This window comes from Ochotona curzoniae, unplaced genomic scaffold (genome assembly GCF_017591425.1).
Source record: "Ochotona curzoniae isolate NIBS_2020 unplaced genomic scaffold, NIBS_Ocur_1.0 scaffold_4683, whole genome shotgun sequence".
Taxonomy (NCBI): Eukaryota; Metazoa; Chordata; class Mammalia; order Lagomorpha; family Ochotonidae; genus Ochotona; species Ochotona curzoniae.
Window position 1 is genome coordinate 27019618 of NW_024467121.1, and position 72089 is coordinate 27091706.

A 72089-nucleotide genomic window follows, 5' to 3' on the forward strand; every position below is an offset into this window, starting at 1 on the left:
AGTGTTAAGTGGAAGTGCTGAACTAAATGACAGAGCTATAAGAAGTTTCTATGCACAGGAGCACAACAGTTTCAGTAAAAACCAACAAGAAACTACTACTTTGCAGCTAGAAGTAATATTAACTCTAAAAAACCGGAAGACACAATTGCTATGATAACTTAAATAGGATATGAATATATGTTAATGGTATTACAAAATCATGTGGAGTATTGTATAAAAATAGACATATAAAACATATCTGTGAAAATATGAGCCTATTCTTTTGATACAGACTAATTTGCAGGGATGGAATGTTTTTCTATCAATCCCAAACTTCACATGGAAATCTTTTGCAAAAGAAATCGCATGAATGCTTGTTATGGAAGCTAGCTAACCATTTAGTTCTTTTTATCTGAATATGAGGTGATGCAGATGGTTATGTGCCAGTTAAGTCTCTCATATTCCAAACTAGAATGCTTGGTGCCAGTTTCTGCTATGCTGTTGCAGACAGCTGCCTGTTGAGCCTGGGAGGCACTAGGCTTTTGTTCACCTGTCAGCACACTGTCATCTTGTGGAAGACCCAGATCACATTCTGGGCCCTGATTTTTGTCTGACCTCACCCTGTATGTTGCTAACATTTGTGGTGTGAACCAGCAAATTTAAGATATCTTTCTTGTTTATTCCTCTTCTCTTTCACTCTTTTAAGTAAGTGAATAAATAAATAGATCTTAAAAAAAAACAAGGATAAAGTTTCCATAAATGTGAGCACAGTTAGATTGCACAATAAATTCCTGTTAGTGTGTTCAGTGTTATTATGGGTTATTTATAGGTTTATTATAGAATTCACTGGGGGGTTGAAATGGGTACCCAAGAAGAAAGAGCTTCCTCCTTCCTAAGGTTAGAAGCTAAGCAATTTTATTTCACCAACTTATTTTGCATACAGTCCAACAGACCAACACAGGGTTGCCCTGCACAATATGAATTTACTCTTTGTTTACAGAAAAACTCTAATCATGTTAGAAAAGGGCAACTTTCTTATAAGTAGAGTTGGTGGTATTGAAGCTGAAGTGTGAAAATTGAAAACTTACAGGAGAAGACATGCTTATTCATTGCATTTACAACTAAGCAATCACTAAATGATTCTGGTCAGGACTATTTTGCATTCTATGGCATACAGTTGTGCTTCAGGACAGCTAGTGATATACTGGGTTAAGCCATCTCTTGGAGTACCTACATCCTTATCAGAGTGCCAATTCATGTCACAACTACTTCACTCTCAACTCAGCTTTGTAGTAATGGGTCTTGGGAGATGCAATTAATCCAGTGCTTGTGGCAATGGACATTAGCAGGTATCTGGAGCAGCTGGTAAAACAATGGGTGTGGATATGAATGCAGGAACCCCAATAGGCTTTATTCACTGTGCCACAATATTGATCCAATAAATAATTTACATATTTAAAGTGTACCATTGGGTATTTTGATATTTTATACCCTATTAGAATGTTATACTCCATAGAACATTATACCCTATAGAATGTTCAGTTGTAGAGCAGAACATTTAAGATCTATTAGCAATTTAAAAATATAATTTTACAATTAGTATAAAATATATTTGATTATTAGGTATAGTCACCAGGCTATATAATAGAAGGCAAGTAATTATCCTGTTCATTTGGAACTTTTTATACTTTGGTCACTGTCTCCTCAAAGTTTACTATCCCTCTAACTACTGGCAACTGCCATTTTATTTTGTGCTTCTGAGTTTGTGTCAAACTCTTCATATAAATAGTACCACATGGTATTTGCTTTTCTATGCCTGACTCATCTAAATCGGCCGAATGTCCTCCATCTTTATAACTTCCCTTTTAGATCATGATTAAAATTCCATTATGTATCCATGTGTTTATCAACTCATTTCTTTATCTGTAGAAAGTTCGTTCCATGTCTTAGAAGTTGTCAGTAATGCAGTAATGAGCATAGGAGTCCCCATATCTCCTCTACATTTTGATTTTTCCTCCTCTGGATGTAAATCTATTGATAGGTTAGATGCACCATATGTCAATTCTGTTTTTAAGAATGTCTGCTGTTTTCCATAATGAGCATGCCAGTTTACATTGCCAGCAACACTTTACATGGGTTTCCTGTTCTGCACAAATACTTGCACAAATAGGATAACACTACGGACTGATCTAGGATAACACTAAAAACACCCTGGCTTTCTTGATTGGAAGGTAACTAATTTCTAGACAGTCCAGCCCATTATGAAGGTAAGTGGTTCCAGAATGGCATCCAGGTGATCTGTTGTGTACATGTTTCGGTGCCTGTGGATCCATTTCCGCATTTATAGCTCATTAGGCAGATTGGGTTGCTACTATAAGCTAATATTTCACTTTCTTGTGACCTAAATGTCCAGCAATGAAACTTTATGGCAGACTGCACCTTTGGACGTTTTAAAAAATATGAACACTGCTGTTAGAATTATGTACTTCAGTGATGAGATGTTGAGAAAAGCTGTCATTGAATAAACAAATCTCTTGGCTGCTGGTAACTCACTGTCCTTGTTTTTGAGTTTTCCACTCTTGGTTTGTGTTCATCTTTTGGAAATGGCTCCTGTCACTCTACAAACTGCAAGATTTAAAACTCACTGCAAGATTTAAAAAGGATAGGTGTCCATCAGAAGGAAGCTGCTCACACTGGCTTGGGGATTCCTTCTCAGTTCCTGTTGACATAATAAAACCCTAAATGTGGGCTCTGCCATTATCATTCCTTGCCTGGGCTGACTCTCTCATTCTCTCAAATTCTTCTAGGTTCAACCTTGTTCTTATCCATTCAACCTGTCATGTGCAAGTGTTAGTGTCTGCAATGATAGTTCCTGTTCCATAGAATTTATGAGAAATATAAATGATAAAATTAAAATGTTAATTGCAATAGCTGAAAACTTTTATTTCTCTCATCATTTCTCATCATATGCCCACTTCCTTTCTTCCCAGTTATTGCTTCTTTATTTATTATACTCTTCTTTTGTTATTATTTTATTAATCTTATTTCTTGCTATATAATTACTTCAGAACAATTTAGTGACTGAAATGGCCTCAAATACAGCAAAATGAGATCCTGTAAACTGCTCGATCCCTTGATTCTAGCTTGTTCTTATACAATTTTACAAATTGTGAAGAGTTTATGTAGGAGATATTTTTCATGCAACAAGCTGACATATTTGCTTTGTCTGATTTTGTGTTTGTAAGATTACCAGCACAGAAACCTGGGATTTGACATAAAGAGAGCACAGAGTGGGGCATGAAACAAATGCTAACTGCTCTGGCCATCAGTACAGTCTTAGAGAGTCTCCTGTGGTCAACCCACAGTCCAGGACATAAATTATGGTTTTGCTAACTCCTTCTCTTTGTTTCTAAACTCCGCTAACTTCTGAGCAACCTACTTTAGGTTTCTGACTTAAAATTGTAGTTGCGAGGGACGATACGGAAAAAAATGCTGGAATCGAAGAAGAGGCAGGAGAGGGAGAATAGCGAATGTAATATATGAGAGCTCTGCAGGTAATAGATAATTTGCCAGGAAGTCCACAAAGACCGAGAATGAAAGAGAGAACTTTCTGAGGCATATGTGATTTTTCAGATTCAAGCTTATACCGTTTCTCTTGTCTACAAAACCCAGGCAATAGAAAATCTTTTTTTGGTGTAACAAATGGTTACAAAAACCTGTACTTTTACATTTCAGAGAGCTTGGTGCTTTTAACGTTATCATAACTTCTAACAGAACAAGGTGACTGCTGAGCAAAGATGTATGTGAAGAGAGGCACTACTGAATATGGCTCCTGTGTTAGCTAGCAACACGTGTTCTCGCTTGCTCTTTCTCCCCCTCCCTGACCCGGAGGTTTTAATGTATTATGGGCAACAGCAAAATAAAGAAATAGAAATTATTCTTATGCCAACAATTCAAGACAATGGACAGACAATTCTAAAATCACTAATAGTATGAACAGATAATGCAAGAGCAAAAGCAGGATATTCTAGGTATGTTTCAACATTAAAATAAATAAAACCGTGTCAGAAATGCTGTTGCATAAAAGCTGGAGCTACTCACTGCAGTAAATTAATTTATATCATGCTCAGTAATATATAAAAAGTACTTCAGGACTCACTTTTTTTTTTTACTACTAATTACTTTAGTGTCACCTTTTAAATTTAAACCACTTTCTACATTTATATTTCACTGAAGGAATAACAAAATTATCTCCATAAATAAGGTACAGTGAAATTAACACTATGATTAAAACTCTTATCAAAAATTTGAATGGTGATAATGAGCATCTCCAGAAAAACTTTAGGAAACAGAATAGTGCAATGTTGACATTGCTACCCTTACTATCAGAAATGACAAAATAACATGTTTTCCATTACCATATATTTCCTATAAATATCTGTCTCTCCTCTGTAAATCTCATCTACCTTTCCAATAAAAATAAGGAAATCTTTAAAAAATTGCCTTTGAAATGAAAAAGTGGAGCAATCCACCCTTGAGGGAGGGCAAGGGAAGGGGAAGGGAGAAGGGGGAACATCAGAGCCTAAGAAGCGTTGTTATAAAATGAAATGCAATAAAAAATATTAAAAAAAAGATTAGGTGAGAAAGGCTTAAAAAATATATATACATATAATAAAATAACAGAAGGAATAAAATGTAAAATGTATCATTTGGAAAGAAGAATAGAAAGAACTACAGATAATATGATTTGGTACATTAGAACAACCCAAATACAATTTTAATATTCTAGCAACTTACTGTCAGAAAATACAATTATATGAAAAATTACAAGATTCAGTCCTTCAAACTAAGACGAATTGTTTTGTAAATAAATTTATAAAACTTTAGTAAAATATTTTTTAAAGATTTTATTTTATTTTTATTGGAAAGTCACATATACAGAGAGGAGGAGAAAAACAGGAAGATTTCCATCATTGAATCACTCCCCAAGTGGCCACAATGGCTGGAGCTGAGCCAGTCTGAAGCCAGGAGCCAGGAGACTCTTCCAGGTCTCTCATGTGGGTACAGGGTCCCAAGGCTTTGGGCCATCCTCGACTGCTTTCTCAGGCCACAAGCAGGGAGCTGGATGGGAAGTGGCTCAGCCAGGATTAGAATAGGCACCCATATAGGAAGGATCCTGGCATGTAAAAGGGTGGACTTTAGCCTTTAGGCTACCATACCGGCCCTGAGTAAAAGGTTATTGAAAAAAGTCTCGAATAGCTGATTTTAAAATATGAAATGAAAAGACAAAATAAGATGAAGAAAATTTTATCAAGCATCAAGACATGAAGTTGAAGTTTAAGCATTGTGCTATTGAAATAAAGATCAACTAACATATAAAACAAATTGTAGGTTTCAGAAACATCACAGTTTCTAAAAATCCTTCAATGGAAAAATCTGACTTTGTAGAATGAGGAAATTTAGTTTACTCATAAATGTTTCTAAGGTAAGATGTTATTAGGGCAACATAATATATTTCCACATTATACTAAACACTGAATCAGCTGCAAGTGAATAAAATATAAAAGGAAGGGTTGCAGCATACATAAAATATTATATTTTTACTGGTTCCCTCATTTTTCCCCAAGCCTAATCTCAGTGGGAATACTCTGATGTTTAAGTCTTAGACCTTTTTTTTTTTTTTTGTCTGTGTTCATTTCTCTCCTTTTTTTTTTCCCCATTGTGACTTTCAGCAACATATTCATACTTACAACTCCTAAGTGTTTATTCCCTGGCTTCTATGAACTGCAGATTTATTGATATCTTGACTTATGGTTAATGATCATTTCAATTAATATACTGATAACCAACCCTTGATCTGTATTCCTTATTCTCCAGAATTGGATCCAGCCACATGTTGCCACTGTTAATATTGGTAACTTAATCCTGTAAGGTTCTCAAAGCAAACTCTAGACCTCATCTTCTCTTTCTCACATATGACAACAAATTGCATACTAAGAGTCTTCACCAGCATAGTTTGGGGCATGGAATGGTCAATCTCGATCGAAAGATAGTTACGTCAGTGAAATATGGCTTCCCTTTGGTAGACAGGTCTCTGTATCTTTAACCTCACGTAACCACAGGGGGAGCTGAGTGTTCGTGGGGTCCATTGGTTCCTTGATGTCCTGATTGGGCCTGACAGTCAATGGGTTGTTTCTGTTCAGGAATGAAGATCTGTCCTGTTTTACTATTGCAATTAATGAGTGATAATAATAAATGATAAAAGGAAGCTCATTTTACAGCATTTTACAGCCACATGACATTCAGTTTTCATGATTATTTCTCATCAGGTTGCCAAAGGTATATCTTTGGGGCTTCCCTTAGGCTACTCTTTAAACCTGAGCAGTGAGTGCACCTGAATTGCAATTTTCTATTTTCACAGACTCCAAAAGCATCCAGGGAGGTTTCAGACACCTGCAACTCCATCACGCTAACCTTCTGTGAAGCTGTCAGACAATGTGTGGGCTGTGTCTTGGTAAATGTCTTCTAAGATCCTATTTCAAAGGGCAGTCTTCAAACTTGCTAGCTTTGTTGGTCATCTCGACTGCAGGACACATGCTAGCGCCCATCCCAAAAGAAGTGTACATTGTATAGCACTACTTTTATAATTTAACGAATTCAGCTTGATGAAGAATCTGATATTTCTTTGTCTTCCTATTCAAGTGATCTTAGAATTCAATTAATAATAGTCCAATATGAGTCTGTGTTCCAAAGTCATTTTTCAAACTGCACACTGTTACACTATGCCAGAATAGCTTGTACAAGATCTGTCTTTAGCAAGCCTTAAGTTGGCCAAGTATTTTTCAGTGCTCACTAAGGATACAGCCTAGCCTTTCCTGAATAACCTACTGGGACATAAGTAACTTAGATGACTGCTGTATCTTGCAGCTGTTGCTCAGATTCATAGCTAAAGGGGAGGTCAGCAATGACCAGTGTCTTAGCAGCCAATCTGTCGATGTTTACAATGCGCTCAGAAGTAGGAACCGTGGTCCCTAGTAACTGAAGTGGCACAGTCAAGCCTCACAGGGCAACACAGCACCATGAGCAGACTCAGAAATGCCCAACAGCGAAGGAATTATGGGCCATGCTGCTGTGTCCATCTTCCTCATAAACTTCTTAAGGCTTTTGTCTTCCCTTCTATGCTGGATATTGAGAGGTATCTCCCCTCTCAGTTCTCTAGGCTGCCAAGCTTTACCATGTTTTATCACGCAGGCTCACTATGCATTGGTGACTAATATACACCTAACAATATACGGCAAAGAACAGAAGAGCTCTGAATTTATTAGATTCTAGTTTTCAGGGTTAAGGTAAAGTACGTAGGCAGACTGAGTCACAACCGCATGTATACTACTTACATTGTAGCTGAGGGGTTCCAGAAAGCAGTATATTTTGAATCTTATTCCCAGAGTCATGTGACATGGTAAGCTAAGTTGTTGAAGGACATCTGCTTCTGGAAAGTCTGGAACAGACCAAAGCTATTCTGGTCACTCTTGCCAAACCCAGGACTTGCACTCCCACCAATTCTACAGTTATCTTGAGAATAACTATAAAGGAGTAAAAGAGAGCTGGATTGGCCCAAAGCCACCTGGAGAATCATTCTGCCGAAAAAGAAAAGTGTTATCCTTCAACATGCATGTGCGTTATTATTCTCAATTCTCATAACCACCGTTGATATTGTCTTCATACAAAGCAACATCTCTAATTTACATTATTACAGTCATCCTCATCCTGGTGAATTTGCTATAATATTCTCAACATGGCAATCAGAATAGGAAAACAAGTCACAATATAATATTCCTCTGCTCAAAACTTTGCAAGATTTCTCATTCTCAAGGACTTTAATGTCTGTGTGTGTGTGGGTTTTTTTTTCCCCATTTATTGCTGAATTCCATCCATGCTTACCTACTGAGATGTTGAACTGCTAGGCATGCAGTAATGCTGATAGTTTGCACTGTATGTTTTTTGCACCTGGGAAACTTTACCCAAATTGCTTTAGGAGTGAGTCCCTCATGTCCCCTAGGTGCTGACACCTGCTCTGTGAGGTTGATCCTGACACTCACATTGCTCACACCTCCTCCAGCCAGGCTCTTCAGATCTGCCTTCCCACCCCCTTTTTTCTGGTTTGTTTGTCTGCTAGCAATAGCTGGTATGTGGTATTTATTAATGTTTGCTTAATTGTCTTTCCATACTCACTGCTTTGATTGAAATGCAATGCTCTTTGTCATTTTCTGACACATTTGTAAAAGCTTTGAATAGTAAATACCAGAAACTAAATAAATACTTCTTGTACTAATGTATTTTTAAAGATCATTTGTAAGTCAAAGACAAAAATACAAAAACTTGACACACAGGCAAAATGAATTAGCCAGTACATTGCAAAATGGCAAATTATTAGGATGGCAAATTATTAGGCAGCTTAACAAGAACCAATGCAGTAAAATTTGTCTTATTTTTTTATTTGAGTCACACAATGACTGGATTGAGCCAGCCCAGTTCTGGGGGACAGAGCCTTACTTCTGCTCCCCTGGTTAGGTGACATGCAAAATTCCTAGTGTGTGTATTTGCAGAAAGCTAACTAGGAGTAGAGCTGGGTATTGGACCCAGGCACTTTGATGAGGAGCACCAACATATTAACCAGTGTTAATCACTAGGCCAGTGGTCCATCCCTACACATCAGCACACTGACAAAAACCAGCGTGTCGAAGTATGAGTAAGGCAGATACATATTTTATAGATTATTCTGGGTTAGAAAATTTTATCTTCAAAAGTTATTGTACACTATGTATTTTATAGTTACTAATTTCTGTTATGTTATCATAAAGTAAATGTTATTTCAAGAATTTATATGTAATTGTTGTTGCCCAAGGGGATGGAAAATAAAATTAAATTGATGTATAAAATAACTTCTCACAAATTCCCAGTAGCTAAGTATAAATAGATTAATTATGCAAACCTATTAAATATTATGTTAGTCAGTTCTTATATCCAGGCCCATATTGTGGTACACTGTGTTAGCTGCCTGAAATACCAAATTCTGTAGGGATCAGGGGTTCAAGTCCAAGGTGCTCTGATTTCAATTCATCCCGTTGCTAATTGGGAAAACAGTGGGAGAAGACCTGAGTGCTTGGAACCCCACAATTCATGTGGGAGACGTGGAGAGTTCCTGGCTCTGGGCTTCAGCCTGGTCCAGTCCTGACCACCATGGCTATTTTGGGAACCAACAAATATGTGAAAAGTTCACTTTCCATATATTTTCTTTCCTTGTATTCTCTCTTCTTTCCCTCTCTCTTTCCCCTTCTTCCATCACCCCTTTTTTTCCTTCTCTTCTTCTCTCACCAAATGTCACTCTACTGTTCAAAAACAAAATAAATGAAAAAATCTTTTAAAAAAATCTATAATCTTAGGTAATTCATTTGCTAATGGGCTTTTTATGAAGTAAAACGCTGTGACGATGGATTGATGTGTTTTTTTTTTCCTCCTTCTGGTTTGACAGATAAATTTGTTGACATACAGGGCAATCTTCCATGACCTGATTTAATTCAAATGAAAGCATGTTTTAGTATTCTGCATTAGAATGTCTTCCTTTGCCTTTTTTTAGTTCTCCATATATTTACTCCAGATTTCTCCTCTGTTTTATTTCCTATTAGAGTCTCTTGCATGCTTAATACAAATGTAACTGAGATTAAATTTATGCACTTAATTAGTTTAGCATAACTAAAGAAGAAATATTTAAGTCAAGAAAATATTGTCCCTTCAGCACTCCTGTCCAAGTCAGAGTTTTGAAATCTTGGCTTACAACAAATAATGCTTATCTTTATATTTATATTTGTTTAGACTGGGTTGGTTAGGACTGCTTCATACACACACACACACACACACACACACACACACACACACACACACACACACACACATTCCATGACAGAATTTCCCCGAGGCTTGGAAAAGTTTACTTTGCATTTCATTTTCTTCTCTAAGGCTATTTCACAGCCATTAGCTGTTACCATTTTGCTTTCCTCCACTAAGTTCACCATTTTAAACCAAGTAGTAGCTGCTTAGACATTTTGTTCTTTCTATATAATTTGTTTACAGCACTAAGTCATGAATTGGCAAGCCTAGGGCCTCTCTTGGTTTAGAAATAGTCAATAAGTAAAAGTAATGCTGTATAATGCATTTACAGTTACTTTTTTTTCCAATAGTGATTTCTAATAGGATATAAACATATGCTTATACATACACAAATAAAAATACAAATAAACACTTAAAGAAATTGAGATCCTAGAAGACAGCCTTAGTCTGGTGCCTCATAAAATGTCCCATGCAAGACCAAATTTCATAATAAAGAGCTCAAACATAGCTGATCTTCATTTTGACCATGCTTTTTCACAGTGCTTGGGTTCCCAGGATTGATACTCTATGTTAAAATCGCTCTGATATCAACATGAACACATTTTGAGAAGCTTAGTTCAGATAAACTCTATACTGGTTATTATCTCAAATTGTAATAACAAGGAAAGGATCCTGCAGTCATCTAAAAGTTGATCATATCAGCAAGGGCACCAGCCCACCAGATATAATGTATTTGTATTTGTGTGGGTGTGCTGTTGAAAAACTATAAGTGACAGCAAAATACCCCAAATACAGTTTCCAATGGTTCATTTTAGAAAAACTGGGACTTTGAAATTCAGTACATTTCTTAAGTATTCTAGAATTATGGTAGGGAATATTCATTTAACTGAAGACATAATATTATAAAAGTGTTCCTGAAATCCATTAATGTGGTAAACTGTATACACATGTATGTATATGCTTATATATGCTTATACATATATATGTGTATACCTATATCTATATATGCACACATGTGGGGATTTATGTATATATTTGTGCATATATACACATCAATATATTTAAAACTCTGTTGTGGTCTTGGCATAAGGGTCTTCATGTTGAAGGCCAGCAAAACAGCATTGTTTGCTTATACATACCATAAAGATAAAATATCAAAGTGAAATAAATTTTACATTTCAGGGTTATTTAATTGAAGGAGTAACAGAGAGGGGGGGTAGAAGCAGAGACAGACAGAGCCAGAGAGAGAGAGAGCACTTTTATCAATTGGTTCATTCTCCAAATGACCACAACAGCTAGGGCTAGGCCAGCGGAAAACAAGAAGTTAGGAAACTCCAACCAGGACACTCACATTGGTGGCAGAAATGGTGGCTACTGGGGCCATCACTTCTTGTCTCGCAGGAGCAGGAAAGCTGGAATTCCACTATGGAGTTGCAAGAGTCTGGAGCTTCACTCTGACATGGGACGCATCCATATATGAGGCAGCTCAAATGAGTGCCAAAACACTTGCTTCTGAAAGAAATTTTAACAGTGACTTCCAAAGGTGAAATAATATCAAAAATTTAAGGATGTCTTAATGATGAAACTGATAAACCTTCTAGGTTTTTATTTAATTCTATTTTGCTTGGTTTTGGTTTGAATTTTATAATGCTGAGAATATTGGTAAATGGGAAATGTTTTGAGGGCATTGTGTAGGGGGTAGAAATGTACCCTTTCATGTGGATGGCATCTGACTCCCTGCCTCACATTCCCTGCCTTTCTCCTTTAAAGCCATGTCTGTAACCAGACTATATACGTACATCACAGGATGAAGACATATTCTAGCTAAGAAGAAGTGAAGAAGAAAATAAGCTTTTTAAAGTAAGGTGAGCAAAGGAGGAACAAAGGGAATTGTCGCAAAAACGATACTGAAGCTTTAAAATTGACATTATATCACCAAAGTCTAAACTCTTTCTGAAAGAAGTCAAAGGCAAGAAGTTTCAAATTAAAATAAGAATAATCCAAATATGTAACCACAAGTCAAGAATGATATATTTTTAAAATTAAAAACAAATTAAAAAATTAAAAACAAAAATAGCAGCAAACATTTGAGGCAGCTGTTAAGCTGCCACACAAGACAATATTATCCCATATTTCAGTTCCTAGGTTTGAATCCAGAGTGCACTCCAGATCCCAGTTTCTTCATAATACACACCCTACAAATCCCATGAAATAGCTGTAATAGCGGGGCCCCAGGTGCTCACATGGGAGACCCAGAATGCCCATTTCCTGATTTAAGCCTGACCCACCCAGGACTGTTATATACATTTGGAGACTGAAACAGTCCATGGGAGACCTCTCGCTCTGTCTCTACCACTGCAATAAAATAACATAATTGAAGATAGAAACATAAAAAGTATTCAGGAAGATTTGAAAGTAATAACCCATGTTACATAATTTTAACTATTATGAAAACTCAGAAATATATTATATTCTTAAGACATCAACAGAAAAATATATATTAACATAAGAACTCAAATTAGTGAGAAGTATCTACACCAGGTCATTGAGTAGGCAGGTAGCCACAGCTCTTGGAGGGACTCCTTGGTATAAAGGCATGGTTCTTCATTGGCGTTGAACAAGGACATGGCACAATAGCAATGAAGGAACAGTCATTTATCCTGGACTGAAAGTCTTAGTCATAATTTCACATGGCAGCAGGAATTTTCTTTAAGATTTTTTCTTTTTTTTTTTTTTTGGAAAGTCAGATGAACAGAGAGCAGGAGAGACAGAGAGGAAGATCTTCTGTGCATTCATTCACTCGCAAGAGCTGTGCTGATCTGAAGCCAGAGCCAGAAGTCTCTTCCAGGTTTCCCACATGGGTGCAGGATTCCCAGGCTTTGGACCGTCCTCTGCTGCTTTCCCAGGCCACAGGCAGGGAGCTGGATGGGAAGCAGGGCCACCAGGGTTAGAACCAGTGACCATATGGGATCCTGACACGTTCAAGTCAAGCACTTCAGCCACTAGGCTGCCACACAAGGACCAGCAGGATTTTTTCTTTTTGTATTAATCAAATTCTGGCTAGTTCATGAAGAGCAGTCTTCCTTCATGCCAGCCTTCATTAGTGACATTTGGAAGCTGGGTGCGCTCTTTTATTTCTTTTACTATTTTTTTTTTTAATGTTCAATTCTCTTAACTTTCATTCCTCACAGCTTAAGGATGTTGTAGGCTGTTCCCTCTATTGGAAATATTTCTTCCCCCTTCCTCTTCACCCAGCTTGCTATGTTTCATATGTGAAGATAAAGCATAGAATTTGAATCAGAGGCACAGATTCTGGGAGCAGATCCAGAAAGGAGGGATCAGCCTATGTCAGTGCCGTGGTAGGTCTGTGAGTCCCTGTACCCCAGGTGCCCTGGGCCTGGACGCCATGTGGGATGCGGGTGCCACAATGCCACAATGCCACAATGCCAACCCTTCTAGCATACTTCCAAGCTTTACAGGACAAGTTTGTCTCATATGGCCACCATCTCTGCAGGGCCTAGAATAAATAATCATGGAACTTAACTTCTCGAAGTGATTTGTTGTTCAGCTACATCGAGCAGCAGCTAAACTGAAGCCCCAGAAATGGAGCACAAGATGAAAGTTCACGATTTTGTGCTAGTGAAATTTGTGTAGGCTTTTGTTACAGATTATTCTGACTGTCATACTTTTTGGAACCTAAGAATGAAATTCAATATATGTTTTAAAAAATTTTGTTAAAAATTTTCAAGATGCCAGATTATTCCTAATGAAAAGTTGGCACATACACAGTTTGCAAACCCAGCAAGGGTACTATCCAAAACTATAGAACAACAAGTACACAAAAAAACACAACAAGGAGAAACAATAGTCCTTACAGCTTGGGCCAAGTGTGAAGAATTCAGTGCTGTTTGCACATGCAGTGAGTATTAAATCATTAAACAGTGGTTGAATGGACAGTGTTGAAATTGCTCACTTGAGGAGGCTGTTATATTTTATGATTAGGAAAACATTTTAATATTCTTATATACTTAAAATGCATAGTAGGCAGAAAGGGATGTGGAGAAAGAGCAGAGGTGGAGAAAATACAAACGCTGGAGTCAGAGATGGAGAATTCCCACACTACTCCAATCCGCTGTTCTACTTTCCAAACACTTGTAGATATATGGTAAAAGTTGGGCCTGTGGGACCTTGGCACTTGAATGCAGGTTACCTGAGCCAGCAGCTCTTTTCTCCCAGGGTCTGCATCCAATGGAACCTGGAATTAGGCATGGAACCAAGACTTGACTCCAGGCATTGCGATGTCAGATGCAGGCATCTTTATGCCCAGCAGAAATGCCTGGTAGAATACTTTTGCTTTTGCTCATTTTAAAACTGTAAAATATCAATAGTGATGCCTAGGATCCCTACCTCTATTCTGTCTGAAAAAACTGTTTCTAGGCTGGCACACTGGCGCAACAGGTTAAGCTGCTGCACCAGCTGTTGCAGCCATTTGAGGATGAATCAGAAGAGGAAGCTCTTCTCCTCATTCCTTGACTCCCTCTGTAACTCTGATTTTCAAATAAATAAAATAATTCTTTAAAAAAAAAACCACACAGATTCATTTCACCCTATTGGTATTTCTTAATGTCAGGACTACTAACCTCTGGGAGGAAGGAGGGCCCTCAAGCAGTTTTGCTAGGTAAGCCTCTTTCCACAGTCAGCTAGCAAGGGCACAGCTTTAAGGAAAATAGGTTCTTTAATGTGCAAGTTGTTTAAATGGAAATTGCTTTTTGAATGTTTCAGAAGAGAAAATATATTTTAAAGTCAGGTCACTCCATAAATGAGGTGATCTTGTTTATAGGCTAATACTTTGGAACATTAGCTAGGATCATGCAGTTATTTGCTTAACTATGCCAGAAGTATATATACTCTGATGGAAAAATATGTGTGGAAAACCTGATATGAAATTCTTCTTTCTGATAAAGATTTCTTTTTGATTGGGAAAATAATAAAATCCCCCTCCTTTGGCTAATTTAAGAATAATCCTGTTACTAATTTTAAATAAGAATGAATAATTACTATATAGCACAAGTTAATTGATAACTTTTTAAATGAAGCTTTTTATGTCTAAAAGAAAAATATGAGTGATACAACCTATTTCAAATGGCCTCTGTACCATATTAAGATGAAAAGTGTGGTAAACATAAAATTTAGTCACAGCTTTTGTATTATTAATATTAAAATCAAAGCCGTTTAGGGTGGCAATTCAATTTTGCATTCAATTAACTAGTTTAAATTGCTCTCCATATTGTCATTGGTTATATTTATTCATTATGGCTTTAAAAAGAAAATTGCATTGGTTTTCTCTAAATGTATTTATGGGTTTTTAATTATTTTCTTTTTGATGGAGGGAGACATCAGAATAACTTTTATGATCTATCACTCCACCTTCCTTTTTTTCTAAGAAAATTATTATATCTGATGGAGGAGACATAGAATAAATGAGTAAGATGTGCTTTTATAGGCTGTGATTTACATAGCACACATACGTTTGGTATGGTCATTCATGAGCATGGATTTGCATGCTGTTCCTCAAGGTCACAGCAGGCTGTTTGTAAGCAGTGCTGTTTCTTCGTGGACTCAGCACCCTAGACCAGCTAGTGACTGTGTAAGAGTAGAGCCGTGAATGCAGGCACCACCACCCTCACAGAGCACCACATGTGGAACTAAGCTTTCACATGCACCTACAAGTGCATATGCCTGTGATCTGAACCTTCCTGGTGGTGACATCTCTGACTGTAACAAAATTAAATGAAAAATGTAAAATTGAGAATTGAAGAGGATGGGAATTGGTCATTGGAACAAAGTGGATTTCGTTATCTGAACTGTATTAATTTCAAATTAAATGGAGTATTCTACATCATAGAATTGTGAAGTAAGAAATGTGACTGTTTTGCTCAGTATGTAGACATTCTCCACCTTGAGTGTTTCTTGCCATAGCTTAATTTATAAAACTCCTTGTCATATTTAAGTAATGAAAATAATTTATGGACATTTAAGACCTTTCTCTCACATACATTTGATTAAACATTGAACATTTTATGTATAGCCTCCACCACTCTTAATATTATGTTCTGTGCATAAAATTGGTTGAAGAAAAACAGTTTGATATCATAGCTCAACAAACACTGTAAAATGCCTTAGTATTTCTTAAGTTCAAATAATGGTAAAAACTTCAGTAATGACTCCCAGCTACTGTCTGATAAACATCACTAACTTGGTTTTCTCCAACATTATCAGATAATGGTAAAAATCAATGCCAAAAGCATGGAGGAGTGAGCACCTTCCACTTATGCAGCCTTTTAGAGGAAAATGATCTGAAATTATTCTATTAAAGCACACAGCTGCTTTCTGGTTTAGTCTATAATAATGCGACCCATCTGCCAAAACTGGCATTATTCCCGATCTTTCAGGACCATATAGTTTCTTGAAACAAAAAAGCAGCTCTTCTTCACCCGGAAAAGCTCATGCCATTGCTGTTTTAAACTACAGTAATGAGATTCCATGACAGGTGATACTAAATCTTTTTCAGTTTGCCAAATGCTGTTACTCATGGTGGGAATTGAGCCGAGTTCTTATGAAACTGAGTGGGGTAAAAAAAGTGTGATAGGTTTGGAAGTCATTTGGTAAGATATTGCAAAGTATCAACTGTTACTAATTAATCCTATAGTTAGGTTGCATATAAGAAACTAGTTAGAGAGCAGGTGTGTGAGGGAACAGGTGTTCTCGGGACAGCCCTCCTCCAAGTGGTTATTTCGTGTCAGAGTAGCATTTCCAACCTATTGCTTTTTTCACAGCACATTACATTTGTCTCTTTAAAATCTAGTTAGGCACATCAGCATCTCGCACAATCTGTGCACACCACTTTGCCGGTAGATCAAGAAGCACATACACCTTCGCTCGAGTCACGACAATGTATTTTGCTTCGTGACCGTGTTTTGACAAGATGTAATGAGTGCTCAGTATTCTTGGGATCATTGTTTTCAGTGCACAATATTACAGGAACAGCACTCCAGTGAAAATAAAACTAATAAGAACATTTTATTTGTGTGCCTATTTGGCTGTCCCCCAAAAGTAACCTACTTAATATTTCCAAGTTAAAAGAGTTAGAATAATATCTGGAATGTTAGAAAAAAATATTCTTCAAAAGATTCGTGTCTACTAAGCCATTGTTATAGACAATGAATTCATGATGATTACAGGTTTTCCAGTGGAAAGTTTCTCTTAACCCCCCTGTACTGTGCCAACACTCAGTAATTCTAAATCACAGATTCCTTCACTCGCATCTCCTATAATGATTACTCAATCATATCTAACTTGTCCTGTCTTTGTGGTAAAACAAAATCCCACATTTCTTATACCTTTATGGCATTGGAGCATTGCCGAGAAGGCACCTTAGGAGTGAGTCTTCTTAGTCACAGAGCAGCAAGCATTAAACAGGTCTGGAAGGTAAACAGAGGTAACGGCAAAGCAACCAAGGAAGCTTTTAAAGCCACAGTCCAGGTAAAATCAGAAGGAGAAACCTGAAGGAATGCAGTCTGGTGTGGGAAACACACATGTTTAGCTGCGCTGCACCTGCCACAATGCTGGGCTGTTGGAACAGTGTTATTTCTTCCCCTTCCACTGTGAAAAGGGGCCAGATAGAATGAGTGACACATGTTTAACAAGTGCAGCCTTTGCAGCATGCTGCTTTTTTATTTGCTCAATAATTCAGTTACATATTTTCAAAACATATATACTCATGTAATATTTCATGCCTGGTTTCGGAATGCAGTGTTAAAATTAGTTTAAACTTAACTATTACTTAAAACTGCAACAAAATTTGGAGAAATATGCTTTGTGTTTTATTGCAGTATAATTGGTATTTTATGCATAGCTTACGTATTGATTTTATCTGTTAGACATAGATTATATTTAGCTACAATTTATGGTGTAGATAATAAAGACCTTCATATAGAATACAGAGTGAAAGTTTAGCTTGAGTCTCTGCCACTGACATTGGAGACTCAGATTGCATTCTGGGCCCCTGGTATACCTGGCCCAATCCTTCCTATTGTGGGGATGTGGGAAGTAAACCAGCAGAAGAAAGATCTCTGTTTCTCTTCTTCTTTCAATCTGTCTCTCTTTCTCTCTCCCTCTACCTTTCGAACGAACAGAAATAAATATAAAATCACACTGCTGTTCTGTTTGTCAATATACTATTCCAATTTGGGTGATAGCATATTTTGATATTTGCAAAGAAGAAATAAATGGCTAACAATCTTAATTATTGATTTGTTTATAATAAATGCAAAATTGATGTTTAAACTCTCAATTCACATTTATGCAAATTATGATCTCTATTTTCTCCATGTAAATTTTCTATTTACTTGAAACAGAAAAAACTACTTGTAATATTCTGTTTATAGCAGGGTGGTAATCTCTTATAAATCAGACTATTGTTTTTTGAAGATTTATTGGAAAGTCAGATATACAGAGGAGGAGAAACAGAGAGAAAGATCTTCTGTCCGATGATTCATTCCCCAAGTGAGCACAATGGCCAATGCTATGGCGATCCAAAGCCAGGGTCCAGGAACTTTTTCTGGGTCTCCCACACAGGTGCATGGTCCCAAGGCTTTGGGCCATGCTCGACTGCTTTCCCAGGCCACAAGCAGGGAGCTGGATGGGAAATGGAGCTGCCGGGATTAGAACTGGTGCCCATATGGGATCCCAGCGCGTTCAAGGTGAGGACTTTAGCCACTAGGCCACACCGCAGGGCCCTAAATCAGACTTTTTTTTAATTAAATAAATCTGTCTTAAAAGTACACAAGAAAAACACGCTCTGTTTTTTTAAAAAAAGGAAGTATGAATGTTAAAATCATGTCTATTAGCAAAATGTTGCAAAACAAAGAGACAGAGAGCCTATTCTTAACCAAATTAGATTTCATATCAGAGAAATAATTCCAAAGAGATAAACTCTGGATTGGGCCTTTTATAATTTTAGGTCTTGGGATGTTATAATTTGGGAGTGTTGGGATGTTCTGAGGGGTGGGAGACTTTGGTGAAGTGGGGAAGTGGAGAAGGAGGCTACACTAGGCTTTTCCTGGCACTTTCAAGCCAGATGGGTTTTGACCCCTGGAAAGGTGGAAGGAGATGCAGGAAGGTTTGGGTGGGATCTTATCAAGTGACTGCCTGACGTAAAATGTCGATGGAAATGCAGTACCAACGTCATGGGTGAGACTGCATCTGGGAATTCTAATGTGGGAAAGAGGGGCAGACACATATCCTTGTTCATCCTTGTCTGTCCCTGGACCCTGGCCTCACTATTGAAAACTTTGGCAAGGCCTTACTGGGTACATACTACAAAGCTAAGAAAAGCTGTAGGTTGGAGACCATCCAATGCACAATTGTTTCTGAATGGTTTGCCCAAGGAGATGGATCAACTCAGTAAGTCAACATGATATGTTTGATGTAAAATAACTGAACTCTATTGGTATTCTGTATACTGTGCCAAGTGTTTTATTTGCATTTTCCCATGGGCTGTCTACCACAACACTATCAGTAGAGTATATTTACAGATGAGAAAAATGACATCTGGAGAAAATGCTTCCTTTTACCAGTGGAGCTGAGTGTGATGTAACTAAGGATCAAGCTGTGCCTTCCTACGAAGAGCCTGTTATAGAATGTAGAAGTTCTTGTTCAGGCATATTACATGGTGGTATACTCAGAAAGTACCTCTCTATGTGGAGATAAAGAATTTTGGTTTTGGCTGTACCCACAAATTTTGTCTCCTGAAATTCCATTTGATTTCAGCAATGGCTCCTTTAATACTTAACAGTGAATTACCAATGGATCTAAGATTCAATCTTTCATTTACTTTCCTTAAGTTCAATCACTATCATGTTAAAATTATTATCTGAGTGACATCTAACTTGTAGGTATTTTGGGTTACAAATCACCAAAGGCTGTCTCTGTGGATTGTCTCTGTGCACCGTAGCCATTCCAACCCACATGAACACATAGACAAAAAAATCGCTTCATTATCACCCCTAGCCCGGTGTCTCACAAGATTCAGATGAAAGTTCTAAGACATTTTTCTATAACATGCAATTAGATTAGTATATTTTCCTTTGGTTAAACAAGTTGGAGAATGTTTCTCTATTTTGTTATTAAAATAATAATAATCTTTAGGGGTCAAAATAACAAAGTTGAAGGGAAGAAAAATGTGTATTTATAAATTCTAAAATATGAGTAGCTGCTATAAAATTAGTTATGGCAGAATAATATTAGGACCCATATAAAAGGAAATTCCAAAGCGAAACTTTGGCATTGGGTCCAGCATGGCAGCCTAGCGACTAAAGTCTTCGCTTTGTACATGCCAGGATTGACATGAGTACCAGTTCTAATCCCGGCAGCCCTGCTTCCCATCCAGCTCCCTGCTTGTGGCCTGGGAAAGCAGTGGAGGACGGCCCAAAGCCTTGGGACTCTGCACCCACCTGGGAGACCTGGAAGAGGCTTCTAGCTCCTGGCTTCGGATCAGCTCAGCTGTGACCATTGCAGTCACTTGGGGAGTGAATCATTGGACAGAAGATCTTCCTCTCTGTCTATCCTGCTCTTGTGTATCTGACTTTCCAACAAAAATTAAAAAAATAATAATAATAAAATTGACATTGCTTCAGTTAGCAATGAACAAAAATTATTATAAAGTTAAGGGCTTGGCTTTAGTGGAGAATTGCACTTAAATGAAGTACTTTGTGAATCCCTGGAAATCTTACCTAAGGAATTGTCTCTGCACACAAAATATCACAAAGGAGAGCCCGTTTTTATGGTTGAATTTCCTGAGTGCAAGCTCATGCTGGGAACTCGCCGTCCAAGTCTGGCGGAGATGGAGAGGAAGTAGGTGTGCCCATAGCACCGCGTATGACAGTATGTCCGTATTCTCAGGTGCCGACTAGCTGATTCATCATATGGTAAGCAGGTGATTAGAAGCTCTGTTCTGTTTTGACACCCAAACCAAGCTTTATCTTGATCTTGCATTCTTCTCCTTCTCTGCTCAGTTTTGTTTTGCATCTCATATGAAAGTATAGTGCATTTAAAACATATAATGTTGGTCATTGTTCAGTTCCATAGAGTATGATCATTGCTTTGTCACACCAGAAGTACATACTAATGAATGTATGCAAAACAGAATAAGTAAATCTCAGGGCAGCAACATGAGACTCACTGACCAAAACCACTATCTGTTTTTATAAATAAGATATTATTATGATTATTGAATTTCATGTTTGCGATTGATTTAATGCTACAATAGCAGAGTTGAGTAATTGTAACAGAGCCCATATGAATTTTCAAGCCTGAGGTATTTATTGACTTAGTCTTTAAAGAAATATTTGTGTGTGTGTATATATATATGTATATATTTTCTTATATGTTTTATATATTTATGCATAAATATGTAATGCAATACCTATATAAATATTGACCTATGCAATACATTATAGTCGTCATGTCAGTGCTCAAACCTGTTTCAGAACTATGAGATTTCCTTGGGTCAGATGCAGTCTGTACACTAAAACAATGATGGCTTTGACACAACAATGGATTAACAGATCAAGTCAAGTAAAGTTTTTTGGTTGTTGAGAGAAGCAATCAGTAGAATTAGGTTATTTTTTCTTTCATGATGAAAAATAATAAGCTAATATGAATTATTTAGCTATATTGTATAATTTTAATAACCAAAATCATATGTATAACATTTCTACTTCTAGTTGACTTAGGGTTTCAAACATTCTTTGCCTAAAATCATTTGGCACTATCTTAGGAAGTTTACCAATCTTTTAATAAATGCAGACTTGCAACTTCACAAATAGTTTTTGAATTTCAAATCATGCCTATTACCTTATAAAATTAATGTAATGTAAATCAACATCATTTGTCTCTAGACTTTACTACTCCTTACTAGCAACATTTGAAATGCTTCGAAAATTTCCTCAAATATTCATATATTATGGTAAGACCTCAGGACTACTCTTTTCAGTAAGCACTCAATGTGTTACCTTGGGCAATACTATCTCTTGGGAACTTATTAGTAAAGGCAGAACACCTGCAAAGAAGTTCAAAGCAAAATAAAATAAAATAATAATAAAAGAAAAAAACTAGTACTCTATGGAAGTCTGGACTATATAGAAAATAAAAGTCTAAATTATTATTGCAATATTCAGTAGAAGAATTCTGAAACATATAATATTTATGTTTAATTTTGAAGTGTGAGCCTATCTTATAAGTGTTACCACCACAGCATTCTAATAGTGTGAAGGCGGCAAAGGCTTTCAAACTGCTCCTTTTGGGATCCAAAAGCTCCTGCGAGCATCCTCAGGGTCTCATCTGTAATGAACAGGAGGTCCACAGAGCAGGAATCTAGCTCTCTCTTAAACTTTAATCAGAAAATCTTGCATTCCAGTCCCACGTATTGAGATTCTGCATGAGATTTTGTTCAAACAATGATTCACATAATAAATATTTTCATTTAACATTTTGGAGTTTGAGAACTATTCATCTGCTACAGTTGCACAGTACTTGTGTTTGTGATAATCCAGTTGGCCCAACAGCCCCAAACTTAGATAAATGCTAACCTGACACCTTCTACAACATATAGATGGATATTCTTAATGTAACATTTTGTATTTTTCATATACGAATTATGTTTTATGGTTTAAATGCAGTCTGTCAACTAGCTGATAGACTAAGCTTGCTTCCCATCCCAACACATACACACAGACAGATGTACACACACGGATACATACTTCCAAAAAGCTGAGAATTATAAGAGAAACATAAGAAACCAATATTTGTGAAAAACCCCTGGATAATTGAAAAACAAGTTGAATCAATGTGGGGTAAGTGTTTAGCTTAGCAGTTCAGATACCTACATTCCACACTGGAGTGTCTCATTTGGTCCCTGACTCCAGCTCCACAGATCAGCTTTTAAACATAGATCCTGGCAGGTTGTGATAATGATGTGCTGGCTTGGGCTCTATGGCATTGGTTTAGGCATAGCTGCTGTGGGCATTTGAAGAGTGAACCAGTGTTTGGGAGATCTTTCTGACTATGTATTTGTTGTTTTTTTTCTTTAGTTTCACTCTCTAGAAACAGAGACCTACATATATGATATATCAGTATCTATTAGAGATGTAGATATTTATATCTATACCCATATATCTATGCATTCATCCATAGTTGCAGTATATAGACATACGTCTTTTAAAAAGAAAAATAAATTAAGTAGTGAGATCCAAATGTAGTCTCCTATAGGAAAGCACTGCTGAGAGACATGGCATGGCAACAGTTGAGTATTTATGTAGTCAGACGTGAACAGTGAGGGCAAGCAAATGCCAGGTTTGGAGAAACAGAAGACTTAAAGGGGAGGCAGCCAACTAAGGTGTAACAGCAGGAGCTAACGGTGGTCAATCTATCCACTACACAACTACATAGAAATATGCTATGGTTGCAGAATTTTCTACCAGCAGGCAGCAACAGGAACCTTAAGTAGATGAGCTTTAGTCCAGGAGTCAGTAATGCCTCATAACACGGAGGAGAAAAGGACTGAGATGTATCAACCAGGATTCACAGGAAGCAGGGGCAGTAACACTCAGGTGTCTCATCCTTACCAAACCAGGATGGAACTGAAATGCCAGAAATTCATATGGCACCTTTGCTAAGTGGATGCATAATTCCCCAATTTACTTTCTTAACTTACTTGAAATATAGCTTTATACTTTCCTCAAGCATGAATCATACAATGAATCAAATCACAGAGAATTGCAGAAGTGAAAGCTTGTTACAAACATACTGTGTTCTGGGATCTTTTCAAGTTTCCAAACTGCAGAACCAAAAGCATATGGCTGGAAATCCCAGTTTCTAAATTTTTAATTAGAGATAAATTTAAAACAAAACGATTAAAGAAAACTGTATTAATAATCAGGTAAGCAAGCTAAAGCACAATAGTCAGAGACTGTCAAATTACTCATCTCTAGATAAAGAAACTTCAAAGAACACTCCACAATTAAAGAGGAAACAAAAACTTTCACCTTATGTTCTCTGTGTCCCAGTGTGTCCTGTGTGTATCTACACACACACACACACACACACTATTACGTCTCACTTGGCAAAATAAAGTCAAATGCACAGTGAGGAAAAAAGAAGCTGATAAATAAATGCTTAAGAATTTGTATACTTAGAAAGACTAAGTGTATTTTTCCTCTCTGTTAGGATATTTTCCATTTGGGGAAAGTTGAGACTTCCAGAGAGAAAATTAAAACTATAGTGTTGATTTTTGAGACTGTTTTTCTCTTCATTTCCTTACGCCCACAGTCATTGATTTCTGTGTTACCTTTGTTTCTATTTATGGTTTTCCATAGCTATAATGAGCATAAACATTTTATTACCAAGTCATAAGATTTAAAATGACTTAAAAATATCCCTTCTCTTCTCACAAGGAGAAATCTACCCAATAAAAACTTCCTAAAAGCAATTTAAAATTAGTTTGGAAAAAGTATTCTCAAAACAACCAAAAAAGTAGAAAGAAGGAAAGAAAAAAGGAAAGAGAAGAAAGAACGCCTCCTAATTAGCATTTCAATGGTCTCAGTTTGAAACAAAGCAGATTCTAGCAGCTTTCACACTGAAAGCTTTAGGGATCCCTAATTTATATACAGACAGCTCAGACAGGTTTGTCATACCCTAGCAATCTCAGTGGAGTTCATGAGGGACAGGGCTGTCACTTTTTGCTTTATTGGATTCTCAAAGTGCTGCAACAGGTTGCAGGGAATTTGTCACCCAGGAGAAAGTCTATCCGAACCTGGGGAAAGAAGGACGAAAATAATTCCTTCTGCTCCCACTCCAAAATGTCCTTTATCCCTGGCCATTTTTTATGAATGTAACAATTAGTAACCCAAACTCACAGGAGATCAGCATGGGGAAATTGATTCAAATGTGGTTTGATTGCATTGACTTGCTTGAAATCATGAAAAATATACATAGCCAATGGACAGTGGAACACGGAGAAATTTGTTGTACATAGTGCTCTGTGTTAAGGGGGTTAGATGTAGTGAGACACTAAGGTTTTTTTTTTTCAAAAAAAGTTTTATTTGTTTAAAGAGAGAGAGAGACAGAGAAAGAGAGAAATGTCTCCATTGGCTTAATCCCCAGCAAGGGCTGGACCAGGCTGAATCCAGGAGCGAGGAATTGCATATGAGTCCTATATGGGTTGTAGAAACATAATTCTGTTTGCTTATTTGGTTTTAAGAGTGAGAGAGACAAAGGTAGATTCCCATATGCTGGTTTGCCCCCAGATACCAAGAACCCAAGAATTCAACCCAAATTTCTGATGTTTAGGGCAAGGACCCAGTCATTTGATTTATTAACTGCTGCTTTTCAGGGTGTGCTATTAGCAAATAGCTAGGATCAGAAAAGAACTAGGATTCCAATCTAGACCCTCTGATATGCAGTATCTTGAGAGTTGTACTAAATGCATGTCCCATGGGAACATTATAAAGCAGCATGGCCCTGGAGTCAGAGAAGCCTCATTTTGAATCCTAGTTACACAACTCTTGAAATCTTTGGCAAATCATGTAAACCTTCAGAACCTCATTTTCTTCTGAGATGAGCAATAGGAAAGTTACTTCCCAAGTGACATTATCCAGCCATGCCATCTAATTTCTAGGTAATTTGTTTATTTAAAAAAAAAAAAACTGACCTGCTTGCTGAATCTATGGAGGAATACAGATAAGAATTGACATTTTGCTTTAAAGTCATTAGGGGTAAATATTGTGATGTAGCAAGTTAAACTATTGCTTGGAGTGTCTGAAATAGAGTCCTGCCTTCACTTCTGATTCAGCTTCATTCTCTAATGCACCCTGGGAAACAGTAGCAGGTGTTCATTATTAACTACTTGTATAATTGTCACTCACATAGTAAACTCACATAGAGGTGCTAGTTCCTGGTTTCAGAAGACTCAGCCCAAATTTTGGGAAGTTTAAAAGTGGATCAAAGTCTTCTCTTTCTCTCCCAACTTCATTCTTGCTCTCTCTTTTTATCATTCTGTCATCCAAATGAACATAAATCATAAGCCGCTGCCTGCAACACAGCCATGGTATATGAGCTCCAGTTGGAGTCTGACCTGCTCTACGTTTGATTCAGCTCCCTGTCACTATACTTGGGAAGACAGCACAGCAAGTGCCTGGCGGCATTTCTGCCATCCAATGAAAGAGCTGGATGGATTTCCAGGCTCCCCGCTTTACCCTGGCATGTGGCCATCAGAGAATGAACCAGGTGATGGAAGATGATTCTCTCTCCTCTCTCTAACCTTGCTCTACAAATGATAAAATGAGCTAATCTTTTTTTTTTAAGACAATGCTAACTTTTGAATGATGTTCAAAACCCTCAGATTATCACTGTTTCACACATTACCTTGTTTTTTGAACTGTTGCTCTTAGGTTTAATACCTACACTTAGAAAAACTACAGGAAGTATATGCAAGTATCTCGTTTTCAGGGCTACAGGCTTATAAAAAATGAATTGTATTTTATTAAACATATATTCTGAATAGAGCTATGAGAACAGAACAGCAACAACAGACTATTGAGTTCTGTTGGGATTTCCTGGTAGGGTTTCATAGTCAGAGAAAGTAAGGGGCAGAAGTGAATTATACGTGATTACAGTCTTCCTAGCCCCTAAGGCCACATGAAGGTTTTCTTGAGCTTTCCACATGTCCGAGCCAGATGATGATGAAGTTGCCTCCACGTGGAAAGATGGGTCGATCATATCAGACGAGGTAGTTAATGGCAGAGCCCTCAGTACTCCAGACTAAATGTGTAAATGGCTTGACGTTTATCTGGTCTCTAATTCATTCTCTTATCTTTTTCCCACTTTTTAAGAAAACATCATTGAACATTATTACCAGATAATAGTTTTGTAATCAGTATTTAATCTCAGGTCAGAGAGGTAAAAGCAAATAGAGTATATTTCACCTACTTCATTCTCCGAAAAGCCACTGTGATCAAATAGGTGATCTAGGTTTTTTCATTCATAGAATTTTTGAAATGATGGGGTGATTTCCTGTAGCTTCACTCATGATAGATGAGATGTGAGATGTTCAAACACTAATGTTAAGGCAGCCTCAAATCTAAGGACCCTCAGGCAAATGTTGCTTTCCCTGGCTGCCTGAAAATTTCTTATGTGATTTCCTAACATGCATGATGAAGCTGTTCTTGCCAATATTCACAGTAGTCCCAAGCGAACTGTTTTCTCCCAGGGAGTTTGTATTTATTCTACAGCAGAATAAAGGTACTCGGGCAGAGAGGGCCTGTTCCTTAGCATTCTATTTCAGAAAGATTTTGAAAATTCCACCAAGTGCAGAACAGATACTGTTTGACAGGACTACTAATTGGTTCCTTCCTATTAAATTAAAGTAATCAATTGCAAAAATATTTCATCTGCATTTAATTTCAAAATTTAAATAAAGGGTAATTTTTGCCCAGGCCTAACTTGTTACACATGTAGTACTCACAGGAATTCTGAAACATTAGGTCAATACTGCAAAATGTTAGACTGCTTAATGCTTTCCAGGTTTATAAATCTCAGATGCAATGAAGCAGAATTTGAACTATGATTTTCTGAACTCCTTTCACCTTGGTTGTACACAAAATAAGCTAAATACTAAAATGACTCAGATTTTCAAGGGAATGATAGAAATCACAATAATTATTCTTTTGTCTATTCTCCAACTCCATAAAATAGAAAGTATTTTCCAGTTGAATAATCTCAGTATAAACAAGCCTGGAATTGGAGTGGTATTCACCCCTTTGGGACCATCAACCGGAGCCTGTATATTGCATGTGTTGTTGTTTGCTTTGTTCCAATTAGAAAGCAATAAGAAAGTAATATAATAAGCCTTAAACTCAAAGACAATTACATAATAAATTACTTAGCCAGTGTAAATGAAAATAGAGATGCCACTCTACAACCACTAGGATGGCAGAAATTATAAAAGGTACAATTCCAAGTATTGACTAAGGTGCAGAGCATAAGAAAAAAATTATAACATCTGCTTACTAAAGTTGTGCTCATAAAAATATATCACCCCTTTGGGGAGAAAATTTAGCTCTCATTTAAAGACATGTCACTGTGTGGTGGGTGAAGTTGCTGCTTATGAGGCTGGTATTCTTTTTTTGTGATTCCACTTTCAGCTTCTCTGCTTCAAATGCTTGGACCCCATCACCCATTTGCAAGACCAAGATGGAGTTCCTGCCTCCTGGCTTTGTCCTGATCCATGCTTGCTTATTGTGACCATTTAGAGTGTGATTAATGAGTAGAAAATATTTCTCTTTCTCTCTCTCCCCTCTCTTTCTCCTTCGCACTTCCCCTCCCACTTTTTCTGTTGCTGTTTCAATTAAGCAAATACATCTCTTTTATAAAGCTATATTTATTTTTATTGGAAAGAGATTTACAGAGGGAAGGAGAAACAGGAAGATCTTCTGTAAGCTGGTTTACTCCACAAGTAGCTTGCAAAGCCAGAGCTGAGTCAGTCCAAACCCAAGAGCCAGAAGCTTCTTCCTGGTCTCCCACACAGGTACAGGGTCGCAAGGCTTTGGGCCATTCTGTACTGATTTCCTGGGCCACATACAGGGAGCTGGATGGGCAGTGGAGTAGATGGGACTGGAAGTAGTTGCCCACTTGGGATCCTGGTGCATGCCAGCTAAGATTTAGTTGCCAAGCTATTGCACGGATCTGGCAAATAAATCTTTTAAAAATAAAGCTTACACTTACTTTCTCTGAATCCTGTAGTTCTACTTCTTGATATTTACTCAAGGGAAAATATCTGCACATAAGTATGTTTACAGAGGCTGGTATTGTGACATAGCAGGTAATGCTACCATCTGTGGCACCAGCTTCCCATATGAGCAATGGTTCTAGTCCTGGCTGCCACACTTCCCCTTCCAGTTTTCTGCTAAATGACCTGGGAAAAGCAACAGAAGATGCCCTGTGTGTTAGGAACTGTGACTCATGTAGGAGACCTCAGAGAAGCTCTGAGCTGCCGGTTTCAGCCTGGATGTTCGGATGTTGGGCCATCTGGGAATCGATCTCTCTCTCTTTCTTGCCTCTGTATTGCCCACCTCTTTGTAACTGATTTTAAAATAAATAAACAAAAGTTAATATGTTCACAATAACTGGGAGAAGTCTTATTTATAACAAATCATTGCAAGAATCTCAAATTTCCAATAGCAGATGAATATGTGAATAATTTTTCTGAAGTATTCAATAATGAACAATTCAATGGACTCCCAATAAAATCTTAAAAACAATGTATTGATTAAAATTACAGTTAAAAAAGGACTTCCCCATAAGTACTATAAGAATGAAATTCTAGAGAGGCTAGAATTTATGATGAGAGAAAATTATTTTTTGTCTGAGTTTAAGACAAAGAAATTGACAACATAGAGGTCAGAAAAAAATTGAAAGGATGTATAGATGATGGAACTTCATCATGTTCTTGAAGAATAGATATCATGAAAATTATGCATGAATTTCAAACATGTTGGTACCAATATAAACTTATTTGCTAATTCTATTTCCCGTAAGATTCTTGAGATTATCTCATTCTAAGTATTTGGAGACGATGGTTATATGTGTTTATACATTTATAAAGATTTCATAACCTTATTGTCAGAGTGGTTAGGTGTCATCCAATGTGTGGAGGCCTGGGAAGACAAATATAGGAGTGTACTTATCTGTTTCTGAGAGCTTGGGTAGCTTTCTTTGCCTGTGGTAGACATCAGAACTCCAGGTGTCTGCCTTTGGCTCCAGGACTCAGAGAAGTGCCTGCTGGGCCCTCTGGATTTCAGTTGTAGACTGAGAATTGCGTCAGTGGCTCTTGGTTCTGAGGTCTTTAAACTTGCACCAGAATACTCAGATCTTTGTGTGCCAATTGAATGTGCACCTGCCAACAAACAAACTTAATAAATGAAGAGATTTCTCTTGTGTATGTAGGAATTCATGAAAGACATGATTTCTCACCTCTTCAGCTGTTTGGGCAGGTACATGTATGATAGTGACCAACTGTAGCTTTTGATAGATCCCATCAAACACTTCAGTTTGTCCATTAGTTTGTTCAAACTGGGTTCACATATATCTTACGTGTAGCTATGTTTTTAATCCATTTCTTTATGACTACAGCTCCTTTGCTTGTAACTATGAAATTTATGTGCCTGAGTGCTTTTGCATGCAAAAAAATCTCATGTTACTATTTCTTGTCTAAAAGAAACTCCTTAATGTTCTGCTTCTGGTTTTTTGTATGTTTCTGAAAAATATTCCACTTTCAAAATAAATAAATGTGTTTTTAAAATGTAAAACAATTTGCCAAAAGTACTAGAGTCCATAGAAGCGTAGTGAAAATGTGTGCATTCTATTGCATGTAAATACCTGAACAGTGAATATCTTTATCAGATTCTCAAAGATATTCCTGATATATTTTGAAATTTTAAAATAATTTTTGACTTATCTTTAGTAAAGAATGATAACAAACATACCAGTTAAAATTTAACACATGTTTTTTTCTAAATGATATAACAAAGTTTTTAGGAACAGTTGACTAGGGATGTTTTGGAATTTCTATGAAAATATCTGTAGTTTGCAAATGATTCGATGTGTTACATATGGTATAGATGTTGAGACATGACATCAAAAATCAAGGTGTTAGTCATAGATTTGCTTATTTTTTTCTCCCTTAATTTGGCATCCTCTTTATAGCTAGTGATTTAAAAAATAATTATGATCATTTAAAATCTAAAGTACTCAGTCTTAAAAAAAAGATGAATTTGAAGTTATCATCATTCTCCATATTTTTCAAGTGTTATATTTTACTTAATAGATTTAAAATTTGCATATCTCTGAATAATCCCCAGGTCTAAATAAGGTTTATCATGTCACATGTGGGAACCTGCTGTTTCTGCAGTGTGAAATAACAAAATGAACATTAAGTGATAATCACACTTTCACACTCAGAATGCACATTGATGTAGGGGAGAGAGGAAAACCAGAAAGTGGAAATTCAAAGTTTTAGTAAAATAAATGCTTAAAGATATGCTAGATTTATACCAATAATATGATTTTACAATTTTATGTTCCTAAAAGCATTCACATCTGTTTAAGTATTTCTTGATTGATTAGCAATGGGCTCAGTCTTCTTTATCACCAGAGCTATATTTCACCATCCAGTATTTTTAAAACTCATTTTTGGGGAAAGGTGTACTTTTTCCCCCTCTTTAGATGTTCTCTGAATTGAACAGTATTTGGGAAATTTCAAGATATGTTTAAACTGACATCTAAAAAAACAGTACTTTTTTTCTAATGCAGAATTTTTTATAGAGTTCCAAATACTGTCTGGAACTCTGCCTTCTAAGAACATGAACTTAACAAAAAGCTTCAATCCGTGATTGTCATTCATCACACTGCTGCGAGCTGTCCTATTTTCAAGGTGATTATCTGGAAACTGAAGCTCATCAATTATATCCATGATTCTAGTGCCAATGAGAATCTTTTCTGGTCTAACTGCATGAAATTAATAAGCAGTAACTGCACATATATTTGTTAAATATTGTAATTTACATTTCACTGCTGTCAACATCTGTAATTTAGCATGTACTCTTGAAACATTGTGTGGACAACGAATACCCTCTCAAATGAAGGACATCTGAAGCGATTACTGTGTAATTTACTGGTTTATTTCCCTCCTGGTATATGACTGAGCTCTGGAAGGTAATCAATGAACATTTAGTGTATGAAAAAATGAATGAAAGCTTTATAATTTAAAATTAAAATCTTAACTCATTATTCTTACATTAATATTTTTGTCATAAACTTTTCCTGTATGTGATAAGTAGTTTACATGCCAGAAATATATTTTGGTCAAGTTTTATGTCAGCACAATCAATCCTTTGACTTGGAAAATAAGATTTTTCTGCATAAGCAAATTATAGCTAGAAAAAAGCAAAAACAGGAAAGTGCTTTAAGACAAATACACACTCCTTAAGGGATTATAAAAGATAACTATCTATGTTTCTACCATAAGCTTGAAAACTGCAAGTCTGTATTACTCATTTGTCTCTCTATTTTTTCTCCAGGAAATTATTTTTTCTCCAATTTGTGTTCATTAGTCCCTTCAATCTCTTTGTGACTATATCATTTATGCTACATCCTTAAATATTTTTTTCTGCTTTGCACTCCTGATGCTTAAAGAATGGATTCATCTTCAATTTAATATTTAGCCATATCAGGGTATGTGTTTGTAGTTCATTTATTATCACTGTTACATAAAATCTTCTTTTATAATTTTAGGAGTTCTCATCAGTGCTGTTATGATAAGAACCTACTCCCTTCTGGAGGTTCTTTCTAGTTAGAAGTATACTTTAATTTTGCTAAGGAATAAAATCCTGGAATGATGGCATAAGTTTTTATCAAATTATGTATTCTGAGGAGTGAAGTCGCTAGCTCATTAGTGTGTCTTTGCTTAATTTTACCAGAATCCACTCCAACTGGTTTCTTCAGTGATGTAATTAATTCATAGGGTACTTCACATCCCTGCTCCATATTAGTATTAGCACATGATATATATATCTTCTACACTAAAAAACTCTGTCTAAATAGTATCTCGTTGACGTCCATCCGTCCTTCCTTCTTTTCTTCCTTCCTTCCTTCTTTTCTTCCTTCCTTCCTTCCTTCCTTCCCTCCTCCTTTTTTCATTTCTCTCTTTCTCTTTTGTCAGTCTAAAGATGTAGTTTGGCTTATTTTAGTTTATCACGACTTTTAAGGTTCTTGCTCTATGCCTGAATTTGCTATTTGTTTGAAAATAGTTGTGAATAGTGTATGGTAGAAAAATGTGCATTCCTCTGCATGAGAAAGGACATTCGCATTAAGAAGTCAGTTATGTCTAGTGCAAAACCAAGCAACAACTAGATAATTCAAGAAGAGCTTAGAACCTCTGTGTGGCACTCGCTTGGGCTTCAGTCATTGGGAGACTGTCTAATAACTGTGCACAGTTAGACACACATTCGGAAAGAGCAGGGGCAGTGGGCGATTGTGGGTCTAGTACCTATTAACCAGCACATGAACTTCAAGCATGGCAAATATTACATAACATCGGCAGAATGTCAGGGGAAAAAAAAAGCTTAGAAACCCACACACAGCTATTTAAGACTTTTTAAAAGATACCTTTTTAGAAGTTTTATCTAGTGATAAAGCTCAAAGTGTAAAGTGATTACTATGACATTCATACCCAATATATTCATCTAAGGAACTAGGTTGATGGAATGGAAAATCAAGAAACCTTGGATTACTGATGTTGAATTCCAACATGTATTTTAGTTTCAATCATTATATTGTCACACAAGTTTCATTTTTTTTTTTCCAAATGAAAGTTCCCTACGTGCACACACACAAAGTTAAAACTGGTCTTTTTCTTCTTTATTGTTTTTTTTTTTTTTTGGATACAATTTAGTTGGTGGTGGGCTCTCCCCTCCTCCTCCCCCAACTAAATGAAGTCAACAAAATGGTCTTTCTAAATGTGGAATTGACAAACTCAGTTTGTTCCTTACTTTGTCATATCTTAAGACACGAAAGATAGACAAACATGCCAACAATTTCTTTACAACCCATATAATTGCATGAATTACAACAATGTTTCTAAAACGGCATGTATTCTAGCAAAGATAATTGGATAAACTCAACAGTTTGGTTAAATTGCTAGCTGCCAACATGAGTCCTGCTCTCATGTGAGGGTATTTACAAATCTGTTTCTCTTTTCTCAACTTTCAGTTTTGTAAGGTTTTATCTCTTCCCATTGGGTTTCCATCCTATCTCTAACCATATAGGAAATAAAGAAAAAAAAATCTGTAAGATACTATGTAATACATTAAATTAAGGGATAAACCTGCCTCATTAACTTATAAATACATGTAATTTTCTTTTTACTGCTTTGACGATATTTTATTTGATGTTAGAAAATTATTATATATATCCAAGCAGTAGTACTCTGGGGAAAGGTTGTCAAATAATATCATAAGGTATTCACAAATGAGTTTCACTTCAAATATTTGAATAATGGTGTAAAAATTTATCATACCCTTTTTCTTTTTTTAAATATTTATTTTTATTGGAAAGTTAGATATACAAAGAAGAAGAGAGATGGAGAAGAAGATTTTCCATCCAACAGTTCACTCCCCAAGAGGCTGCAATGGCCAGAGCTGAGCCAATCCGAAGCCAGGATCAGCCTGTTCCTGATCTCCCACGCTGGTGCAGGATCCCAAGGCACTGGGGTGTCCTCAACTACTTTCCCAGACCACAGGCAGGGAGCTGGATGGGAAGTGGCTCAGCCAGGATTAGAACCAGCACCAAGATGGGATTCTGGTGTGTTTAAGGCGAGGACCTTAGTCACTATGCTACGGCGCCAGGTCCCAGACCTTTTGTCTTGTGCTGTAGAACTCTGAGTTTAGGTTGTTTATTTTTAGAAAACTATCGCTACCTACAAAATCACTATACACTGTTGTACACTGCAGTAAAATATTGAAAATTAAAATAATATAGTGACTAATTTCCCAAACTACTATACGCTTTTCAATTCTCTTTTATCCCACCTGCTATTAACTTGACTCTGTCAGCCACTCTTTTCTGTTGATTTTCATGAAACCACTGTGTCCCAGGGTTTTTCATTCTCAGTAGTTACATCCCTTCTTCCTTTGCAAGTTCTTCCAAGCTTTTCTGTCAAGCAACATATAGTTCCTCCTAACAGCAATCCTTCTAATTCACTTGTTTCTCTGTCTGTCTTTAAATGATGCCATGCATTTGTACAAACTGATATGCTATCAACTTGTTAACGATTCTTATGATTTCCTGTATCATGAACCACTAATATGAGTTCTAGCAGGAACAGTGGCCTTTCCTAACTGGCCATCACATCCCATTCTGGATCTTGCTGTAGGGTGTTTCAGCCCAGCCACAGTCATCCACACCCCCGTATGGCTCGTATATGGCTCAGTTGGGGTTGGGACCTAGCCTAATCTGTCCCACATCTACCCTGGTACTCCATAGCACCAGAAGGTGTTGCGGTCTAGCCCGGCCTGGTACGCCTTTTTCCAGTCCACACTTGTGCCAAGGGAGACGACAACTGTATCCAGACCCGACCGCAGCCCCATCCACCTGTCACGACCCCTGCCTTAGACACCATGGCTCAACTCTGTGCTTAATGTGGACCAGTTGAAGCCAAAACCAAGCTGGGCATGACCTGAGCTGCACCCTCTGTTCCAATTATGTTTGTGGACTAAGGTTTGCTTAGTCCGAACATTCAGGTCTCAGTCCCACACTTGCATTAAGGTTTCATGACCCGGTTCCTGGGAATCTCCAGAAATTAGTGTCTAACCTACCCTAACGCTGGTCTTACTTATGGGTGTCCCTAAGCAGCTATTTCATATCATCAAAACCCCAGAGCTTGCCGCTGGGCGGCCAGCAGGCAGAGCCGTGCTATATATATATATATATATCTGCCCCAGCCTCCTTTTGATTTGACCCATTCTGGGGCAGCAGAGCTCTTGCCATTTCACATTTAATTGTAAGACATCATGAGTAAAGCAGAATGTTTCTATTTCTGTTCTTAGGGTGTACATATGAGATTGCTAACTTAAATATAAGGATAAAGAAAACAACTGTGGGGCTCATCATGGTAGTCTAACAGCTAAACTTCTCACCTTGCACACACCGGGATCCCATCTTGGTGCTGGTTCTAATCCTGGCTGAGCCACTTCCCATCCAGCTCCCTGCTTGTGGCTTGGGAAAGCAGTCGAGGACAGCCCAAAGTTTTGGGACCCTGTACCAGCGTGGGAGACCCAGAATAGGCTCCAGGTTCCTGGCTTCAGTTTGGTTCAGCTCCAGCTGTTGCAGGCATGTGGGGAGTGAATCAACGAACAGATCTTCTATTCTCTGTATATCTGACTTTTCAATAAAAATCAATACAATCTTTAAAAGAAAGGAAAGGAAAACAACTGTTAGCTATACCCGTGTCTACTTGTTTGTTTCCATAATTAGGATGCAAACTCCATGTTCGAAGAAGAACTCTTTCTTTTCACTATTTAATCCTCAGTTACTGATGATTTGCAGAACAGGATACTAGTTTAAAAAAAAAAAGGAAAGAAAAGACAGAAGAAAAACCCAATTAAGAATAAAGAGGGGAGGAAGCAAGGAAAGAATAGAAGGAATGGGGGAATAAAGTAAATAATTTTGTTTGAAAAGAAAAGCACATGCTTTGTTTCAGAAGTAAATGGAATTATGACTCAGGATACTCATTTAATGTAAATAAATGATGGAGAAGGGTGTATTTTTTACACTATCCCTTTTATCATAATTTACATATTAAACATGTTACTAAAACACCTAACTAAAACATGCTATTAGATTATTTTATGCCAAATAGCATCCATTAAAATCATACAAGCAAAGAATACCTAGTTAAAAGGGAAGATGTTCTCATTATGTATAAATGCAAAAGTCAGATCCAAGGTAGCAAGGAATTATATGCAATATAAAGTTTATTTTATACTATGTTGAAGGAGGGGAATTATGAAAATACTGGTGGCTGAAGTTTTTCTTGGTTATACTTTGAGTTTTTTAAGTCTACTGAAATATATTTTGGTAACCAAACAGTACTATTTTTAGAAAGCTCATAAATATGACTAATAATTAAGACCTTACCCAATGTGTAGGACATCTGAAAATATCCAACCTCATTTTGTAGCCTAGTCAATTAACTGTTTTGTTTTTTGTTTCAACAAAATAAATGATTGTACTTTATACTAAAACTAGCATACATTTTCACTGTATAAGAGCTCATGTTCATTAAGTATAGTTAAAGATCCATTTGGGAAAATGGATGATTCACTCAGTTCCCAGTAAACTGCATATCTAGTTTATTTTTTAAACTATTTTTGTTTAATTTTTAATTTCTTTTTGTTTTATTTTTAGTTATGTTGCATTATGTGACACAGTTTCATAGGCTCTGGGATTTCCCCCAACCCCTCCCCGTGCCCTACCCCCATTGTGGATTCCTCCACCTTAAAACTACAACCATACAGTATTCAAAAAGAAGTCCGCAGAAAAGTGTACAAAGCTACAAGTATTGAAATACTTAAATACAGTTGATCCAGTGCCATGAATCTTGGGACTTGCTAAGACACATGGAGGAGTGTACTGCCAGTTTGCATAGATGAATTGGGTGGAAAGATCCATGACCTTTTCTCTGCTTTCCAGACTAACAGAATGCAGGCAACTGCTCTCATGCACCATTGCTGTAAGTGTACAATGGCATGACATCTTTGTAAATAATCTGAAAATGCACACTGATTATACGTGTGTGACTTAGTTCTATTCATTGAAAATACCGTATGGAAAAGGCAATTGTGGTGGCTTTTATTACATCAACATTAGTCATGTTGAAGATATGAAAGCTACATGCAGTACAGAAAGTAGTTAAAATTGATTTATATACATTCAAGGTGGCAGAAACTAGATAATAATCAGCTCTGCTTTCTCTTCCTCTGAATCACTTATCTTCATTTCCCTGTTTAGCAGATAAGAACTGCCAAGTTACTATGTTATTGCTGGGAGGAGCTCTCATCAAACTGGTTCACCCATGCATTAACTATCAAAAACATCAAAGTGCTAATAGAGTGAAGCAGGCCAAAGGGACGTGAAAATAATGGTAATAACAGAACTGATGTGAGACAAGTGTAAGGACAAATGCAAGTGAATAGATGGATTGGAAGGAGGAGGATTGGAAGGTTTGGGATAGCTGTTGAAATGCTATTCTGCAAATGCTGTTTATGTTTCTGTGTTATCTTCTAAGTCAGAGTGTTTTCTCCAAATTTTAAGTTATTTATGCAAGGTGAGCCAATTTCAGGTATTTTGTAATATTGGTTTAGAGGAATAGTGATAGCTTCCCTCCTGCCTGCCTCCTGCCTGTGTTCTCCACCTGCGCTTGAGTAGGGTGATAGAGCTGGCAGAGATTCAATTAGGATGAAGTAAAGCACTTTAATGTAACTCCTGTGATGAAAAGAAGCAATGTTAACTAAAGACACATCAAGAATGTGAAGCAAATGCTAAGATACCCTAAACTTATCTAGCTTTCTTGTCAGCTTTCTTTAACCAACTTTGCGTATTATTGGAAAATGAATCAAGGAAGCTAGTAACCATGGCAAGATAGTAATTGGGGTTATCAATTTTGAAATGAATGAATGAGAGAGGCACTGACGTGAATACATCAATCAAGAGAAAATATGGTGGTGAAAAATGGTGGACCTCCTTGATCCATTGGTTGTGCCAAACTTCATTTTCTATTCAGTTTATGTGTGATATCCATGAAAAATATTTGAGACAGAAAGAAAAATGTTAAGAAAAACCCTAATTTATATCCCTATAGTGAAAAGACTTGTCATTAAAAAAAAAACCAACAAAATAGGAGATTTTACAAGTTCAGACAAAAATAATTTGGAATGAACTATAATCAATGCTATTAAAATGATGTTTTCTTTCATAAGGCATGGTGTTTTGTATGTTCCATTTTTTCATAAATACTCATGTATTTCCAAGATTTTGTCTTTCAAAGAGGTTATCTGCTCTCATTAGTAAAACTTAACGTATTCAAAATATCTGGGATATTCAGCCTTCATATTACTAATTCCACTACTAAGTTAAATATGATATAAAACTACTAGTTTATAAATTTTTAACATTTCCTCAAATGTTATGTATAAATTTATAAGCACTACCTGTCCCTAATGTTTTAGCCTCAGTCAAGTTGATGTGGCTGCGTAAGTTTTTTTTTTTAAGATTTACTTATTTTTATTGGAAAGTTTGATATACAGAGAGGAGGAGAGGCAGAGAGGAAGCTTATCCGTCTATTGATTCACCCCCCCCAAGTGGCTGCAATGGCCAGAACTGAGCTGATCCAAATCTAGGAACCAGGAGCTTCTTCCAGGTCCCCCACGAAGGTGCAGGGTACCAAGGCCCTAACCCATCTTCAGCTGCTTTCCCAGGCCTCTAAGTGGGAGCTGGATGGGAAACGAAGCCATTAGGACATGTACCGGAGTCCATATGGGATCCTGGTGTGTGCAAGGCAAGGACTCCAGCTGCTAGGTTACTGCACCTGGCCCAGTTTCATAAATTTTAATGGAATATCACACTTACCTTTACAATGGGAACATGAATAGCAATGGCAATTTTTAATAGCCCTCCGAAAGTCACAATTTCTCAAGAATGCTTAGTATTGTCTATTGCTATGTAAAATAATTTGTTTATTTTACATACAGGTCAAATTTTATTAAAAAATGGATTAAATGAAGAGCAACTCATGCTTGACTACATTCATTCCTCTTCCAAATTCAAGAGATGAAGATTTCATTTAGAAAAGAATCCTAAAATAAATTAAAGATTGTGAGCACATTTTATAATCTAACACTTAATAATAATGATTGAATATTATTCAAATAATAATGCACATATACTAACAGCTATTTGCATACATGCATGAAATTTCATAATATTACCTTTGGTAAGCAAATGTGAATGTGAATGAGAAAGTTCTCTCATACTTGATATCCTCTACAACACCACAAGGACTATTACTTAAGACGTCAAAAACTGAGAGAAAAGTTAATATATTTATGATATGATTTTGTCATGCAGCAGATTTGATGTAGCACACTAATTTTGGTAACTTGCACTGTATTTTTGTATGTTGAGTTCTTACTGTTTTGATGTTACTCAGCTGATGGGTATTACAATGGAGTGAATAAAATTTGGCTGTCTTAACTCATTCAGATATTTAAACACATTTTATGTTAAGGTTTGTTGGATTCACAATAGAGCTTTAATCTAATGATAGTTTCTGGGAAATGAGAGGTCTTCATGCCATTATAGTTGCGCCTTCGAAGCAGCTTCTCAGTAGAGTTGCTATTGCGGATAAGACAACCTAGCTTGTCTCTCTTTTTGGCTCACCACGTCATCATTTCTCCACATTTTGCTCCACCATTACCATACTGCAACAGAAACCACCCACCTCAGACCATGAACCTACAAAATGAAAGCTGAAATACAATTCTTTCTTGCCATGGAGCTTCTCTTCATTATTTTAGCTAAAATAATGAAATGCTGACAAAATAAAGGAGAAAGAAAAGTTAGCATCTAGACTAAAAAAATCCTTGCATAGGTAAATCACCCACATATAAAATAAAGTCTTCTACATAAAACTTAGAATATATGTTTCCTTTAATTATAGAAATCAGTGGGTGTTTGGTAACAACCCAAGAAGACACTGGGAAGAACTGACTGCTAGTGTGTAAGTTTGTAGGTGGTCCCAGGAAAGAAGTGGCATTAATAAAGGGAGTCTTAGTGAGTTTGTAACCATTTTGAGTGATTGGAACTCCATTGCACTGAAAATTCTGGGAACTGTGCTGAAATTACTTGCTGGTGCTTGATTACAAACACGATGGCTTTCAGGAGGTGACTTGGCCACAAGGTTCTTTCTTCATGTAGAGGATGCAGCTCCTTTGTAAGAAGCTTCACACAGCATCAGGTTTTCCTGTCCTCCTTTCCGCTGCTTCCTTGGAAAGAGGAAAATGAATTTATATTCTTTAGTTACCCAGTCTTAGATATTTTGTTACAACATTGCACAGAAATTGAGACCTTGGGGGAGTTTAAACCTTGGAGTGATCCTAAATGAAAAATGGGGAAGCAGAAACTATTTACCAGGTCACAGCTTTCTTTAGTTGACGTTAATTCCTAGAGTTAGGAATCTGGCGCTTATAGTTTACCCTATGTACAGGCCTCGCAACACACACATGCCTTAGTCCCAGTAGCAGGTGATTTGAGTTGAGTCTTTAGCTTTAAAGATGTATGCACAAGGGCAAGGCACTGTACATACAGCATTGGAAACAGCCCATTCCTTGTACTTACATCCATTGCAACCCTTTGTGACATCTCCAGATGTGCTGATTGGGAAGGTAAAGTGTGTCAGGAAATTGCATCCCCATTTCAGTAAGTTGGCTTGTCATGTCTTACATTTCTAACCTTGTACAGACAGAACCTCGACTTCCATTCACAGATTTTTAGTTCCTATTGCTAAACAACAGCAGCAACAACAAACCAACTGGATCCTATAAGTTTTTTTTTTTTTTAAGTAAATAGAAACAACTGGATCCTGCATCAATTATAGTGAGTTTTTTTCTGCTATAGCAAGGATAGTCTTCCAGGTCTTAGATCATGCTGTTGGACCAAGATGAGATCTGGCCTTGATTTTTGGTGAAACAAAAGGAGATAGTGGCATTTATTGAAATTTACATGGTCAACATGCAAGTCGATGTGTTCAAAGCTAGACAGAAAAGGAAAAGACTCAAATTATGGGATGATGTAGACATAAAATGTTGGAAAGCACATCTCTTCTGAATTTTTATCTCAGGGTCTAGGTAAAGTTCTCTCTATAGCCTTGTGATAAATGCTTTATAGGAGTCTTTATCATACAGAAAGTAGATGAAATAGCCTATTAAAAATATCCAAATTTCAGATTCTAAAAGCTGAAGCATTACAATAGTTTTAATTTGAATTTAATTGTGATTAAGTTCTCATTTTTATGTTCATCTGAGACTATTAAAGAACTAGTAAAATATATAACATTAATTCTATAGGTATTAAACTTATATTTTGTAACTTCAACAAAAATAAAGTTTTTAAGCTATTTATAGAGAAATTGAATTCCAATAAATAATTATTTAATGCCTATCCACATAATGATTTTTCATAGAAAATCATTTTCTCCCATTATTTAGTCAAAGAATATGTGTTTCCTGAAAACAAAAATCCCAAGATTCAGTAATCCTCCACTTGTTCTCTTCTTAAAATTCAGCTTTCTGCAAGTTTCTGAGATTAATTTCTATAAGAAAGACATTTTATATTAAAATTTAAAAAATTGTTTTCAGATAGACTTTATTACACACAAATTATTTTAAACATGCTTTGGCTAAAACTTAAGAATGTTTATTCTCCTCCTGATGTAAACTGCACTGATTCTGATGTTTGTGCGAAAATGTTAACACTCAGCTTCAGGAAACCAAAGGAGGTTGAAAATAAACTATATTCTGAGGCTTTTAATTGATTGCGATGATACTCTGCTGGCTCTACCTTAAGACCAGAGATGGTGTCCCCAAGAAGCCATTGAACTTATCTGGACAATAAGATGCTGGACTCTATGCTTGGTATATGCTTGCAATGAAAGAATCTCAACTGAACTTGAACTGTGGTAATGGAGCAAGGTGGAGGGAATCCTCCATTGGGGGCTGTGGTTTGGGGAGGGGCGGGGGGAATCCCAGTACCTATAAAACTGTGTCACATAATGCAATGTAATTAATAAAATAAAATGAAAAAACCATATATTCAAGGAATATATGATAAATTTTATTATGAACAAACATTAGTTAAGTCAGCCCCTACTTGTTAAAAATCACACATGCCATAAAAACCACATCTCATATGCCTTAACATATTACCTGAACATTTGTGTAAAAGCAGCATCATTCATGATAAGAACTATTTACCTTTTAGCATCTATTTGATTAACCTATGTGTTCCTGTGTGTATAAATGGATTTGAACTGCCCATACATCTCACTTGGAATAATCCTGCTGCTGTTGACAGGTGGCTCAGTGGAGAATTCACACATTTATCATTCTGTGTGCTTCTCTTGACACCTTCAGCATTACCTGACAACTCCAATGCTTGAAAACAATTATAGTGAGAAACTGTGGGGAAAAATCGCTCAGATGCAATTCCTAAAATACAGAGAATCCTGAGGTGATGCACAGGAATATCTTGGGGACATATTGCAGCTTGGTTAGGAGCATTGTGTAAATAAGCTAAGTTGCACTCATGAAGACTTGCTGCCAACTACAGTTCAAACACATTTAAACTATCTGGATATGATTTGGCCTTTGTTGCCATGCAGATTGAGGCCAGAAGTTGTATGTTAACAGTACTGAGAGGGTAATGAAGCAATCCAATTACACTATTTGGTGGAGGAATCATTGGGAAATAATGAGGTTGAATTGGGTCATTAGTGTGTATCTCCATGGTGATTTTTCTGAGGACACAGGAAGAGCACTTTAGAGGCAAGTAGACTCTGAAATTCTTGCCATATGATACCTGAGGATTCTGCCAGTAAGATCACCATCACCAGATGAAGCCCCTAGACTTTGCAACTTTGGAACCATAAGTCCAACAAAAGCTCTTTGCTTTAGACTGTTAGACTACCTCAAGCATTTTACTAAAAAAAAAAAAATCGTTAACACCAGTTTAAATATATTGCTGGAAGTAGCAAATTTTTGTACATTTATGAAAATTATATGTAAAACTAAGCAAATTAGGAAGACAAATATGTTTTTCTCTAAAACAACTCGACTCAGGGTACCATGAAAACAAGCAAGATGGCTTTCCTGTGCAGATGAGATAGTTTGCAGAGGCTGCTTTGTGTATTTGTGCCTACATTCATATATTTGAGCACTGATTTGATCATCAGCAACATGGGGCATTTTGAATAATGTTTCAGAGTAAAAGGTAAACATCCTGAGTCACATGTCTGTATCTTGTTGAGTGCTTCCTACGCTTTTCTCTGATAGTTTTATGATTTCTGGTTGCAGATTTAGGTCTTTCATCCATTTAGAGCTCAGTTTTGTATGTGGTGACAGGAAGGGGTCTTGCTTATTTAGTCCGCAGGTTGCTACCCAGTTTCCCCTACAACATCTTTGAAGAAGCCAACCTTTTCCCATGTGTTATATCCAGTTCTCGTATCAAAGATTAGTTGACTGTACATGTGTGGGCTCACTTTGGGGCTTTCTATTCTGTTCCATCGATATTCTCTGCTTCTGTACCAGTACCAGAATGTTTTGATGACCACCATGCTGCAGTATGGCTTGAGGTCTGGAATTGTGATTCCTCCAGCTTTATTTTTATTCTTCAGTATAGCTTTTGCTATTGTGATATCTTGTGAATAAATTCAAATGGTTAATAGACATGAAAAAAAATGCTCAGGACCCCCTACTTATTAGGAAAATGCAGATTAAAACCACACTGAAGTTCCAACCAACGTTAGTGATATTGGTGTATTTTGAGAAATCTACTAAAAAAATGAAGTGCTGGTGTGGATGTGGGGAGAACAGCACCCTACTCTACAGTTAATAAGAATGTAGGCTAGTGTAGCCACTCAGAACTCAGTAGGACTCAGTATGAAGAGTACAAAGAGAACTGAAAATTAATCTACCATATGACCTAGCTATTCCACTCCAAGGAATATATCCAACGGAAGTGAAATCTGCATATGAGAATGTGACCTATAATCCTATATTTACACCAACACAATCTACAATAGTGAAGACAAGGAAACAAACCCAAAGCCTATAGAAAGAGGAATGGAGCAAGAAACTGTGTTACATGTACTCTGTGGGATGCTGCTCAGCCATTAAATAGAATGAAATTCTACCATTTGCAACAAAATGGTTTAACTGGGGACCATTGTGCTCAGTCAAATAAAAGAATCCGAAAAGGACAAATATTATATGTTCTCTCGATATAAGACAACCTTCATGCAAAATACAATAGGTAAACATGTATAAAAATATATTCTCGCGGATGAACTCCATAATGGAGCATACATATCAGGAAGTGAAGATCAATCGCAGTATGCATCTCTACTCATGAAAAAATGAGGACTTTTCAACCATGTCTTCACAATAGGATACTGGACATTGTACCATTGCCTGTGCTTACAATGTCAGGATGTACTTAAAAAGCAGAATGATGGACATGTGACTGTTGCAATAATATGGAGGGAAATGGATGGGTAAAGAGAAGGGGTGAGGCAGTATTTCCTGCGTGTATGGAGTAGTATCATGAAACATAGAATAAGAAATAAATAGGAAGGAAGGGAGGAGAAAGGGAAGGAAGAAGAGAAAGAAAAAGGAAGGAAGGAGAAAGTAAAGAAAGAAAATGAAGAAAGGCCAAAAAAAGAAGAAAGAGAAAGAAAAAAAAGGGAGAAAAGGAAAGAAGGGAGAGGTGGAGGGAAGGAATGAACGATCCTGATACCCAGAAAACAATCTGAATGCTTTGAACAAACTGAAGAGGAAATCTACTTTCTCGGGGTATTTTTCATACTACCTGCAAAATAAGTGGTATGCATGTGAAAGAGGATAAAATAAATATGCGACTCTCAGCCAACAGCGGCAATGATTTTGATTGGTTGGAAACGGTAAAGTGCTTGCCTCTAAGCCAAAAATACACTGCATAGCAATTTAATAATTAGGTATATAATATCTTGAACTAGATTAGTAAAGAAACTGCCATGCAAAATAGCATCTGACTACATATTCAAAAGCATTCAAATTTGATTTTTTTTTTATCACCTCCCTGCAAGACTCCTTGAAAGTAGAAATGGCTGTAATTGACTCGAATTATTTGTCATATTGTAATTACCTAGAAGTGGCTTACTGCTACATTATGGGTTCAGGAGCACACTCAAAATAATTGTTTCCTAAACTGTGTCCCCAAAACTGTGTTTTCTAAAAGCAAAAGAACATTTTGAGCAAGAGATAACTACATTTTTTAAAAATCATCCTAAACTTCTTTTAAACAAAACTAGAGCATTTCTCTACTTCAGATTTGCAAATTCCATTCCTCACACAGCATTATTTTGTTTGCACTCAAACAGGTCATAATTCTGAAGTAGCATCTCCCTTCCCAGGAACGAGACCTTGATATATCTTTTTACTTTATCTGTGCCATATGATGCTCTGTCATCATGTATACTGCAGGGGTGGATGTTTGGCCTGGTTAAGGTACTACTTGGGATGCCCGTGTCCTGGTTGGAGTGCCTGGGTTTGAAGCTGGCTCTCTGCTAATGCACACCCTAAGAGGCAGATGGCTCAAATATTTTGATCCCTACTGGCCCACATGGGAACTCATGATGAATTCCTAGCTCCTGCTCCAGTCTCGAGCAGCTCACTCTCTTCCAGCTACTGAGAGAACAAAACAGTAAAAATAAGATTTCCCTCCGTTCCTAGCTGTCAAAATTAAAGGTTTCATGAAGAATCATGTAATACTTAATTACACAAAATGTTCAGTAAGCTATCCGCTCATATAATTTGTTAAAAATACTTGTATTAATGATGATCTCTATATATTTTGAATATAACTGAATGTAATTTGAATAAAATTGAAGAATATATTATTAGCATATTGTCAAATGCAACAGGTTTCAAATGCTGCATACGATATAAATTTAATTGGCATTATTACACAATGTACAACAGTATAGGTCATAGTAAATTTTATATATGATGAGTCTTTTTGTCTTCTTGAATAGTCTTCATTGATAATGAATGAATTTAAATTCAATGGAATGCATGCCGAGGGATGATAATAGGACTTGGAAAATTCCATATTCTAATAAGTCAAAGCCTTATGAATTTATGATAGGGACATAATATGTTTTATTACCATTTTTTGTGCAGAAAGTTTAGTTTCCTTGCACATATAAGGAATATTTTTTAAAAAACAAGTGTCTTTTTTTTCCACTGTTTTAAAAATTTCATTTCATTCTATGACACAGTTTCATAGGCTCTGGGATTCCCCCAACTCTTCCCCATGCCCTCCCCCCATGGTGGATTCCTCCACCTTGTTGCTGTATTACAGTTCAAATCCAGTCATGATTCCTTCATTGCAAGCATGTACCATGCACACAGTCCAGCATCTTATTGTCCAGATAAATTCAACAGTTTCTTGGGGAGACCATCTCTGGTCTGAAAGCAGAGCTGGCAGAATATTATCCCATCCAATGAAAAGCCACAACATAACCTCAACAACAATTTACAACATTATGGAGTTAATTGACATGGTATTGAGTGACCAATATGTTAGGAAATGCAAGTTCCTAACCACATCCTGTGACAACTTCATTGACATTTCAATTTTAGTTTGTGCACGACTGCCTGCTATACACCTTAAAATGGCTATAGGGTACTATTCAGGTGTCTCATGTCTATTTTCATTTTAGTATTTAGCAGTTTATAGTCTTTTTTTTAAAGATTTATTTTATTTTTATTGGAAAGGCAGATATACAGAGAGGAGAGACAGAGAGGAAGATCCTCCGTCCAATGATTCACTCGCCAAGTGAGCGCAACGGGCCGATACTATGCCAATCTGAAGCCAGGAGCCTCCTCCGGGTCTCCCACGCAGGTGCAGGGTCCCAAAGCCTTGGGCCGTCCTTGACTGCCTTCCCAGGCCACAGGCAGGGAGCTGGATGGGAAGCGGGGCCGCCTGGATTAGAACCGGCGCCCATATGGGATCCCGGGCATGCAAGGTGAGGACCTTAACCACTGCACCATGCCAGGCCCAGTTTATAGTTTTGAAGCATAAATTTACTGAACTTGGTGGATTTTAGGATAGTCTAAACTGGCTTATAACTCTAACAAGGCATATATCAACAATTGAGGTGCAGAACAGTTTTAGGAGGGGTGTGCAGAGAAATCTTCAATACCTTAGTGAGGAGTACCTAATCGTTGTGTCCTACCTATTAAGATGTATGTGAGTCCAAGCTGACAATTTCCTGTCTTGTTCTAAGCCTTCATTATTGGTTTCTGTCTAGCTAATCTAATTTTGGTTTTTTTTTTTGGGGGGGGGGCTCAGGAGTGACCCTGATGGTCATTGCAAGAGAGGGTGGGGATCCAAAGTTGGAACTAAGTAAGGACCAAAAGCTCCCCTCCGTAATCCTGGGGAAATTCCTGCTGTGAAACAAGCATCCATTGCATATTTGCCAATATATCACATGATTACATTTAGTCATCCCCTGAATTTCTTCATTCAAGTGATCAGTAAAACTCATGGAGGGTGTCCCTAGAGACTATTTTTCTAGTCACTACAAGTTAAAAAAATAGAAAATTTAATCAAAAATATGGAGAGAATTGTGCAAACAAGAAATCACAGTAGTTATATGAAACTCATTCTGAGAACAGAAGTCATCTACTTGCCACTAACTGAAAAGTTCAAGGACAGCTTCTCAAGAATGGTAACTACATTGGTATATAATTTCATAGTGCAGTGTTTTGTAACGATAAATGGTTTAATGATCCAGAGGCCAGTAGGTATTATTGCCATAGTTTTGTGGAGTTTTCACCTCCTTAAAAGGCCACAGAAATCAATGAACTGATGAAAATAAAGGATGATTCTGTGTTCTTCGAAAGAGCACTGGACATATAATTTCAGGTTATCCCTATACAGCATATTCTAAAATACTATCATCTCTGAAGCAAAATGAAGCAAGAGGATGAGTCACAATATGAGCCTTCTCAGTCTAGGAAGTAACGGGTTTGCCTAAGGGGAAATGGCATAATTTGTAAAAGTCTGCCAAACTTCATATGATGAGCATAACAGACACAGGACCCAGCAGAGGTCCTGGAACATCAGACGCCCTGTCTGTGCAGACTGCTGCATGCCAGAATCTCAGCAAAGTTAAAGCTCAGTATTTTAACGTTTTGCAATCTAAGGAGACAATTTTAGGGACAGAAAATAGAGCTTAATATTCAGACATATGAATTATGTTAGCAGCTCAGTCCTGAAAGGAAGAATGCCTGAGAGCAAAGAAAGCAATGAATGTAATGAGAGTGATTTCAGCTGAAGTAGGGGACAGTTTTGATTAGAACTGCTCACTGCCTCAGGTTACTACCAGCCTCCTGCTTCGTGCAAACTTTAGCAAAGGCCTACTGTCATTCAGAGATAAAGGTCACTCAAAATAGGAACCAGTGGAGAAAGCATATATAAATTCAATAAAAAATAGAGAAACCAAGAATGACTCCATAATTTAAAAAACTGCACTGTCAACAAACTGAATCTAAAAAACAAAAGTTTGCAAGGAGCAATGCAAGACATGCAGCAAACCAAGAAGAAAAATATATTGAAAATGAATTAGACAAAAAGGGAAATGCAAACACTGCAGAGATAAAAGCCATAAAAGCAGAAAATACAAAGAATGTAATTTGGCACAGTATATGCAGGTTTACAAAATCTGGGCATAAACATTAGAGTAAAGAGAAAATTTAAAAATCACTAGTTGCTAGGTCCTGTTGTATAGAGGGCGGAGTCACCATATGAGATGATGGCAACCCTTATCAGACTACCTGGAATGAACCACACCTCCACTCCTTACCCAGCCTTAGGTTAAGGTGTCTGGGAGGCCACGATACTGGCCCATACACTTGGGTTTCTTCCAATGTGAAGGACCCAACTGGAGTTCCTGATTTCTGCCTGCCCTACTCACACTAAGACAGGATTTTGAGCAGTGAACCCATAGGTGGAAAAGCTCTGCTTCTATCCCACTGTGCCTTTCGAATAAATAAAATAAATGCAATAAATAGAGCTGTTATTAAAATGCACATAAAAGGGATCTAATGTCATGTATTATCCAGGAAGAAGACATTTAAAGAGAGATTTTTAGATACACATTCCCCCCAACAAAAGACCCTCTCCAATGCCACACATGAGGTTACTTGAGAAAGATTAATTGGAAAATTGAATTGAAAACTACGTTTGTGTTTAGAGTTGTGGGATGGTGAGTTAAGATCTGCTTGGGTAACATATGTCACATCAGAGTGCTGGTTCTTACCCCAATGACTCTTCTTTTCAAAATAATTTTCAACTAATGCATCCTGGAAGGATGCAGATAATGGCTTAAATGCTTGGCACTGCCATCTGGGTGAGGCAGCTTCATGGAGTTCAAGCTTTGGCTTTGGCCATGCCCAAGCATTTGGAAAGTCAACCAGCAGGTGGAAAGTTCTCTGTCTTCTTTCTATTCTCTTCCTCTTCTTTCATTCTTTCTTTCATTTATATGAAAGGCAAATTAACGTTTTAAAAGACGTTTACTGTGATATAAAATATTTTGAAGTCCATGTTTTTAATAGGCATATTTGAGGAAATTTTGATAAGTTTCTTATGTATGTGTTAACATGTATATCCTACAAACAAACGTGTACATACAGGGATAGAGAGAATAAAGTTTTGGCAATGGGAGATTACTTAGAATTCTAGGCTATACAGATATTTTAGATACATAATTTAAAGAATTACATGAACAATTGAGTGTTTAGGGATATTTTAGTAGATAAGGAGATAACATTGAAGTGTTAAGGTGAAGAGGAAATGTCAAATTAGGAAGAATGAGTAGAGATAACCTTCATGGAGAGAATAAAATTTAAAGGGAGGAAATGATTGATTGGGTTTTATAAAGTTTGAACAAGGTGTCCGACAGTAGTGGAACATAAAAATAAAAGTAGAAATTTAACATCCATTGAGAATAAATGAGAATTATTTCTTGATGCCTTTATGATAATCTATTCAATAGTAATTACATAGACAGGATTAAATATCCTTGTAAGTTACTGAATTTTGTGACTACTTTATGCATTTTACATATTTTTTTCTGATAAACTGAAAATGCATAGAATAAGGCTGGGATCATTATTAGTCTGACACCTAGAATTAAGATATGATGACTTAAGTTTTATGAATTCAATTTTATTTAAGAAATAAAATATTTCAAATAGAGTAAAGGTCCATTTTGTCTGTCCAAACCTAGCTTCTTATTCTACAAATCAACAGTATCCTAATTTTGATATGCATCAATTTAATCAATGAATTTATGCAATAAAGATTCACATTGAGGATCTCTGGAATCTTAGGGTCAGTATTCCTGTTGGTACCCATAGTGTTATATCCATTATGCAATTTGAATAACTTATATTACCTTTTTATCATTGTAATCTAGGTAAAAGCAGCCTCTTTTGTTTCTAATTTTCCAAGAGTTTTTTGCTTTTTTTGTTTAAGTAAGCATGCAGTTTAAATGCTCTTTCTGCATATATTGAATAATGGTAAATTTCATTAATCTTACACGGTGAATTGTAATGTAATATTTATGTAGTTTTTATGCTTTTAAAATGTATCCTATGTAATTATAATACATAATTGTGGCTTAACAATCTATCATATCATGGAGTATTTGCAATATTCAAATTCAAATTGTTCTAATGGTGCCCAGCACAGTAGCCTACTTGCCTTACATGTACCGTGATCCCATTATGGGCACTGGTTCTAATTCCAGCAGCCCTGCTTCTCATCCAGCTTCCTGCTTGTGGCCTGGGAAAGCAGTCTAGGAGGTTCCAAAGCCTTGGGACTCTGCACCTATATGGAAAACCCAGTAGAGGGTCCTGGCTCCTGGCTTTGGATAGACGCAGCTCTGGCCATTGTGGCCACTTGGGGAATGAATCTGTGGATGAAAGAACTTCCTCTTTGTTTATCTGACATTACAATAAAAATAAATCTTAAAAAAAGAAATTGATCTAGTGGTTTCTTATATTCTCATTTTCCAGGTTGGTTAGACATCGCACCACCTAGTTGATAAATGAGGTGAAAATTCTTTGTTTCCTTCTTTCCAAAAAAATGAAAAACACTTAAAAATACATTGTTCTTAGAATATTGATAAGCCTGAACTTTAGTTTCTTATAGGCCTAACACCATTGTAAGTAAAATGTATCTAAATAGATATGCAAATTTTTATATTCATTCTTATCAAAACCTCCCAATTCCTTGTAGTTTTTTCTGTACATTCTTAAGCTTTATTACTAAATGTCCCATATCAATGTATTCCTTCAGTGTCACGTAAAGCAGATGTGTGACCACTATACCAGGTAAACACTGGATATTTTGTTTTTTTAAATACTAAAGCTCAATGAAGTGAATGTGCTCTCAAGGTTGTTTTAGGTAAACATTTTTTGCTCTGCAGTCACATCTCCATTTGTAGAATCTGTTCATTATATCTACTTGCATACGTGCTGGTAGTTTAGTTATTCTTTGAAAAAGTAATTCTAGTGTTCCTCACTACTTTGTGGCCCATTGTTTTCCATTTATTTCACCCACATGTTTTGAACTTGTTCTTCAAACAGCTGTGACCTAGTTAGTAGTCAGACCATAAGAGTCTGGGGGAGGTATTACTTGACATATAAACACAATGACAATCATTATTGAGTGTAAAGGAAAGAATAGTAAATGAAATTATTTTTACTAATTTAACTAGCTTTATGAACTTTGTATTATAAAATAAGTACATTTTCTTGGGTGTTTCTCCAAATATTTTGACAGTTCCTAACCAGTTCCTTTCAAAGCCGGTTGTTAAAAACGAATGTGTGTCCGAGTATTAGGTTTTGGTCAATAAAATCTGTCTAATGACGTTTAAACAAATGCTGTCCCTCACTGCTAAACCCAAAGTTGGGTTATCACCTCCTTATTTCATGATCAGAGAACATTTTCTTGTTGTGTGGACTTCCCATCATTTAGACAGAAAGCGGTAAAATGGTGACTGACCCATACTGGAGATGGAGAAAAATGGCAACAAACTGGAAATGGTTTTTGTCATTTCACATTGAGCAAGAATAAACTAAGACTATGAAAATATTTTAAATGTCAAAACAGTGTTGGCCACTCATTTATCTTTGTCACTCTTCAGAAAAGCAGTATTTTCACGGTTGTGCAAGATCTTAGTACTTGAAAATCAAATGGAGGATAAATAATTGTGGAGTGAAGTTAAGTATAGCTCCATGTGCCTTTGTTGTTGTTGTTGCTGTTTTTTATTTCTTTGGCAGGCTTTTCAGCTTTATTCTTTATAGTTCACCAAAGGTGAAGGAATGACAGGATAAAAATTTTTATCAAGGCTCAGGTTAACATATTTGTTCTGTGGCCCGGCGTGATGGCGCAGTGGTTAAGGTCCTTGCTTTGCATGCCCGGGATCCCATATGGGCGCCGGTTCTAATCCCGGCAGCTCCGCTTCCCTTCCAGCTCCCTGCCTGTGGCCCGGGAAAGCAGTCAAGGACGGCCCAAAGCTTTGGGAACCTGCACCCGCGTGGGAGACCCGGAAGAGGCTCCTGGCTTTGGATCAGCATAGCATCGGCCCATTGCACTCACTTGGGAAGTGAATCATTGGACGGAAGATCTTCCTCTCTGTCTCTCCTCTCTGTATATCCGCCTTTCCAATAAAAAAAATAATAAAAAATAAATCTTAAAAAAAAAATTTGTTCTGTTTGCTACCTGGTATAGCACATACATTTCACTTTGACAATAAATTTCTCCTCACATTATATTGCACACACAATGTATGAGTTATTGATACTATAGAACCAGGTATTTATTAGAAATTTCAATCCCATACAAAACTCAACTTTTCAGAAATAAGTGCTGTTCAAGCTGGCTCAATTAGCTATCATAAAAATTTGCTAGCTCATTCCTGAAGTCCAATCGCTATTGAATTTCCACACTATTAACAATTTTGAAGATATTTTAAATCTGAAAATTATTTTGTGCTGTACTTTAATTTGATGTTTTTGTTTTACTTTCACTTGTAATCACGGAATTTTTTATGCTAAAATTTTGTGGCTCTGAGATTACCTTTACTCCCTTCACAAATCCTCCCCCACTCCAATTTCCACTATAATATTAAAATAGGATAGTCCTTTATAAGCAGTCATAAGTCCATCATTTTGATAGTGATTATGGGTTTTAAAATTAGCTTTTAAATACATTTTTTATTAAATTGGCATGGACTCTCATATTTCAGCCTATGTTTTTTGTGAGCTGAAAAAAAATTAACTTATGAATGCAATGCATAAGTAACTATTCAAAATTCCAAGATAATCTCCAGAAGGTCAATGTCATCATCAGAAAGAGGTAGGCTTTGCATATCTCCTTTATCCCTCTCCACAAATGATAGGGAAGGAAGTGACAATAATATTTTTTCTTCCCCTTTTTTCCAAGTGTGATTAGATTCATCATGCTACTGACTACTTAAAAATGCCTAAAAGAGGTGTTTCAAAAACTGATGAAAAATAGAATTAAGGAATAATTAATCCCACAATTTTTTGAATTATAAGAACAATGGTTGTTCCAAAACTTCATGGAAAATGTATATTACAAAAAATTATAGATTTTAGACAATTTTTTTCTGAATAAAAAATCTTTTAATTAAATTTTTCCTATAAACCTCATATTTGAGTTGGGTATCTAGAGATAGAAAATGTAAATATTCAAAATAAGCAGTGTGCATGCTGGCACTAAGCGAGCCATAGGATCTCTAAGTAATTTTATTGCAAAAGACCATGAGAATAATGAATGTTATGTCTCTGTCAGTAATAGTCACAAAGACGGAACTGTACAGACTTACTATACTGGAATATGCAATTGGTGCTTGCTCAAAAAAATTTTTTAAATATTCATTTTTATTGCAAAATCAGATACACAGAGAAGAGGAGAGACAGAGAGGAAGATCTTCTGTCCAGTGATTCACTCCTCAAGTAAGCACAATGGCTGGTGCTATGCCGATCCGAAACAAGGAGCCAGGAATCTGCTCCATGTCTCCCGTGCAGGTGAGAGCCCCAAGGCTTTGGGCCATCCTCGACTGCTTTCCTGGGCCACAGGCAGGAAGCTGGATGGGAAGTAGAACTGCTGAGATTAGAACTGGCGCCCATATGGGATCCTGTTGCGTTCAAGGCAAGGACTTTAGCCGCTAGGTCACTGCGCTGGGCCCATTGCTCAAAAATTTCCTTGTGTAACATCTTGGATGTAATGTTTTACATCAAGTTTTATGTACTTAGTTTCCTGTTGACTCCATAAAGTTTATTCACTGGTATTGTCTGAAGGAACCCATATTATGAAGAACAAATAAGCTTCAAAAATAGGATGTATGCATGCAAAAGTATGAAAGGAGATTCCTACCTTACCTCCTATACACAAACCAATTTCAAAATGATCAAGGATGTAGATTTATGACCTGATACCACCAAGTTGCTAGAGAAAAATAGTCAGGGAGACTGGAAAAGTCATAGATGAGGGCAAATACATTTTTAAAAATATATATTTATTTTATTTTTCTTGGAAAGCCAGACTTGCAGAGAGAAGGAGAGATAGAGAAAAATATCTCCATTTTCTGGTTCATGTACTAAGTGGCTGCAATGGCTGGAGCTGAGTCAGGAGCTTCTGAGTCTCCCAAATGGGTGCAGTGTCCCAAGGCTTTGGGCTTCTTCTACTGCTTTCCCAGGCACAAGAAGTGAGCTAGATGGGAAGTGGAACAGCTGGGACATGGACCAGTGCCTATGTGGGATCCCAGTTGATACTAGGTGAAGATTTAGCAACTAGGCTTTCATGCTTAGTGACAGAAATAGAGTATATATTTGAATATGTAGTCTTTGAATTTATGAATATATTATATGAGTACAGAGTGGATTAAAATGATGTCTTTACAAAAACTGATGAATAATGGGAATGGAAGCACTGATGTGTAGGGGGCCGAGGGGAGTGAGAAATGTGGTTTTCTTCTTGGAACTGTGCCTATAAAATGCATACGATCTGTTCTCTCTATATTAATAACAAATTTTAAAAATAAGAGATTTACAATGAAAATGTTTCTTTACTTCCAAAGCTTTGGCAAAATTAGTCAAAATAAAAGTCTAACTTAATGCAGATGCTCTAGAAAGTAGTAGTCTACCCTGTCAAAAATTCTTCTCTGTTGGGATCCTAGATAAAATACCTCCAAAATATTTGACCCAGCATGTGAGGGGTGCTTGTTAATGCCACCATCAACTAAAGCATTTTATGGAGATACTCAAAGAAGCAGTCATTCTATTCAAAAATTACAGAGCTCATAAATTATATTTCAATGAATATAGGGCACACATTAACATCTGACAGATATTTCCAACTTCTGGACTATGTTTGAAAACCATTTAAAGTTACATTCTTTGTATTCCCTATTGAATCTATGTTCAGCAATATCAATGACAGAGTATTTTCAGAGATTGAATTAATCCCCTAAAAGAACTTAAGACAACATTCATGTGAGCTCCACCTTACAAATTTTAAAAGGAATTTCCAATGTAGGAAAGTTATAAACTCTTTGATATGAAAATGGTCTTAAACAACTCACCATGAAATTGATTTATGAGTTATTTTTGGTTTGGGCAGCTGGATTTGTTAAAGTCATCTTCCTAAAGTGTCAAATCCTTCTTCTACTCCCCGACAGGTACCCTCACCTTGAGGTAAAGACAATTGAATGTTCAGTAGCCATCCACACAGTTTAACATTTTTTTAAAATCCAAGCAGTTTTGTTCATCCAGTCATAATTGACCATTTCACACGTCAACATGTTTCATCTGGAGCTGAGAGTATTCAACAATAAAATGGTGTAAATAGTGCTCAGAGACACATTTTTAGAACTACTGACAGAATAAATATTGTGCAGGCATCAATTCAGCTTCTCATTTGCACATCAATGGAATCTATCACATTTCTATTGTGGAAGCCTAGAGTATTAAGGTTTAAACATTTTCCTCTACTTTACATTTCCAGACTAAAGGGATGAGTCCCCTACTGTCTCTTCTGCATTACTTTTAAATTGTTATTATACCATAGGAAAAGTCGGGTGGCAGGGAAACAGGATAATTTAAAGATAGTTTTATGTGCGTAGAGATGAAATTTGGTCTTGAGATCATGTATCCAACCCCAGGCTTCAGAGAAAACATCTGATACCTTCATTTTGTGCCAGCTCAACAACTTTTCTGAGCTGCAAGATGGTGTTATCTGCTGTGAGCAGGGGAAAAAAATGAAGATGATTATCTTGGTTCAAGAAGTGAGGAGCTTTAGGGAAATGTGAGGGATAGAGAAGGAAATATGAATCTATTTTCTCAAAGCTCCTCCCACAAGAAAAAACATGGCATGGGGGATGCACTAGTTTATTTTAACAGTAAGATTTAATATGTAAAGTTTCATTTCTTACTAACTGATAGGAAAGGAAGACTCTAAAGCAAGTACTTGAAATGGTTAAGCAGGCAGAGATCTCACAGGGCTGCGGGGTGGAGGACAAGCAGCAGAGTTTCTGGGAATGGAAGCCACAGTATTCCCAGCCGTTGACATTCAACTTTTTGGTAAAACAGAGTGCTCTCGCGTATAGGGGTGGGCAGAATAACATGTCTGCTCTTTTCCTGAGAAACACCCAGGAAGTTATTTCTCAAAGACTTGGCTCTAATGGGGCCAAGTGGATTTTCCAGCCTATGAAAGTTGCCTGGGGAGTGTTATGATAACAGCGGGATTCCAGATAGGTGGAAAACACATTTTATAACAAGCTCGAGAGCCTGAGGATGAAAATACCATAAAATGTACATTACTGGTTCACCTTCCTATTCCGTCCCTGAGACAACCACACTTGGGAAATTAGTATTTGTCACTTTTATCAATCCCTATACATTCAGTCAAAGAATGAGCCTTAATTAAAATGCTTGTATTATCACTTCTTACAATGCTATTTTATCCATATAGTGGATTTTTGGATCCAATATCTTTTGTGATGTGATGCAAGGAAAAAGACACATTCATCCACAAGCTGGAGCTAAATATTCCGTAGCTAATCTTTTCCCCTCTCTTCATGCATGAGCATTCATTGATAAGCACAGGTGCACACACAGCATCAATCTGATCATCTCACCGTTTCTTCCTTATCCATTGCTCTTTTGCAGAATGAGAAGAGGTTTGAATCCAAAACGCAGACCTCAAAAAAAAATTAGTTCTAACTCCACTTCTATTTTATTCTATATTCTTAACTGCTGTTTTACAAGTTAGTATCAGAAGTATCTTAAATGTAACTTGAGGAAATTACTTAGAATTTTATTTATATAATTCATAACTACCCAATTTCAATCCAACTGTCTTCTTCCCTAAGAAACCAGTTTTATATGTCAGATACACATAGATCCCAACCAGAATATACTTTTTATCCATTTGTAATTTTTCACCTCAAATTGATAGAAAATTTGGTGCACGTTCAAACTAAGTTTTTTTTTAATGTTTCTATTTGAAAGGCAAAGAAAAAGAGTAAGAGGAAGAAACAGAGAAAGACAACTCTTCCATTTGCTGGTTCATTTCACAAATAATCACAACAGTAGGGGTGTTCTTTTCTAGGCAAAAGCCAGGATGTTGGAATTCAATCAAGGTTTCCTCTGTGGGTCTCAAGAATCAAACTCTTGAGCCAGAGGGGAGCAAAAGACTGAACCAAGGCATTCTGCTGTGAGATGCAAGCATTCTACAGTGTATCTGTTAACTGCTATGCTGAGCACCCTCCTTATGCTGAGCACCCTCCCCTCTGGATATTAAGTATGTATTAACCCACAATTGTCAGCACTGAACAATAGCCACAAATCGAAACATAATAGGAAAAGCATCCCAGAAACAATCCCAAATGTGTAGTAAAAATTTTTTAAAAATGAACAATAGTGATGGGAACCTTTAAAAAATAGTTTAGTAACAATAACTCAGTGGTTATAGACGTGCCTTCTAGCTAATCACAGTGTCATTGTTGGATGGAGGACAGTTGGGAGACACCTCTCTGACTTTCCCTTAATGTAAGATTATGCTGGCTTCACAATAAAGGACTTGCTTGCTGGATCTGTCGCTGGTGGTTTGTATCTAAGAACACTGTTGCCTCACTGCTCAGGAAACTCCTGAAAGTATTAAGATTTTTTCATTCTTCCAAATGAATTTTATGATTGTCTTGTATAGTTTTGTGAAGAAGTTTATAGATATTTTGATGTGACTGGGGTGGATATGTATACTGCTTTGAGTACTTTAGTGTTTCACAATATGAATTTCTATAATTCAGGAATTGGGTATATTTTCATTTTTTTATATCTTTCTTCAATTTCTTTTATAAATGCTTTTAAAGTTTCAATTGTGGAAACTTAACCAAAAACATTCCTTACTTAGTCAGAAGTGTTCCTGAGTATTTCAGTGGTTACTTTGAATAGGTTGTTTTTATAATTTTTTTCCCTCATTCAGTTCAACTTTGAACATGTTTCTATTCCTATTCTATTTTTTTTTCCTTTGGATGTCCCAAGATGCAATGCTTTTTTCAGTGGTGTCGCTACAATATAAGGAGCTTGCTTTTTTCTTTTTTATGTTGTGAGGAGGATACTTCATAGGACCTATCTTCATATTGAGTTATTGTTTATTTGCTTCGTATAGTCTATTAGAGGCTTTCCACTATATTTTCATTTGACTTACTGAGGTTTTTTGTTTGTTTGTTTGTTTCTAAGATGTTTGATTCTGTTTCAAGATCTTTGCCAAATGCTTCATTTTCATGCTGCATTGTTGGCAGAATTCCATTAATGTATCCTTCCATTACATTGTAGTTACTTATAATAATTCTTTTGACTTTCTTATCAGACCCTTAATCAGCCTCTTTGACTTCAGTGTGCATTGTTAATGACTTAACCCTTCCTTTGGAGGTTTTATGTTGCATTGCTTTATCACACCCTAGTGTCCCTACATTAATGTGTGTGAATCTGGTGAATCAGTTGTTCCTGCTGCTTTTAAAGAAGAGATTTTAAAGTTTTTTTGTTTGCAAAAAAAGGACTATTTCCTGAAGATAAGTCTTGGGGTGTCAGTTGGGTAAGCATCGTTGTCTTTAATTGCAATTAGACACTGTAATGTAGTCTCCTTACAGCTTCTTTAGATGTAATTGAAGAGAGCAGTAGTTGAAACACAGAGTCCTCATTTTCTGTCAGTAGAGTTGCATGTGTCCTAGTGGTGGTCCCTGATGGTAAAGGGTGAGGGCTAGGGCCCACGCTGTAGGATCACACATCCCCAGCCCCAGCAGGAACTGTGGTCCTGAAATGGTCTAGTGTTAGGGACAAGGATGGAGTCGGAGAGGCATAAACCGGCAGGTCCAGCAGGGGCGTGTGGGCCTTGCAGATTCCTTCTACACATTATTGAACAGAAAAATAAGGAAGATGTTTGGCAGTTAGTAAATAGAGGATAATAGTTAAAAATTCTTTTCATGCCCATATTTGGAAAATTTTATTTATTTTGAGAATGGGGGATATAAGCATTTTCTGTATTATCTACTACAAGAAAATTAAGTCATATAGATTGACACTTTAAGCATTTAACACATTTAATTTCTATTTTTATTGATTTATGCCTATTTATAAATTATGAATCTTTTGTCCATCTCTGTGGACTGGAAATTAATTCAATGCCTCTATCTGGGCACTCAGTGCTATGGCTGAGTGGTTTAATCCCTACCCCTGGGAGCACAACCAGATTCTTCTCTATTGAAATCTTGACTCCTCTGGGACGTGGCTTTCATGTGCGTTTCCATGTGTCAGATGTTTTACTGGATTGGCTTCATTCTGTTCCAGAATGCCTTTTGAAAAGGATAAAAGTGAAAAGGAGAGTGGACCCGCAGACAGTGCAGGCCTGCCGTGATCCTCATTTTTGGATGAATAAAGGATGCACGAGAAAGATTATACTCTAATCAGCAAGTTGATCCACATAGCTGATTTGAGGAGGGCTTTGATTTTCTCAACCATGTAAGTGAATTTAAAAATTAATAGCTATATTTAATTCTCATTTGAATCTGTTGTACTAAAGGTCTTAAAAGAAAAATCTCCTTTCTTCTTTCAACCAAAATTATAGTATTAAAGTGCCATAAGACTCTAAGGTTATCCAAATCAATACCATGACTTTTATGTTACTTAAAAAAGCAATATGGTGACACATTTGTAAGACTATGTATTTACATATTGTTCATTTTAAGCAATAATAACAAAGCAGGAGTTAATCATATTGCTAATATGGTTCTTTATTATTTGAACTCTCCAACTAGCAGTATGTAATTCATGTGTTAACAATGCCAACTATTACATTTGATCTAATATGCAAATTATGTGATACCAGATTTATCTGTTAATTATGCCAAGTTAAATCAGCATGGGTCTTTTCTTTCCACAAATTTTTAAAGACCTGAACAAGTTATCACATATATTTAAATAGAAAAGAATTTATTTTTTCTTTATTGGAAAGGCAGATTTATAGAGAAGGAGAGAAAGATCTGTCTCCTGGTTCACTCTCCAAGTTGCCTCAATTGCCAGAGCTGAGCCAATCCAAAGCCAGGAGCCCCCCTTGGGTCTCTCACATGAGTACAGGGTCCCAAGGCTTTGGACCGTCCTCGACTGATTTTTCCCAGGCCATAAGCAGGGAGCTGGATGGGAAGTGAAGCAGCTGGCACATGAAGAGGCATGTATTTGGGAGCCTGGTGTATGCAAGGCAAGGATTTAGCCACTAGGCTAATGCTCTAGACCGTATCACATACTTTTTACTTGGATAAGGACTTCAGTGGATATTTTTCTTTACCTGTTCATTACAAAGACAAACTAGATATGAATTTTTGTGCACTATATTTATGATATTGAAGTAATATTTTTATTTATGTGTCTTATATTAACAATTATTATTATTTTTCTATGTGTATCAGAAAATATACAAGAGAAATTGGCCAGGGAAAGTGGAAACAGTTTATCTTGGGTAAAATTATGAATAGGAAGTGTTTATAATGCCAGGTTCTTTGGGAGACAAATTATAACCTCACAATTTTGCAGGTTTTATAGTCTTTCTCTCTCTTCCTCTTTCTCCTCCTCCCTCCCTCTCTCTTCCTCTAACTCCATCTCTTGCTTTCTTTATCTCTCCCCCTTCCACGCTCTGCTCCTCCCCCGACCCATCTGTCCTTTCCTTTCTTCCTCTTCTTTTCCTTCTATTTCTACTTGACTTTTCCCTGTGTGTCCCTTTACTGTATACTCTTAGTATTTACAGGATTTTCAGAGAGAAGAATCATAAATTGCTCCTAAATCTGTATCATGAGATGCATTTACCTTATACAATAAATCAGTCATTTTTTAAAGTAAAATATTTTTTAAAGTAAAATGAAACGAGGATAATTTAAGAAAAGTAGCTGGAGTAATCTCAGATCAAAAGAGTGGAAATCATGGATGGATGGATGGATGGATGGATGGATAGATAGATAGATAGATAACTAGCCAGCTATGGATGAAGTCGGCGTGCTTCTGTCCAGTCTGGCATGCTCCACGTCTGTCTGGGCACTTGCCAGAAGTTGCTGCAGCCAGTCCCAGGAGCCAGGCCTGTTCCCAACCCTGGGTCTCATGTATGCCAATGGTGCTGATGCTCTGCTTGGCATGTTTCACCCCCAGGGACTTTGTGACAGTGCGTACTTCAGGCTGGCTTAGCCCATCCCTGCTCTCTGTTTTCTTTTTTTTTTAAAGATTTATTTTTATTTTTATTATTTTTTTTATTGGAAACGCGGATATACAGAGAGGAGAGACAGAGAGGAAGATCTTCCGTCCAATGATTCACTCCCCAAATGAGCGCAATGGCCGATGCTATGCCGATCTGAAGCCAGGAGCCTCTTCCGGGTCTCCCACGTGGATGCAGGGTCCCAAAGCTTTGGGCCGTCCTCTGCTGCTTTCCCGGGCCACAGGCAGGGAGCTAGAAGGGAAGCAGGGCTGCCGGGATTAGAACCGGCGCCCATATGGGATCCTGGGCATGCAAGGCGAGGACCTCAACCACTTGCGCCACCATGCCGGGCCCTGTGCTCTCTGTTTTCAAGCGTGTCAACAGGTGCTGCATCCTGGCTTAGCCCAGCCTCTTCCCAACCCTGGGTTTTCATGAATTTATCTGTGAATTGTCAGTTGGCAGGTATAAACTTGCCAGGGCTGCAACCAAGAATGAATCCCTATCTAGCACCTAGTGAGTGCTCACTTCTACGATTTGTCTGAAAAAGGGTTTGGGAAGATCTAACAGCACCCATGTATGCACATGATAAGAACAGTTTTGACCATGTATAACATCTCTCCAAAGGAATATTATGTTCCTCTGTAAGTCCCATGGTATTAAGAGTTTTGAGTTCTAGACTACTTATACAGCTAAACTCAGGTATTTCGTGCAATATTAATCCTTTACATTTTGTAGCTTAAAAACCTGCTTTGAGAGATCAGCTCAGAAGTTCTGCTTTTAAATTTTCCATTAAGTGATATGGAATGTTTTAGGTGTAACTTCTCAGCTCCTGTATGTGATACATTTTCGTTTTTTTTTTTTTTTTTTTTTTTTTTTTGCCTTCACCCTCACCCCTTGCAAACTCAGATCATTTCCTTTCAACTAGCCACAAAGTGTAAGGCTGTTTAATAGCATGTTTGCCAGTTCCAATGCACACACTAGTAATAGCTACCAGTTACAAATACAGTTAAATGATACAAGATGTTCTGGTGAGCTTTGGGGACTATAAAAATATTAACACATAAAGCATCGTTATTCTACTTATGAGTGACTCAGAATAAGTTTTCAAATGTAGCAATAAATGGTGCACTTTAAGTCAGTAAACTATGCAACATAGATTTGCCTAGAGTTTGCAGTATGGGTAACAGCTAATATTCCCATCAGGTGAGTTTTAGAAACCATCAAAGAGAAGCATGGGCTGCACACTCCTTAAAGTTTTTTATACCATCATTTCTCGTCATTAACGAACTACATTCATTTACCAGTTTATTGCATTCTGCTTTTCACTGAAATTATATTGTTTTAAATATGTAAAATTAGCTCTTATTGAAAACGATATAATTTTAGTTGCAGGCGGTAGTTTCATAATCTAGTGCTTGGAAACGATAACAATAAAAGTCTATGTTTTCAAATGGATCAGTTCAGTGAGTTCAAGTCTATCATCCATTTTTTTTTTGGATAATAAAACTGCTATTCATATGTTTCCCAAGTCCTAATTTACGTCAGCATTGATCTTCCTATCTCATGCTTAACGTAAAACAACTCTGCAGTCATGCCTTATCTCTGGACTCATCCCAACTTCAGGAATTTGTTCTTTTGCAATCAGATCTGTGTATCTCCATCTGCCACCTAACTCATAATTCTTCAAAGTTTAGATAAGAAGTTCTGTTATTGTGGGGTGTAGAAACAAATTCATCTTCAAACTCTTCATTGAAATACGCACAAAACACACATACACACAATTATGTAAGAAGGTAATGTAAGAAAGTAAAAATCGCAACATAAGCTTTCTTCAACTAAGGGTTGTCAAAGTGCATGTAAAAAAATTTTTTTTAAAGAATAGTTCTAGATTATGCACTCTCCAGGTGGTTCTGGCATTTAACTTAACAGAATTAGCCCCTGGTGCCAGTCTCTGCCAGCTGATGTTGTGGCAAAGCCCAACCTCACTCACTCTAATTTTTGCTTGCACCAGTCGGAACAGTCAGCCCAATCTAGCCCTTCCCCAATCTAGCTCACATGAGGTCCACAGGTGTTGTAGCCCTGCCTGGTCTGGTCTGCCCCTATCCCAACTCATGCTCTCCAGTGGGAGTGGTTGTCCAGCAGGGAAACTCACACTCCCGTGCCGGCTTTGCCTCCTCCCCGTGGGTTCTCACGTGTGCTGATTGGGTGCTGCAACCGCATCTGGTATGGCTCACCTCACCTTGGCATTCCTTAAGTTGGAGTGGCCTAGTAGGGAGATAGTGGGCACCTCCCTCATGGATAAGCACTCACACTGGAGAGCACGAAAACTAGGACAGGACAGGGGCAGGGTGGCTAGACAGAAAGGCACCTGCCAGTATGTGAGTGGGCTGGATAGTAGGTTGGTTGGGTTGAACTAGGCTTCAATGCCCATTGACAAGTACCAGAGCTAAATGGGATGTTGGACAGACTGAGCAAGCCTGAACATTCTAGCATGCATGGGAACCAGGGTAGGGAGCAGGCCTGGAGTGGGTTATGGGGAGCCCCAACTAGGCTGCAGCTCCCACTTGTTTGTGTGAGGACTGAGTTATGAAGTGGGTAGGATCGAGCTGGACTACAACACCCATTGGTTCACAGAGAAGACAAGGCTGGAAACAGAACTGACCCAGCAATTGAAATGACCAGCATGTGCATAAGCTGATTGGAGCAACAGACTGTGCCAGACCTTGTACTGGCAGATTTACACAAGAATCAGGTTTGGGATTGTCTTAGATGAAGTTTCTTTGGAGATCCCTCCAGCTGAACTGCTGATCTCAGAACCCCAACCATGAAGAGACTATGTCAGCAAGTCGATTCATGTTAGATAAATGCATCTGCATGAAAATGAGCATGGAATGCGCTACCACCGGACTTCTTACAACTGGGCCTAGTACTTCATTACTGGTGTTTTTTTCTAAACAAAAAAGTGAGGGCCTGGTACGACAGTGTAGTGATTAAAGTCCTTGCCTTGAACATGCCAGGATCCCATATGGGTGCTGGATCTAACCCCAGCAGCTCCTCTTCCCATTCAGCTCCCTGTCTGTGTCCTGGGAAAGCAGTCAAGGGCGGCCCAAAGCCTTGGGACCCTGCACCCATGTGGGAGACTTGAAACAGGCTCCTGGCTTCGGATTGGCTCAGCTCCAGCCATGGCGGCCACTTGGTGAGTGAATCATTGGACAGATCTTCCTCTCTGTCTCTCTTCTCTGTGTATCCGCCTTTCCAACAAAAATAAATCAATCTCCCATCCAAGTACTAACCAGGCCTGACCCTGCTTAACTTCCGAGACCGGGCGCGTTCAGGGTAGTTTGGCCGTAGACGACAAGAAAAATAAATAAATGTAATAATAAAAAATAAATGGATCAGAAAGGAAGTGGAAATTGGAAAATACATGCCATTTTCCCAAGTTAGAATATGTATGAACCATTTGATATTTTCTTGATTTTTCTTGATTATCTGTTGAGTTTGAATTGAAGACAGTATGTCACAAGTCATACAATCTAAGGATACATAAAATAACAATTACTTGTATTTATAAACTATAATATAGTATGCACTCAGGAATGAGACGGTTAAGAACAGTATTCTGAATTGAAAGCCATTGTAACTTACTTGGAAATAGAATGTGAAAAACCTTAAAACGTGAGAGTGCATATACAAAATTGGCAGCCAGTTCAGGCAGAACCTATGTAAAAGAGAGATGATAATTAAGAAAGGATCAGTAGGCAAATATGATATTAAAGAAATAAATGATTGGGGCTGGCACAATGGCTTAACAGGCTCATCCCCTAACGTAACTGTTGACATCCCATACGGGTGCTGCTTTGTGTTCTGGCAGCTCCACTTCCATTCCAGCTCCCTGCTTATGGCCAGTGAGGACAGTGGAGGACAGCACGATTGCTGGACCCCTACTCCCACATGGGGGATCTAGAAGAATCTCCTGGTTGCTGCATTCACCTCTGCTCAGCCCTGACCATGACAGCGATTTGGGGAGTGAATCAGCAGGTAGAACTTGCTCTCATTGTCTCCCCTCTCTAAATCCGCCTTTAAAATAAAAACAAATGAATCTGTCTTTAAAAAGAAAAGGAAACAAGTTAAGACAAAGTAATTAAATTCAACTTAAATTCGTCTTTCTCAGGTTCACAATATATGACATACAGTGAAGTAGGTACTTGGAATGACAAAAGATTACTATTTTGTCCTCAAATATTTTAATATAAAGGAAAGAAAGGTAAATTGGGAAATCCATGCAGTGCTGTCACACAAGCACTATGGCTTCCATGGTGTATCAGCATTTATTGGTAAGAAAAAATAAGATTAAAAAATCAAACAAATATATTTTAGAGATTTGTAAAGAGTCACATTATTACAGATGGGGGATATGAAATTGGGCTGAAAATATAATTATGTTATCAGACTGATTGAATTGGTAATAACATGATAGACTCTGCCTAAGTCCTCATCCATATACAGTGATCACTAAGTATGTCAATTAACCATATGGCAGTACAAACAAGGCTTTGGGGAAACCAGACAACACATTTTTCCAAAGATATGTTGCTTTACAATGCATTAGAGACTTCTCTTCATCAAATAGGGTTGCCTGTTCCTATTCTACACAAGAGTAACCAATGTCAAAATTATAAGGAAAATATTTGTTTTCCAAAACTCTTGTTTTGTAGGCATATGGTAAAGATATATGACAGTGCTGGGAAAGCACAAATAAACACACGAACATTTTACAACATAGTCCAAGAATGCTTCCCCAGATGGCTTAGCAGCGGAGGGGTGTGAATCGTCACAAGACTGAGCTAACCCCTTGTGGGATTATGGAAGGGACCTGCTTTGACTTTGTAACTTAGTCCTTTGGCAGCAGTGCAGAATCACAAAACTGAGATGTGTCATTAGCAAAATAGGTATGGCAGCATCCCAACATCACGGTCAAGCTCTCTGGAGCATAAACTCCCTATAGTTGACAAGCTTTCAAAGAGAAAAGGCAAATCCATGTTCTGAGGGAACTGAGGCTTCTAGGCTGTGATGATATCTTTAAGGAATTGTGGTTAAACTCCCTGTACTATTTTAGTAGACTTTACTTTAAATTCGGACATCATGCCAAAGCATCAAGGTGAAAGTAAGTAATTCATTTTATGCTTTAAGTCTAAATACCATTTCATGCTAAGTGGATCAAGAATGTTGTTAAAGTTCACACAGTTGTTTGTGACAGTTATTTTATTTAATTCACTGATGAAGAAATCAGAGTGTAGCTTAAGGGATATCTTAAAATCAGTTCCAGAGTGGAGAATTTCATAGTTATCAAAGTGATGTCTAAAGACGCTTGGCTGAATCAGAAGATGGCTGGATGTTTTCAGAGTGATGGAATCAGAGTATCCTGTTGGTCTCTTACAGGCTTAAATTCTGACTGGGAGCAATATGCTCACCCACGATTGCTTGCCAAACTCACTGTTGGAACGATTTTACATGAGATACAAACAGGCGAATCAGAACATGCCTTAGCTTGATGGAAACCTAGTCTGTTCATTTTCATTTTTTGTGTATCTTACATCTGAGAGATGTTTTTTCCACCGGAAAAATTTCTTCATACTCTTTATTTTCATATTTCTACCATACATGTTCTCGATGATGCAGACCACCTCAGAAAAGTTGAATTTACACATTGGATTCTGTAACTGCACTTTTAAAGAAATTGAATCATCCCTTCATTTTCATAAGAAGTTCAGCATCCCACACAGGCCATACATAATTTCAGAAGTAGAGCTGCATACTGGGTTCCTAATTTTCCCTCCACGACATTCATAGGAGCAGGAAGCATTGCTATGTTGTTCTAGGTTATTCTCACACTTGCTTTATTTCTGTACTTCTACAACTGACCTGAGTAGGCAAGGCTCTAGTTCTAATTTCTGCTGTGTTTGGATAGTAATTGAATTGCAGACCATTCTGCTGTAGAAGTTTTACTTTATAGGACTCACATTTGGAATCATAGTAATTTCATGTTTCAAATAGAACATAGTGAGAAAGCAAAGGCACAGATACTGGGGTCCTAAGACCCCTAGTACAGTTAAAGTCATGTGATCCTGGAGAGAAACAGGAAGAACTAAAGCTTGAGGACTACAGCAGTTGAGACTTTTGTCAGCATTTGGGTAAGGGTAACAAATATTCTTAATGTTCCAATATTTAATTTCAAATGTTAAAGGGTTCTGTCCCTGCATTTTAATGTCTATTTGTTAAGGAATTATTTGCGAGTTACTACTTTTCCAAAGTTTTATCGTATGATTGAACTCCAAAGACTTATATCGCATCAATTCTAAATTAAACAAGCAGTTTTTCCCACAGCAAAAAAGATGAACACATTATTAAACATATATTAATGGAGGTTCCAGGCTATAAATATGAAAATATCACTCCAAGGTTAGCAAGCAAAACCTGGTATTATAAGACAATATTCATGTCCTTTTGAGTGGCAGCAGGGAGGGGCAGACACATATGTTACCTGAAATACCCTTAAAGTCATCTTCATTTCAGTTGTTTTGTGCATCATGTGGCTATTTGTTACATGGACAACCTTTCTTTAAAAATAATGTTATAAAAGAAAAACAAAAACAAAACAGTAATTGTAGATGGAAATCTAAGTACTGCTTTCTTCCATTAAATTGTTAGTTATCATTTATGCATTAAAAATCAGTTTCCCTTCTATCTTTTCTTTTTTATTAGTTAATAAATATGTGTGTGGTGAGTAGCTATAATTAACTTTTCTAGAGAATATGCAGTGTAAAAGTCCATGTAATTATTTGGGTTTAGATTATTTATTGTGCTTTAAGTAACTGTCCTGAGTACTAATTAATCACAAATTCAAGGAAATGTATTTTGAAATAAAATTTAAATTATTTTTAATATACCTGTGTATTTGAAATTCAGAGGGATAGACACATAAAGAAAGAATCTTCCATTAAGCTTGTTTATTCCTCATACCTGCAGTAGCCTGCCCGGGACCAGACCAAGGCCATTGGCAGTAACCAAGTACCAGCAGTTCCCATCCAGGTCTCCCACTTGGGCAGCAGGGGTGAAACCTTTGGCCATCTTCCTTTGCTTTCTGAAGGCCCTTGACTGGTACTAGGATTGGTAATAGATCAACTGGTTCTTGAACCTCTGACCATATAGCATGCCAGAGTCACAGCCAGTGGCTTTTACTGGTATGACACAACATAGGCTCCATGAAGCTCTCATTGCTCATATTTGTCAAAATCATCATCGTCGTGGTATTATCACTAGAAAATAAAATGAAATATTTTCAAAGTAGCTCTGTGCAATTGGCAGCTTTAGAATTTCTGCTATTCTTTGATAAATCCATACAGGTCATTGTTAGTGGATAAACCAGCCATGCGCTGCTTGAAGTGATGAAACAATTGCATCTTTTTTTCATTTCTATAATTTTGATGAGAAACCCTGTAACGTTCCCTTAGTGTTCAGTTGTAACAGGTGCTTCAAGCCTTGTGCTTTTAACTTGAAACAAGGTTGGTTTTTTTTTTTTAAAGATTTATTTTTATTATTTTTTCATTGGAAAGGCGGATATACAGAGAGGAGAGACAGAGAGGAAGATCTTCCGTCCCATGATTCACTCCCCAAGTGAGCGCAACGGGCCGATACTATGCCGATCCGAAGCCAGGAGCCTCTTCCGGGTCTCCCACACGGGTGCAGGTTCCCAAAGCTTTGGGCCGTCCTCGACTGCTTTCCCAGGCCACAAGCAGGGAGCTGGAAGGGAAGCGGGGCTGCCGGGATTAGAACCGGCGCCCATATGGGATCCCGGGGGTGCAAGGCGAGGACCTTTTAACCACTTGCGCCACCGCGCCGGGCCCTAGGTTGGTTTTTTGAGTAGACATTTGGCTGACTTGTTCTTAAGGTGTGTGGATTCACTCCTGGTTCTACCTCTTTATTACAGTTTACTGAGAATTCAGTTGCTGCTGGATAGCAGTATGGTTTGCAGATACTGGATTGACTTTCTGCCTCCTGCTTCCATCAGGGACAGCCAGGCTGCTGTGGGCCTTTAAGGAGTAAACTAGGAGATTGGCGCTCTTTCTTGATCTGCTTGTCCTTTTCTCTGACTTTTGAATTTCTCAGTAAAACGGTCTCTCTAAGCATTTCAGATAGTGGAGACTTCTTTCTTTTTTTCAGCTTTATTTTGTATTTGAAAGGTAGATATACAGAGAGCAGAACAGATAAAGGGAAAAGGTCTTCCATCCTTTAGTTCATTACCCAAGTGGCTGCAAAAGCTAGAATCAAGCAGATCAAAAATCAAGAGTTTCTTCCGGGTCTCCTGCGAGGTTACAGAGTCCCAAGGAATTGGGCCATACTCCTCTGCTTTCCCCGGCCGTAAAATCGGCACCTGTAAGGGACCCTGGCACCACAGGACAGAGGACAAGCTTTCTGTGGCACTCATCTGCCCCTGACTACTTCTTAATAAATCGTTTATACTCCTGCCTCTCCCTCAGCTTGTACTTCCAAAGAATATAACACCCAGTGCTAACTACCAGGAGTGGCTCAAGAAAACAAGCGTACAGTTGGGCTTAAGGACCTGATCACTAGATGCATAGTTACAGGGACCATCTCACTGGGAGTAGGTGGTACCGTAAGTTCATTTTGCCCCGCACCCACCCCATCTTCTGAATGTTATGTTCAAATGTAATAATGTTCTTCATAATGCATATGTTTGCACTCATATTGTGGTACCTAAGCACGGTGTCAATGATGTACACTCATTTTTGAAATGTCCTTGATTTAGGGTCTCTGTGATACCTTGTTGCCCTGCTTGTTCAGATTCATCTTTATTTTTCTCCATGAAGCTGCCCCAAATGACTAAGGATAAAAAAAAATTATATTTGGCCCTGATTTACTTATTCTTCAAATTTGTACTGCAGAAAAATGCTTTTTTCCAACCTAGAATCAATATTGGTGGTTTTTGCAAAGACCAATATGTTTACTTTATTAAAGGCCTCCCACAAACGGAAATATGCTTTTAACTTAGAGTATTTACTTTGACTTCATAAATGACTGAGTCATTATCTTTTCACAGTGTTTTCCTCTTCTTTAACCAGACATGATTTCTTTTCTTTTTTTTTTTAGTTTTCCGCATTGCGTTGTTGTTCATAAACCTAGATATTCTGTGTTATACTTCTATTATTGCTTCCAAGTTATACATTAGATCATCGTAGTGATCAAGTTATTTGTTTATTTACTTGGGACCATTTCATGCAAACAGTCTCTTCCATTATTATTCTAGCTCCATTTTATTTCTTGAAAAACCTCTATTATAATGTTTGTTTGTCTGATTATGAATTAATTCTGATCTGTGCCTAAAGAAAAATATAAATTTCAAAAATGAAAATGTTTCACAGTACATTCCTTGAACACCAATAATATCTTTAATAAAAGTGATGAAAATAGTGAGCAAATTATGATAACTTCAGTCTTTAGTATATAATGCCTAAAATGGAGATGGCAAAAGTGACCTAAAATAATTGTTGAGAAAAGTGGAGCACACGTATGCAAAGGAACTAGCATCATGTCACATACATAGAAACATCTAGAATATGAAAGATATATTCTTGGTGATTATAATTACCACCGTTTTTAACAGACAAGCTCTGTGTATAGTAGATGTAAAAGGAAGCTAGAAAAATTAAAATTTATAAAATGATTGCAATAAAGGAATTTCATTATTTATCAATGTTAGACTCCTCCGGGCTAGGGTCAAGAGACTTTTATTTTCTCCAGATTGTCAAGAATAGAACATTAAAGATGATTTGTTAAAAAAAAAAAAGCCTAACAATATTCCTTTTAAAAGTTAGAATTTGTAATGT